The sequence below is a fragment of the Typopeltis vanoorti genome, chromosome 1 (assembly GCF_054136105.1).
Source record: "Typopeltis vanoorti isolate ZY-2024b chromosome 1, IOZ_Tvanoo_1.0, whole genome shotgun sequence".
Lineage (NCBI taxonomy): Eukaryota > Metazoa > Arthropoda > Arachnida > Uropygi > Thelyphonidae > Typopeltis > Typopeltis vanoorti.
In genome coordinates this window covers 152992266-153064354 of record NC_143549.1, presented here as the reverse complement: position 1 = coordinate 153064354, position 72089 = coordinate 152992266, and the positions used below count along the sequence as shown (strand labels likewise).

General features: G+C 35.6%; 1 protein-coding gene and 1 pseudogene across 2 annotated transcripts; both read left to right on the top strand.

Annotated features, from left to right (window-relative positions):
* Nucleotides 1–26193: 26193 nt before the first annotated feature.
* LOC150110550 (syntaxin-18-like) lies at nt 26194–71808 on the top strand. 2 transcript variants are annotated; one of them, XM_090394704.1, is made up of 4 exons: nt 26194–26390; nt 29420–29484; nt 52665–52780; nt 71735–71808. In XM_090394704.1, exons 1-4 carry the CDS (start codon nt 26295–26297, stop codon nt 71782–71784), a joined length of 327 nt encoding a protein of 108 aa, XP_090250830.1. In that variant the 5' UTR covers nt 26194–26294; the 3' UTR covers nt 71785–71808. The 2 variants fall into 2 exon arrangements, with proteins under 2 accessions (XP_090250830.1, XP_090250821.1); XM_090394695.1 differs by lacking the exon at nt 26194–26390 and adding an exon at nt 27368–27659.
* Nucleotides 45409–45526, top strand: LOC150110551 (5S ribosomal RNA; annotated as a pseudogene).
* Nucleotides 71809–72089: the final 281 nt, after the last annotated feature.

Sequence of the window (72089 nt, the reverse complement as noted above, 5' to 3'; positions counted from 1 at the left end):
TGAACAGGAGTGGTGAGAGCACACATCCTTGTCTCACTCCTCTTTTGATATTTCGCTAGGATATTTTGGATAGGATAAACGAGGATATTTTGATATCCTCGTTTAATCAGTGGAAAAACAATCCCCACATTGCTTGTCTAAGAGGCCCAACAACTGTAGTCCTAAGACAGTCTGCCAGGAACAAGATAGCTGTGGTCTGAGAACTTTCCATTTATTGTGATTCCCTCTGGACATTCTTCCAATGCTTTTTTAAAGATTACCTCTGCGTAGTTGAACAGGAGTGGTGAGAGCACACATCCTTGTCTCACTCCTCTTTTGATATTAATATCACTGGTGGTAATGTTGTCTAATTGAACGGCAGCTGACTTATTTAGTTTACTAATTAAAGTAAACTAAATTTAGTTTACTACAAATTTAGTTTACTAATAAACAGTAGCTGACTGACTAGTTTACTAATTAAGAGACGAAATAGCAATTTTCTTGAAAGAAGAAAATCAAAAACATCAGAGATGTTTAGAGACCGCTTCTTTGTGATGAAATTGAGCTACTTAGTGGACATATTAGAGAAATTAAATATATTAAACCTGCAACTCCAAGGAAAAAATACACGTATCTTAGAGATGAGTGACAAAGTTAATGCTTTTTGCAAAAAAAAAAAAAAAAAAAAAAAAAAAACGAGTTATGGAACAGAAGGATAAAGCAACAAAAATTAGAAATATCAGAATGCCAGTAGAATACAGAACTTATCATAATAGGTGAACTCTGCATATAACATCAGCTTATTTACATCATGAGCATATTTTCACTTAATACCTCAAATTAACAGTAGCTCGGATACAATGCATGACATATATCTCCTTAACTCATTCACTAATGTCACACTTATTCCTCTATCTAGAATACAAGTATTTCACTCACTAATCACTCTATAAGAAAATCTGCTCCTTGCTTCCCTATTGATTCTATTCACTCTTACTTGAGGAACTTTTTTTCTTAGCCTTTTTTTCGACGGTTCTCAAGTTAATCAATCCCTGACTCGGGCAAGCAGGGTTTTCCCCCCAGAAACTCCAGAACACCGACTGTAGAAATGACATTAATTCAGACTATAATATAAAGTATTAGAGTCAGAGGTCACGACTTGGCGGCAGTTGTCTGCTGCACTCTGCTTCCCAGGTGACAAGTAATTTCACTAATAGTTGTGTACCATCTGTTCTGTGATTGGTTAAGGGTGGACACAAGTTTCCCACTAGTCTTTAAAAATTAAGGATAAACGGCCTCGCCTACTCTTTTAGAGAATAAATGCAGTTAGCGGATTTATTTATTAAAAAAAAAAATTAATGAAATAAAAACTGAAGATTTTTTTATGCGAGTTTAAAAATATAAACAAAATGAATTCCTCTCCATTTTTTATTTTCAAAGAGAGTGGGCAGAACACCTTTAACCCTAGTCAAGTTTTTGAAGTTAGGGTGGTCACTGATAGTCAGCTAGAGGCTTTAGTTCAGTGCTTCCCAAACTTCTGGATTTCAAGGCCCCTTCGGAAAAATTAAAATATTTCACGTCCCCCCCCCCCTCGAAAAAAATCGTAATATAGACATATATTATTATAATATTTATTGTATTTATATTCAATACAAAACATATACGTAGCGAATATTGCAAAAATCAAATGCAAATATTTTTTACATCTTACATGCACATTTGACATGGCACATTATCTTATATTTTTATATAGATCGACATATTGTTATTTTACATTTCCAGTACAAGCACATGAAATGTAAAACGAATAGTAATAAAGAAAGAATTAAAAACATAAAAGAAGTTTAATGACAATTTAATGTGATGGATGTGTTTCAATACTGCTACACAAGCAGTCGATATCAGGTGAAATATTTGAAACTGCAATTCTTAGATTTCTGCTTTGAAATGAAACTTATATGATTAAGCATATATCTACTAATATTCATTAAGCGCCGAAATACGCAGGAAGCAAAATTTGTGAACCCACACCAATGTGTGATTTTTTTTCCATTAAAATATAAAAAATAAAAAAATAATAAAAAAATAATCAGCTAACGCCTTTTTATTCCTATATACGGGGAGTAGGCGAGGCCATTTAGCCCTATCTAACTTTTGGAGACTGAGTGGGCAGTTCAATCTCCACTGGTACCAATCAGAGATAGATGGCCCAAGGCTATCACTAATTAAGCGGCACTCAGTGAAGAGAGACGGCTCAAATGTGCTGCCATCTAGTGGTCCCTAACACAATATATTCAATGTCTGAAAATAATGTGGGTTCTACGGTCGATTTTCTTGAGTTTACAGGACGAAAAACCCGAGTTTCCGGGAGGAAAAAACCTGCTTGCTCGTGCCAGAGATCGACTAACTCGGGAACCGGTCGAAAAAAGGCTTAGAAAAATTTCCTCTAGTCACCGACTAGACTCGAAACCAAGTCTTCATAGTTAATTAAGTCTTTAAGGAACTGATAGAGTAAACAAGTACCGCCATCTCGTGGTCCAAAACCTAACAGCTATATGTCTGAAGTATTTTTTTGAACTCTGTTACAAGACTGATCAAAAAAAAAAAAAGAAGTTTAGGAAAATAGTTCCTGTACTCGCAACTAGAATCAAACCCATACTATTCTGTCTTTGGGTAATTTAGCGCTATGGAGAAAAACAACATTGCCACAGGATTTCCTCGAATTTTTTAGAAGGAGAAAACTTCCTATTTTCGGTTTTAAAAAATTTTAAATTGTTGCAACCATTGAACATATTATCGCTTCTTTAATTCCATAGATGGCGCTCTTGATACAATAAATGTGATTATTTGTAAAACAATGTAATGCACATGAACTTGGCTTAAGTTGTTCAATATACTTTGCTTTTAAGCAGTATTTCCTAAATTTCTCAACTAGAAAGTTGCTGCAACTTTATTTGGTATCGTGCTTAGTTTCAGGCCAATGACTTCCTTAAATTAGGTGTTTTCGTGCTTATTTAGCGTGCAGAATATTTCCGCATTCCTTAGCCACAAGTATACAAATTGGGGGGTGGGGGGGGGGGGGGGTGGGGGGGGGGGGGGGTGGGGGGGGGGGGGGGTGGGGGGGGGGGGGGGTGGGGGGGGGGGGGGGTGGGGGGGGGGGGGGGTGGGGGGGGGGGGGGGTGGGGGGGGGGGGGGGTGGGGGGGGGGGGGGGTGGGGGGGGGGGGGGGTGGGGGGGGGGGGGGGTGGGGGGGGGGGGGGGTGGGGGGGGGGGGGGGTGGGGGGGGGGGGGGGTGGGGGGGGGGGGGGGTGGGGGGGGGGGGGGGTGGGGGGGGGGGGGGGTGGGGGGGGGGGGGGGTGGGGGGGGGGGGGGGTGGGGGGGGGGGGGGGTGGGGGGGGGGGGGGGTGGGGGGGGGGGGGGGTGGGGGGGGGGGGGGGTGGGGGGGGGGGGGGGTGGGGGGGGGGGGGGGTGGGGGGGGGGGGGGGTGGGGGGGGGGGGGGGTGGGGGGGGGGGGGGGTGGGGGGGGGGGGGGGTGGGGGGGGGGGGGGGTGGGGGGGGGGGGACAAGTGACAGGCTGTATTACAGTAGTTCGTATTATTTTTATTAGACCCAAAGATATTAAACCACACACACACATCTAACCTAGAAGCAATCATGCTAAAATTATTAAATAAAATATTTGAAACTGGAGATATTCCGAACATTAGCCATTAGCCAATATATATATATATATAAGCATGCTAAAAAAAGAAAAGAAAATAACTTAATCGACTGAAGTTTCAGTACGCTGTGTTGATGTCGGCACAAAGTAAGATTCCTGGCGTTAGAAGAAATATTATCCGTTACAAGTCAGCACCCTTGCACGCATTAGCCAGCGTCGACGCTCTTTGTTTAACAGAAGTGGGTGTAAACTCTTTTGGGATGAACATGTTTCAAATGAATGCGTTAGCTGGTCTCATACCATAATGGTAGATGTTTTCAGCTAGAAACTCTGGTTTTTCATCACGTAAACCAGCTTCGTGAACACACATATCTACAGACATAAGTACTATGTTGTAGTTCGCATAGTTATATTATCACTATATTATGGTATAGCTCTTCAAATTAATAAAACACACGTCCAGGATTTGGTGAGATCAGACCTAAGTTCCTCAACCAAGTGACAGGCTGTATTACAGTAGTTCGTATTATTTTTTATTAGACCCAAAGATATTAAACCACACACACACATCTAACCTAGAAGCAATCATGCTAAAATTATTAAATAAAATATTTGAAACTGGAGATATTCCGAACATTAGCCATTAGCCATATTAGCCATTAAAAGTTTTTGAACCATTGAACTATTCTACCATTGAACTATTCCATCGTCAGGCTAGTCCCCTGACATGGAGAACATAACCATACTTTTAAGCTGACAGAAAAAGATAATCGGATTGAATCTATGGGAAGCGATCCTGGAATGGAAAAGGGAAAACGAAAATGGAAACGACAAAATATAATACACATAGCAAACTGGAATGTAAGAGGAATAGCATATAAAGAAATAGAATTAGACCAGTTATTAAATGAAAGAAATTTTAAAATAGCAGGAATCACTGAAAGAAAAAAGAAATTAAAAGGAACTATGAGAACCGAAAATTTTAATGTGATATGCAGTGGAGTCGACAGAGACCAAAGAGCACAAGCAGGAGTCATGGTTTGGATTCATAACTCCCTTTCAAAACAGTTAAAACATTATAAATTATGGAATGAAAGAATAATAGAAGCCAGAATAAAAATAGATAGAGGCTATTTAACAATAATTGGTTTGTATGACCCAGAAGAAGGAAGAGAACAGCGTAATATTGAATTTTATAATCAGCTACAAAACATATATAATAAAATAAATAAAAATGATTACATAATTTTAGCAGGAAACTTAAATGCAAGAATTGGAAACACGAAAATTAATAATAATATAGGAATACATGGAGAACACACTCTAAACAGAAATGGTAAAAAATTGATTGACTTTGTAGTTTATAATAACCTAAAAATAATGAATTCCTTCTATAAACATAAAGACATACATAAATATACTTGGGCAGCAGGAGGATGGAAATCAATATTAGATTACTTCATATTAAATGAAAAGACATCAAAATTTTTACTAGATGTTAGAGTTCACAGAGGATATGAAATAAGCAGTGACCACTTCCTTGTTAAAATAAAATTAAGTTTACCACCTAAATGGCTACAAGTAACAAGAACAGAAAGAAAAATTGAAACATTTGTTTATAAAACTAGACTATTGAATGACACAAATGTTACAATGGCTATATGAACAAAGAATTAACCAGTATCTAGATAAAATAAAACAAAATGAAGAAATAGAAATAGAATGGCTTAATATAAAAACGATACTAAATGCAGCAGCAAATGAAAGCTTAGGAAAGACCAAAAAATTCAATAAAAGTAAAAAAAAACTGAAGATCTGGGATGATACAATCAAGGAAATAATCAAAAAGAAAAAAGAAGCCTATCACAAATGGTTAAGCAGTAAAAGATTAGAAGATGAAATAGAATATAAAAGAATAAGAGCCATAGCTAAAATTCTCTTTTAGCAGAAAAAGACATAGAGAATCATGGAATAAATTTGTTTCTAATTTAGAACATGATTTATATAAAATAAGACCCAATGTATATAAGATTTTGAAACACCTAAATGCAGATGCCAAAGAAAACATAAAATTAAACACTGCATTGAAATTAGAAGAATTTCTAAATTACTACACAGAACTGTGGACAGACAAATATTTTAAAAAAGACAACTGGCAAACAATTAACGAAAATGAAAAGGAAATAACTGAAGAAGAATTAGAAATCAGCCTGAAAGAAACAAGAAACGGAAAATCACCTGGAGAAGATAAGCTAGGTTCAGAACTATATAAATACGCAGGAACAAGATTCAAAGGAAGACTCTTATTATTTTTAAATAAAATTTACTCAACTGGTATCCCCCCAATAGAATAGAAAAAATCAATTGTGATTCCTATCTTTAAGAAAGGTAATAGAGATTACCCTAAAAACTATAGAGCTATCAGTATACTAAATTCATGTTACAAAATATACAGCAGAATCTTAAATAACAAACTAATGAAATATTCCGAAAACTTTATTCTAGAGGTACAAAATGGATTTAGAAAAGGACGATCATGTATAGACCCAGCCTTCTGCCTAAAATTAATAATAGAGAAAAGAAGAGAATATAATTTAGAAACACATATTGCATTTATTGACTTTGAAAAAGCATTTGACAAAGTTAAAAGAAACATATTATTTAACATATTAAAAGAAAGACAAATACCAAATAAAATCCTAAAAGCTGTCACAAGTATATATGAAAATAATCAAATACAAATAAGATTAAATCACGAGCTATCATATACAAGAGAGATAAACCAAGGGGTCCGACAGGGATGTCCCCTCTCAGCAACTCGTTTTAATATATACTTAAACGAAATAATAATAAAATGGAGTAAAAATTTACATCAAGGAATTAAACTTTCACCTACAGTTAACTTAAACACTCTCCTCTTTGCAGACGACCAAATAATAATTACAAATTCTGAAGATAACTTACAGAAAGCTATTTTAAATCTAAATGAGATATCAAAAGATTATGGTATGATAATATCAACGGAAAAATCAAAAACTATGGCCTTTAAAGGACAAGATCCAGCAAGAACTAAAATAGTATTAGATAACAAGATCTTAGAACAGGTGAATTCATTTAACTACCTAGGATGTATGATCACTTATGAAAATGAAACAGATATAAACATAAAAATTGCAAAATATTTAAAAATAACAGGAGTAATTAATTCTATATTTAAACCAAACCTAGTTCAAAAACAAACCAGGCTAAAAGTATACAATACATTCGCCCTACCGGTCTTAATGTATGGAAGCGAAATCTGGACAATAAAACAAAAAGACAAACAAAGATTAACAACAGCAGAAATGAAGTTTATGAGAAAAACTGCAAAGTATACCCTATTTGATCACAAAAGAAACGAAGATATTATGAAAGAATTAAACCAAGAACCAGTAATTGAAAAAATTAAAAAATATAAATATAGATGGATGGAACACGTTCAAAGAATGAAAACAGAAATATGTATTATTTAAATTATTTAAACCAGGACGTCCTCTTAAACGATGCAACGATGACTTCTAAGGCCTAAATCCTTAATACGTATGATGATGATGATGAAGTTGATTCATATTTAATGTCTCTCAATATCTAGAAAGGTTGTGATTATTGAGAATTAAATTCACTTCAAGTAATGAAATCACAAAGTTTAAATTAACTTAGAGTAATATAAATTAGCTTAAAGTATCAACCTGTGTTTTTTTAAAGCAATATACTGTCAAGAAAAAAAGAAAAGAAAAGAAAAGAAGAAAGAAATTTGTCATATGGATGATGAAAGATCAATTCAGTGTTAGCGTTTGTGAATTTAAATAAAGTTATAAATTTAAATTTATGAATTATAAAATTTAAATAATACATATTAAATGTGAATTATTAATTTATATTTATAAATTATAAATAGGGCAGAGGCATATTTCAGTAAAAAACCGCATCTCCTAAAAGAAAGATAGCTATAATGGTGAAGATACTTATGTAGCAATATCAAGTACAAAATGTTGCAAAAGTATATTATGTTTCAGAGGCATTGGTAGCTACAAGTTATATCATCCTGGAGTGCTTTACTTGTATCCATAAAATGCACATTTTCAAAATCCTTTAAAGTCTCTTGTAAGCAAAGCGATAGACTGGCTCACACCGGGCGACGAAAATCATCTAGCATTTAAAGACATTCACAAACATTCATTCTACTGAGACTCGAACCAGATTTGATTATAAAGCTGAGACGCCAATCATTCAGCTATTTAGAACAGTGAAAATAACATAATCGACTGAAGTTTCAGTATGCTCTGTTGATGTCGGCACAAAGTAAGATTCCTGGCGTTAGAAGAAATATTATGCGTTACAAGTGAGCACCCTTGCACGCATTAGCCAGCGTCGACGCTCTTTGTTTAACAGAAGTGGGTGTAAACTCTTTTGGGACGAACATGTTTCAAATGAATGCGTTAGCTGGTCTCATACCATAATGGTAGATTTTTTCAGCTAGAAACTCTGGTTTTTCATCACGTAAACCAGCTTCGTGAACACTCATATCTACAGACATAAGTACTAAGTTGTAGTTCGCCTAGTTATATTATCACTATATTATGGTATAGCTCTTCAAATTAATAAAACACACGTCCAGGATTTGGTGAGATCAGACCAAGTGACAGGCTGTATTACAGTAGTTCGTATTATTTTTTATTATACCCAAAGATATTAAACCACACACACACACATCTAACCTAGAAGCAATCATGCTAAAATTATTAAATAAAATATTTGAAACTGGAGATATTCCGGACATTAGCCATTAGCCATATTAGCCATTAAAAGTTTTTCATATGTATATATATATATATATATTCAGCATGCTAAAAAAAAAGAAAAGAAAAGAAATATTTTGTATTTAATATATTTTATCAATAAGCTAATACTGTATAGTATAGTATAGTAATATAGTAGAATTCGTGATGTACTTACCCGCTTGTAAATAAAATATTTAACTTGAGCTAAATGACGCTGACTGTATGTCAGTAGGCCTTCACTCAAAAAGCAAAGAATTGGAGGTTTCATCGTGTGTATATTGCCATTTTAATTGTGACGTCACAAAGTTCCTGAAATGTGGAACTTTGGTTGACAAGAAACCATTAATTGTTCACAGCATGTATGCCTAACTAACAAAGAAAAACTCACTTTCGCTTTCTATATGAAAATAAATAAATAAATATTCGAATATTATAAATTTCCAAAAAATCTCATTGGTAATCCTTATTTTATAATGATTACCAGTTCTTATTTATAGTGATTTATTCATTGACAAATGAATAAATTAGAGATGTCTGGTCATTGAAACATTCGACACTGTTTGCCTGGTGTGGCCTGTCTCTTGCTTATGAGTATCATAGCATGAACTTTGTTCTTTTATCAGGTTATTGCCATGCACACTCTTTCCTGGAATTTTTATTGTAAATTTCCATGGAATATTTCTAGGCAAACTTAAGTACGGGAACAAAGAGGCATTAGCTGATTTTTTTCTCTTCTTTCAGTACCTTTTCCATATTCATACCTAATATTTTTTCCCATCCCTCACTGTGCATTCCAATCTCCTCCAATAAGTTTATATCTCTCTCTTTTATTGACACTTTCTTCATATTTTCTAAAGTTGGTGAATAGACTAAGATCACAATGGCCTTGCTGCGCAGCTTGCCATTGTCATTCTTTAGTTTATTGATCTGGATCATAACAAATGTTCTCTTCCTCCTTTACTGAGAAGTAATCCAATCCCTTCTTCATGTTTTGTACTATTTCAGACCACATGATTCTTCCAACTTTCATCTCTCTAACTTTGCCCAGTGCATCTTCATTAATCCAAGTATGTCACCTCATCATCACTTTATCTTGAAAAGCAAGTCCAGCTTTCCAGGAGCCCATAAAGTGACATTCCTATTGATAACATGTCTCTTGTTAGTTTTACTTTTTTTAGCACTTCTTTTGGTAGACTTGTTCATCCAACTCAAATCGCTGTTGGACATGGCGGCCTGGTTTATCCACTTTTCCTCTGTTCTCTCATACTGCATCAGATTTCTGTTGTTACATTTTTACATTTAGCACCGTGACACTCCTCTGACTAACCCTGTTAGTCAGAGGAGTGTCACGCTGTGGGAAATAACATGAGAAATAGGCATAGTTTGCAGATATGAGGTATTTCATTTTTCTTTTACCAAGTAAAGCCCAAGGAAGCTCAGGGATGTACCTGGGGCTTTCAGAATTCTGCGGAGGCTTTATTACACCAAGAATTACCTGAAGATAAGCATAAATTCTAAGCTAAAAGTTTCATTCACTCTTATCAACAAAACATTTGATAATAATAGAACACTTTCTTCCACTCGAGCAATCATATTTCAATTATGCATGCCAAAGCAAAATCTGAACGCAACTCAAATTTCTCAGAGCGAGTAATATTTAATAATTAATTTTACTAATATTAAAATTAATAAACATATACAATTGATAAAAATTTCTAATGCTTTTATTACCTAAAGGAGAACAAAGGCATTTAATCCAACGTTTGAAAACTAGTGGGCACTAGCCACACTTAGCCATTCACAGCACAGCTGGTCTAAGACCATTAGTGATTATAATTGGTACCCAAGGAAGAACAGTAGACATCTGCCATCCCTGGTCCTTAACCCTAATACTACATGTTATTTTTTAAAAACCTGGTCACTTGTTAGTTCTGTGGTCCATTTTCTTGAGTTTATGGATTGAAAAATCCAAGTTTCGGGAATATAAACAAAATAAAAAATCACTTGCCTTTGTCAGAGATCAATTAATTGAAATAAAGGCTTAGAAAAAGTAAGAACTGCGTGACAATATATTATACATAAGACAATGCCATGGTATAACAGGAAATATTGCAATATTAACTATTCATTAGATATTTTTAAAAAATATTCATGTGTGATTAAATAAGACTTTCCCATATCTTCGATAGAGAGAGGCAGCCAAACCGATTTTTTAAATTCTGACGGTGAAGTAAGACTTCAGCGCTTTCTTTAAACAAGCATTCAAATTTAAACTGGCATCGATAAAGTGTGTTTGAGACTATACGATGTTGTGGTCTGTATCTATTCTCTGCTGTGACAAGCCAGATTTTTCCGATTTATTGTTGCTAAAATATAAGATTGGAGTTCTACAGAGCGTCAGTTGGGTCCAAAATAAAAAGACAGCAGTCACATAGTACTTGACAGACACCAAAGGAGAACTAGGAGACTATTTATCTTTTTGAACATGGAAACAATGCTGATAATTAGTTGATAAGAAGAAAAGCAGCCACTAAATTGTATTTCTTAAGAATTCTGGATATGGGTTCTGAGATGCTAGACATGTAAGAAACTGAAACTCGACGTACGGTTTCTTTGTTATTTGAGCTAGGATTATAGGTATTAAAAAGCTGTTGCATGGTCCTTTCTGAGAAGCCAGTGAGTTTCATATATCCTTTGATGTTTTTAAGTGTTCCTGCTGCAATAGCTCAGATATATAGAACAAATAGTATGAGGACGCCACAATAAAGCTTTTATAATTCCAATCCTCTGCGATGGATGGTAAGCTGATTACTGTTGAATGTAGCGTCCACTGAAAGTAGGCTTTCGATAAATGGAAGTAATTAATTCTCCTGATAACTAATTTATTTAGACTTTTTGTCTTTTGTTTATTGTCTTTTTCCATTTCCATAGAGAATTTAAACCATGGATGTAGATTGTTTATATTAGATTTAAAAAAAAAAGTAGGGAATATATCTTCGTTATAGAGCCAGATAGCAACTTTGTCTATATAACGAACTCAAAATGAAGACTGGGGGCATATGGATGAGAACAGGATGTCTTCCAAATGTTCTAAATGGGAGTCTGTGAGAGCGGGAAAAAATGGAATTTCCATGGCAGTTCCTTCAACTTGACTGTAAAACTGATTTTGACAAAGTAAACATCCAGAGTGAATAGACAAGATACGGTATAATAGAAGTAATAGAAGTTTCTATATCGAAACTAACCATTACACACACACACACACACACACACACACACACACACACACACACACACACACATATATATATATATATATATATATATATATATATATATATAAAATGGTATCAGATACTGGAGATCGCGTGGTTCCACACACGCACAAGTGTACATCATATATATATTATCGAAACTAACCATATATATATATATTAGGATAATATTAGGATAACCAAGTAATTTTATAAACTTGGTTATTTTAACTCCTAATCCCAAGTATGCAAACAATTCAGTTTGCGCCTGAAAGAAAGTTCAAGTCTAAAGATGATACAGCACAAGGGCAACTAATTGTAAAGGTGGGTAAAGCTCTGATCACTATTCTTATTATTTTCCCATAATGTAAAGCACATCTCACTAGAAGATGTATACCGCAATGCATTATGGATGGGGTCACTACCCAGACCGGTTTCAACCTTTTTTGAAGTCTCCTCAGTGAGAAGCTAGACCCTAAATACAAAGGTTTTAGTAATACGGAGCCTTATCACCTTTACCTATAGAAGTTGCAACAAGGTGTTTTAATTTATAATAAAAATCTCTGGAGGAGATAGAGATGTAATAAATTTTTTAACTTGGGGATATTGTATATTAGGATAACCAAGTAATTTTATAAATTTGGTTATTTTAACTCCTAAAATAACTAAAATAACCTAAAATTTTAACTCCTAAAATGTTTTTATTTTTATTAAAAATAAAAACACCTTGTTGCAACTTCCATAGGTAAAGGTGATAAAGCTCCGTATTACTAAAACCTTGGTATTTAGGGTCTAGCTACTCAGTGAGGAGACCTCAAAAAAGGTTGAAACCGGTCTAGGTAATGACCCCACCCATAATATATTGCAGTATACATCTTCTAGTTAGATGTGCTTTATACTATGGGAAAATACTAAGAATAGTGATCAGAGCTTTACCCACCTTTACAATGAGTTTCCCTGGTGTTGTAACATCTTTAGACTTGAACTTTATTTCTGGCGGGCGCAAACTTAATTGTTTGCATACTTGGGATTAGGAGTTAAAATAACCAAGTTTATAAAATTACTTGGTTATCGTTAAAAAATGTATTATATATATATATATATAATACTTATAAGCTCTGTATCACTAAAATCTTGGTATTTCTAGCCTGGCTCCCACTGATGGGACCTCAATAAATGTCGAAACCGGTCTGGGTAGTGGCCCCTTGCCTTTAATATATAGCATCATACATCTCCTCCAGAAGATGTGCTTTGCATTAGGGATAAATATTAAGATTAGTGATCAGAACTTATACCACTTTTACCATGAATTGCCTTGGTCTTGCAAGTCTAGCTGACCCTGCACTACGTGCAGGGTCAGCTCTGAGGTTCAGCTCTATTTTTTACTTGATCTAGAAAATGGGAAGAATTTTTTATTTTTATTTTTATTTTTTTGTAAATGAGTGAGAATTTCCAATATGAACTTTCAACAGGTGTGTTAAAAAATATGACTATTCAGAAAGTGGGTGAATCTATGCAGTCGACAATTGGAGAAAAAGGAATGTCTTTCTTGTGTGAATCTTGGGTAAGCCATAAATCCTAGGGATTCTAGAAAAATAACTTCTACGGTTTTTTGTGGTGTCTCCATAAAGAGTTCAGTTTTTCTGTGTTGTCTGTTAATGGGATTGTAATCCAATTCTTCGTACGTTGAGCAATCTTGTCATAAAAGAGCGACTATTCTTTTGTAATTAGAAGAACCCATAACAACAGTAGTGTGCTCCTTGTCAGATTCAGTAATAATGAGATGAGTGTTGCGTCTTTTGGATTGTGACACTTTCATTTTAGCTAAAGTGATGTTTGTAGGTGGAAGAATGGATTTCAGTAGGAGGATGAAATTTCCAAGTGAAGTTTATTAGCATCCTCAGTAGATAGAGTGAATAAGTTCCGTTTAATGTTGAAAAGGAATTCAAAATCATGTCGTTTTGAAAGAATTAGGTTTTCACTTTTGGACTAAGATGTTTTAATCCATCGGTGGCTTTAACAGGCATAAGCCCCCATAACCTTCCAAATATCCTTGGACTTCTCAACCGTAATACGAGGATAAGGTGGTTACCTCTCTGCCTCTTAAGTATTATACTTTGTAAATTGGTGTGTTCTACGGACCGGTTTGTCTGTTTTGAGGGACGAAAAACCCGAGTTTCTTGGAGAAAAACGCTCTACTTCCGTTATGAGACCGGCTTACTCGCCTGTAGTCGAAAGAGACCAGATAAAGGTTCCTCACGTCACTGACGAGAATCGAACCCAGGTCTTTCCAACCAAAGGGCTTCGTCTATATATCGACTAAGCTAAAGGCTGCTTATAAATAAATCATCATCATCATCATCATCAAATTCCTGATATGTACCCTCAAGGAATGTACAGGATATGTAGTACTGCATAAAAATTTACATCATTACTAACTTTCTATCTACAATTTTCCTCCAAATCAGTCTGTTAAATGTCAAGACTCCAATATTATTAGGTCTTATATTTCTGTCCTCTAAGGCACATTTTATTGTATCAATCCACCCATATCTTGGTCTTCTTCTGGGACATTTTCCTGCCAACCCAGGCAGAGAACACTTGTTTTGCTAATATTTCCTCTCCCATTCTGCTTAAGTGACCATACCACCTGAGATTAGCTCTGCTAACACATTCCTGGTTGCTAACAATGTCAAGTTCTTTCCTAATATCCTCGTTTTTAATCTGATATTTCTCAGGACTATCATACCTGTGGTCTCTAGTTTTTGGTCAAGTGTTTTATTTCTAACCCAGCTCTCAGATCCAGAAGCTAAAATTGGTTTGAAGACTGTCTTGTATACAGCAAATATAGTGTTTTGGCTAATTTCTCCCTATTCCATATAAATTTATTCAGTTAACTTCCTACCATACCAGATTTATTGATTCTTTTGTCTATTTTCATATGTAATTTACCATCTTCACTAAAAATCGTCGCAAAGTAACTGAAATGTTTTACTTATTCTATAAGTTCTCCATTCACAATGCAGTTGATATTTTCAACACTTCTGCCTATTTTCATTGTCTTTGTCTTGTTAGTCCTGACCTTCATACCAAATCTATTACAACAGTGATTCAATTTAGTCAGGGAATCGTGAAGAATTATGCCAGATTTATTGAGAAGTATAACATCATCAGCATAAAGATGAGATTAACACCTCCAATTTTGATATCAAGTTTAATACCACTTTCCTTCATAATGTGATCCATATAGATAATGAATAACAGAGGGGATAATGTACATTCTTATCTGAAACCAGATTTAACATTAAACCATCTTCCTGTACTTCCTTCAATTCTAACTGCTGACTTACAACTCAAATAAAGACTAAGTATGGCTTGATATAATGCCCTATTAACACCATATAACTGTAGCGTTTGGAATAGCTTCTCTTGACACCTTGTCATATGTCTTTTCCAGTCTACAAAACTTAAATACAGATCTTTGTTATGTTACCATGATTTCTCAACAATTTGTCATTTTGTGAAAATCTGATCCTGAGAGCCTCTATTTGGCCTGAATCCAAACTTGTTCTTCACCAAGCTTCTCTTCTACAACCCTTCTTAACCGTTTCTCAAGTATACTTGTATATATCTTACCAGAAACACTCAATAATGAAATGCCTCTGTAATTCTCACACTGAGTTTTATTTCCCTTTTTATATATGGGTACTATGGGAGCTCTACTCATATCATCGGGATTTCGTCTCTCTGTCGAGACCTATTGAACTATGCAGTGCAGCCATTGTACGACTTTTATACCTCCATACTTGAGCATTTATGGCCAAATATCATCTTCTCCTGCTGAGATTCTTCAACCACCTCCAGAATATCTTGCCACTTTATTGATATTTACTTTCTATGTTCTTGCCAAAGTCCTCTCATGACTTTTGTTTAGCCAGTTTTGCACTATTTTAGCTTTCTTACATATTCCAGGAATATGTAAGAAAGCTGACTTATTTGCCAGGAACTTTTGGTATGCTTTCTTCTTTTCCTTTACTGCCTCGTTAACTTCCTGTGTCCACCATGGAGTTCTGATTTTTTTATCCATAAAGACAACCTCACCAACTACCTCTCTGGCTGAATCAATCAGTGTTTTCTTCATTCTCCATTCTCATATTTGCCCACATCACTTTACTTGAAACTGCCTGCTATTCAAGAAGATTAGCCTCGTATTTAGGGTTGAATACTATGGCTGCCACTCCTTTTCCTTGATTATCATTGCCTTAATATAACATTTTGTATTTATTGCTCAGAAAGATATCAGCAGTTTTGGTCTTTTTTCAGTCACCCCTATTATGTTTATCTATTACTTATCCAATTCCCCACCTAGCTCCATTTCTTTGCCATTCAGGCTTCTTATGTTGATAGTACCGATCTTGAACTCTGGTGATGTTGAGGTGGGGTAAGTTTTAGGATTTGTTCCAGAAACTGACTTTTTGCTGTTTGCCTTGGCAAAAACCTTGTTTAACTGGGTGACGTCCCCAGTCGGCATGAAACTCTGTCATGTTGTACCATAAGTTGAAATTTTAGTTTAAGCCAATAAGAATACAATTTAGTCGGCTAAATCCCGAATTGCCAGCACATCCTCGTCCAATTAATATCCAGGTAGATACCTAACAGGGTGAACCACGAGGTGAGGATTAGACATTAGGATAGACGCCCTGGTCGGTTCTCTGCAGTCCTTTGAAGGCTATGTGGAGGTCTCCTCTCAGCTATATAGCTTTGACCCTTAAGTACCCCCCTTATAAATAAAAAATCACTAATATCTTTTATTCCCTATAGTTTAGGCCATTTTGGCGCTATCTAACTGTTGGAAACTTAATCCACCTCATAGAGAGGAAGTAGGTTTTATGTATTATTCTCCCAGAAACTGGGGTTTTTCATTCCTGCATAAAGACAAACCTATCAGATAACATACACAATTTACAGACAAAATTACAACTACCAATACCTTTTATAGGTTTCATAAAATACAAGACCAGTGTATTATATCTGTTAATTGGCTATTCTTCTGCCAGTTTGTTCATTTTGAATGATCCAAAAAAATCTGAGTTTCTGATAGTAAAAACCTTGCCACGTCCATATGATTGGCTCACTCACAAGTGGAAAAGCAAATAAAATATGAGTATAAAGCCCTTATAAAGTTTCATATCCAAAAATGATTTAAACCTAGGTCTTTCAAAACAAAGGGCATCAATTCATACCTTGACTGAGCTATAGAGGCTTCACACCATGAGATAATAAGCTTTCCAAAGGACAAAGGGAGATGGAATGAGATGACAAAAACCTGGTTGATATATTTGAAACTGGGAAGTAAATAGCAACTGCTGATGTTAAAAAGCAACTGCTTATATTATTATAAGAATTAAAGCAAAGTGAGAATACAGTGCCAGTTTAGTGAAAGATTTACCTATCTAAGTAGCATTATACTGCTATATATATATATATATATATGTATATATCGACACCCCTGCTATATATATATATATATATATATATATATATATATATATATAATAGCAGGGGTGTCGACTAATGTTTGCATAAGATCTACATTGTCCACACAGATATACCTGCGATCTACCTTTTTCAAAATTGGAGGTATAAGATTTCTAATTTATGTTTAGACAAAGAAAAAATTATCGTAATATATTATAATTATCGTATTAATTAGTTATAATGCTTAAAAGAATATTGCAATATTTTAACCACACTGATTAAAATAAACACTTCATTTTGAACTTCCTGATGAACCAGCATTACTTATTCTACACTGCAACAAGTTCACAATTTTTGCATAATTTGATGTGTAATTAGTCAATGCATTTCTCAGACATGACTCCAAATGCTCGAATGTTAATGTGGTACGATATTTTGGCTTAATAATGTTCATTTGTGAAAATGCCGATTCACACGAGTATGTCGAACCAAAACAAGCATAAATATTTCCCGCACATTTTCTTAAGTTGGGATACTTGCATTCCGGTAAATATTTCCCAAATCTCTCTTCGTGTGCCCTTGCTTTGAGGTAAACATAATTTCTTATTGTTATTATTTCTTCTTCTAGCATAACAATATGCATATCGAAAATAGAGGATAGGTTTTCTGCTGTTATTTCTAGCTTTATGTTGGTATGTAAATGGGAAACTCATGAAGAGAATTTCTCAAGTTTCTTGAAATCCTGAAAGCGGTCGTCAAATTCTGCAATTACTTTCCGAATTTCACCATATATTTATTTCTGTTGAAATTAGCAAAAGCAGTACTACTTACCATTGGGGTCATATTCGGAAAATTACATAAATTGTTATTTTCATGCTTCACTATCAGTTAATTCAATTTTTCTTTAAAAGCATTGATAGAACTAATCATATCAAAAATTGTTTTTCCTGGACCCAGAAGTTCTAGGTTTAATTCATTGAATTTACTGGTTATGTCGGTCAAAAAGCTAAATCCAATAGCCAAATATCATATTAAAGGGATAAAAATCCTATGTTGTTATATAGCCGGTAAGTGAAACTCAAGATCGAGAACTACGATCTATGAGTTTCAATGCCGAAAAACTATCGGCGAAGGCAATTCGAAGCAAAGGCGGAGCAAGCTCCCTCACTATTCTTGATCTTCTCTCATAATGTAAAACACAGCTCCTAGGAGATGTAACCGGTTTCAATCTTTTTTGAGGTCTCATCAGTGAGTAGGTAGACCTGGAAGATATCAAGTCCTTATATTATCCTTATATAAGGACTGGCTTAAAGGGGCGAAGTAAGAATGCTTTTCATCTTCCCCGTTATCTGTAGAGGACAGTGTAGGGATAAGGTGTTATTGCGCTATTAAAGCTCTGATCATGGCAGGAGGGTAACAGCAATAGCCGAGCCTCAGTTAAAACTTCATTAGCTACAGCATTGCCATCAATTACCCTCCAGGATATTGGATTGAATGAATCAATCACCGCATCTAACGGTCGATTGATTGATCCATCCAAGACATCAAAGCTTAGTGAAAAGAACTTACATACCTTCACTATACGAATGCCATAAAGGTGTGCTTATATTTTGTAATTAAAATATATATATCTTTAAATCCTATGTTGTTATATATATATATAACAACATAGGATTTTTATCCCTTTAATATCTATTAAGTTGCCAGAAAACTAGCCGTTTGGCTTTTCATTTTAATTAGCCAAATATCATCTTTTAACTGTTCGTCTCCCCTATCGGCAAGAAATTGTTTATTTTTTTCAATTAAATCCCTAAATCTTTGAAGAAATTTGCCCCGACTTAACTACCCGACATCAGTATGCATAAGCAGCTCAGAAGGTCCATCATTATCACTTTCTTCCATTTGCAACTTAAAAAGGCGTCTTTGCCCGAATTTAATTGGAAATCTTGAAAGCTATGTTCATAATTTCTTTCATATTTAAAACTTTGGCACACAGCACTTGTTGATGTATAATACAATGATACTGTAAGAAATTAGAAAAATCTTCATCATGCCTACAAAGCGTCATAAAACCATTGCGACGACCTGTTAAAGCTGGTGCTCCGTCTGTGGTAATTGACTAGTTATAAAAAGGTAGTTGAATGGTCTTGCTGTAGCTCTTAAAACTGGTAAATTAAACATTCACCCTGTGTTTGCTCCTTTAACGGAATGACAGTAAGTAATTTTTCTTTAGTAGAAAAGTCTTTAAAAACCATTCTAATAAAAATAATCATTTGGGCGATGTCAATGCATCACCAGATTCGTCCAACTGAAGTGAAAAGGGCCTGACAATCCTTAATATTCTGCATTAGTTGCTTTTAGATCCGAATTTATTTCTATTCGTTTTGCAACTGTATTTCGTTGATAGCAGCAACTATTTCTGATTTATTTTCAAAATTACAAAACGATTCAGCTGCTGCAAGAAATGTTTTTTTAAAAATTTCACCATCACTAAAGGGTTTTATGTTTGGCAAGAATATAGCTCACTCTTAACGATGCAGTTGTCTCTGATTTATACTATTTTAATGAAACATAACTGCTGTGATGACAAACTTTTCTTTAATTTTGACTTTTCGTAAATCAGTTACGTGGATACGCCGTTTCATAGCTGCTGTGCACCGATTTAAAGTGTCGTTCCAAGTTCCCCTTTTTCGGCAGAGAAACACTTCCATTGCAAATCAAACATTTGTCTTTGATCATAATAAAGAAATAATCATGTTCCTACTCTTGATGATAGTGATATGTGTTTGCTTTTTTCCTAGCAGTCATGATGGTACAATTTTAAATTATATTAAAACACTTTAAACTTCAAATTTTAAACTTGTAGTAGAGCACTAGCACAGAACCAACCGAGTTTATAATACTGCTATCGTTTATACATCGAGCTTCAACGTGTTACATTTGTACAATGCATCAAATCGAACAAAAACCCAAAGTGGACGTATACATTTCCAAGTACACTCCATAACAAGTCTCATAGCAGGAAATTTAAATATTTTTAAAATAAAATTCTATTTAATATAATTGAATTATTGTACAAAAACTGTTTACCGTATATTATCGCGTATAATGCGAACTAGAAATTTTGTTTGAAAACTAGCCCTGAAATGCCATGTCCACGTATAATGCGATCTGTTAATCTTGTTCCATAACATTATAAATAATACAATACGAATTAACGAGAGAAATATTTATTTAAAAACAAAATGTCAAAATACAGTACGAATTAACGAAAGAAATATTTATTTTAAAACAAAATGTCAAAATCCTTTAAATTTTTCTTCATCTTTTGAGTCGTCAAACATTTCATTTATAAATTCATCTGTAGGGATTGCGTCATCAGTGTAGCAGTTGTCATCGTCTTCATGCTCTCCAATTTGTTGTGCGTCATCCTCGCTTTCGTATATGACGTGATATTCGGATCCATCCATTGAATTACTTATTCCACATTTAAGAAATGAGCGTTGAATCATTTCAGATGGTATCGAATCCCATGCTTCTTTAACCCAGCTGGTGACTAGGGTGATCTCAGACTTCTGAAAATTCCCACCCTTTGTCATCTTCACCAAACTAGATGACATCCATTCTCTCCATTTTTCACGTAAGTGATCTTTAAATGGCTTATTCAAGCTGACATCAAGCGGCTGCAAAACGGAAGTTAGACCACCCGGTATGACTGCTAGGTCTGTACGTAGCTCACTTGCTTTCTCTTTGTTTGCCTCTGTTAAATGCGCCCGGAACATATCCCAGACTAGCAGGTTTTGTTGACGTAACAAGCTACCTGGACGTATGTTCCAGCCACAATTGTACACCATCTTCATCCATCCAACCTTTCTGATTCATACTAAACATTGTTTAAATTAAAATTGCAATATAAATTAAAGATGCCAAGAAATTATAATCTTGGTTTAATCCTTTACCCAAGCATAAGCAAACAATGTTTACGCATTATGTATCTTCACAACTGGGCTACTTGTATATAGAGGCTAAGGACTTCACATCAATTGCCTTAGTATCCCATAATGTAAAGCATATCCTTTTCAGATGTGTATAATGCTATGTATTACAGCAAAGGCCTGTATTGATGAAACCTCAATAACGGTCAAAACCGATCTGGGTGGTGGTCCTTCCGATAAAGTCTAAGGACTTCGTGCCATTTTAATCTTGATCTTCCCCTGGGTCTTGTACCTTCCATGGTGCCCTCAAATACCAGGCAAGGAAGTCTGTCCGGTTCCATTCTCACAATGTCACCAAACTGATGGAGTTGATGCTTTTTATCAGAGTTAAGAATTGTTGAATTATGGATATTCAAATCTTGCAGCACTTGTGCATTAGTCTTATGTTCTATCCATTGAGTTTGTTGATCCTCTATTCATAAAATGCAAGTAGACTGCTAAATAAAGAACTAAAACTGAAGCACTTTTTTCTAAAGCATTTCATTTCAAAATCCAACAGTTTTCTCTCTCTGCTTCCTTTTTAAAAGTTCAAGTTTCTCCCCATACAGAGCTGTTGGTAGTATCATACTTTTGTACAATATAATTTTTAGAATTATAGAAATTTTGTTTTTCCAAATTTAAGTTTCTTGATCATTGACCATACTATGGAGATTGTTTTATCGTTGTTATATCTGTAGCAGAGTAGAGTGGAATGTCCTTACGCGATGATACTTGAACCCCTTGGAGGTGTCTTGTATGAACAACAATAAAATGACAATGTAGTCCTGAAGTCTTCATGTTCTTATCTTGCTAATTCTAACATTTCCTTGGAATAGAAAGTGAGATTATACCTCCTTGATAAGTATAAAATCATAAAACCTACACCATAAAAGAATATTTTAGAAGGAATTTAAAACGAGTTGTAAATTAAAATAAATATTAATAATACATGTAAAATTTTAAAACCAGAAAGGAATAAATAACGGTGACATATTTGAACCTCCAGGAAAGAATGAAAGAATAAAATAAAAATGTTCCATTATGGTGTATGAGCCATTTCGAAATTGGCATTATCTTCAAAGGTGAGAACAGCACTCTGGCTAAAATAGATATAAAAGGTGAGGCCGGTAGCAGAGTATATTTATATGGCTGAATCGAATTTTTTTAAAGTTAATGTTCATTGGCAAATCAGAGTAGTTTTAATAGTGTGGAACTTCCAATTCGCTGAAATCACCTAGGGGCGATGGACGTTTATAGTTTGCTGTTACATCTTACGTTTACGGTTTCTGAGATCCATAACATGGTTTTGTTATTTTGACGATCAAGATCAAATTAAAAAAAGCGACGTAACTTCGTATCTCAAATTAAAAAAAGTAACGATACTTAGTATCGTTACTTTTTTCTAATTTGAGAAAGGTGGTTCTGTTCGATCGCTTGGATAGCGATTTCAGTATTCCCAATATTTGGATTTTTTAAAATTGATTTTAATGCCTGTGTAACTCAGTGGAATTGGCTTGTGCCTTCCACAGTACTAGAATGAAGGAAGAAAGAAAAAGAACATTGTAACCTCAATTCGAATCGCTGATTTGAGGAACTTTACAAGGCCTTGCTCTTTCTTCAGCTTGTTCCTCAGTTATTCGATCTCTGGAACGGGCAAGTGGGTTTTTTTTATTCCGGAAACTTAGGTTTTTAGTCAACCTGTAAACTCAAAACATTCGACCATAGAATCCACAATATTTTGAGACAGTAAACATATGTTAGAAATAAGGACCACAAGATGGCAGTATGCCTCAGCCACCTCTATTCACTGGATGCCATGTGTAATCAGTGATAGTCTTGGAACAGCTATCTCTGATTACTACCATGGAGATTGAACTTTCCCCTCAGTCTCTAAGAGTTAGATTGGAATAAAATAGCCTCGTCTACTCCCTGTACAGAATAAAAGTCCTTAGTTTACTGTTATTTTTATTTTTTATTTTTTTCGACATTAGAGAATGGTGACGTTACAGTCACTAAAATGTTATCGTAGCCACGTCTATAACGTTATGATTTTCGAGCCAGTATACCAGTGTTTCTCAACCTTCTTTCATGAGGGCCTCACTTTTTAATATTAATTTTTGGCCACCCCCACCTTCCCTCCTAACAATTCTTGTATTGAGACACTGACAAAATCGATAAAAGTTAACAAAACGAAAAAAAAAACTGCAAATTAATTCAAATTTGTAAATATTCATACAAATTTAAAATCCGTCATCAAATCTTCGAAAATTATATATTTTCGAAACCACCTGACAAATAAAAGCAACCAGTTTTATATTCTGTCATATTGGCCTCAATGTCACACCAAATCGACTCAAAAGAACTCTATCCGACTGATTACTTCTCTTGTTGGCTAGTTCATCTGCTATCGTCAGCAGTACTTATTCCTCCCCCTTAACTTCCCTGAAATTACTAAATCCATCTCATTCTATCCCGGTAATAAGCCATTAGTTGTTAGCCAAGTGTCAGTAATGACTATAACTTTTACCGAAGTTACACTAACCAATGCCAGAAACTCTCCCCTCTTAATTTTGATACTTCTAGCGTTAACATATAGAAAATAACCCCCCCCTTAGGCTTACAACTACCTTTACAACCTGAATTGACTAGATTCCACATTTTTTGTTTAGTCACACACACTGATTATCTTCATCGCTGCTTTCACACACACACACACACACACACACACACACACACACACACACACACACACACACACACACACACACACACACACACACACACACACACACACACACACACACACACACACACACACACACACACACACACCAATCCTAATTTCTTTAGTTGCCATGATTTTGTGTTTCCATGTTCTCAGTGAACACAGATCTCTCTCTCTTAACACCAAAATCCTAATCAAACCAAGTGCAGTCCATCAACATCATTCAAATATTTCTTTGCATCGAACTCAGACCATGGGTCACAAAATTTACACAATTATTTCTGAACAATATTCATATTGATTTATTAGCTATCATCGTCCTTCTTGTTAGTTCGCCTTTATCATATGCAGACTTGCAAATTTCTCCCTCTTGTTTTGCTTCTTCTAATAACTCTTTCAAATTTTCCTTTATACAATGCTTCTCACATTATTCTTCTTATTAAATTTATCATTCCATAGTCATTCTTCCTCCTACTTGTCAAATAACAAAGTCTTTGGGATTTTCTTTTGCTTGCTCGGTTAATTTCTTTACATAATTTGATTTTACCTTCCTTACCACGCTGGTCACCTTTTGTACCTGATCCTTGTACTTATTATTAATATTATTAAAACTAGACTACCATGGAGCCTAAAGACTTATTGTGGAAGTAAATACTATTACACGCAAAGCCCATAAACCATTCTTAAATTCATTCAATGTATCTGCAGTGATCACAATGTCAGGCAATGCATTCCACTACCAGCCACTCCCTCCATACAAAGAACCTAACACCCTCCTTATCAACTTACAGGTATTCCCCCTTCTCGCATTCTATGAAAAATGTCTTCCACATTAGCTTGGTAATAACGCTTTCTCAACTTGTCTCAATCATATCCTCCACTCCTCCTCTTCACAAGGCTTTGCATACTTCATTCCCCCAATCTATCCTCATATCACGCATCCCAAACAAAAATTACGATCTCAGTCAATCTTCTCTGAACCGTTTCCAACCTATCTTCATCACTATGAAAACCAAGGGACCAAATCTGTACACAGTAATCCATAGGACGCCTGATCGAAGCTTTATACAATGGAACCAGAATCTCTTTATTTATTTCTACAACTTAAGATCTTGTGTATTATTGCTATAATCTGATGTGAGAGATGTATTCACAACTTGTGAGGTTTGACCTCTGTACTTCAGATCCTTGTCCACCATTATTTCAAGGTCTCTTATCTGCTCAATTTCCTCCAAAATTTCCCTGCCAAGCATATACTTTGCATCCCATTGTGGCTTCTCAAATTTCAAACCTTGCACTTGGAAAAATTGAATTGACAGTTCCATACTGTTGCCCACTCATACAATCTATTCACATTCTCCTGAAAGGTCACAACATCTGCTTGGCCCTCATCACGCTCCCCAGGTTTGCATGATCTGCAAACAATGGTATATCACCAGCTATATCTATCCCAATATTATTGATATACAAATTAAATAATAATGGTCCCAAAACTAACCCTTGTGGCACACCATTAGTGAATCATTTTTCGAGATAGTGCCTCTCTCCCCTGATACTTGTCCAATAATCATTCACTTATGCAACTCACTAATCTATCATCCAATCCCATCTGCTTCAGTTTAGTGACCAACTTGTGGTGAGGAAATCTATCAAAAGCCTTTGCAAAATCTAAGTATACACTCTACCACTTATATTTACCACTACTGTGACCAACTCTCACGTATTTCCTGGGAAACCCCGTATTTTAGCTTTTTTTTTTTTTTTTTTGGATCATCCCGGCTGCCGTATTGATCTTCAAATACTCCCGTATTTTTCATAATCAATCATTGTCGTTAATTTTTCCATGTATGTTATAACCGCCAATTACAATTTGACATTAATATCGATAGTTTGAAAAATTGTAATCGACAATTCTGCTCCGGCCAGCGAATATAGATGGGTGTTCCGACAAAGATGTTATATTATATCGTTGCATTGATCTTGTAACCTTTGGCGCCATTTTAATAATCGATACCTATTCGGAATAATCAAATCGTTGGTAGTGATTTTCGATATACACTTCTGGAATTTGTTTGTTTAATGCTTATCTTGCCTTCTTACCGGCCGTTGTGTCATTCATTCTCTCAAAGTATTTTCAATATCCTCGAAACGGAAAGTAATAATGTAAAAAAGGCAACCAGAAAAGAATTGTAAATATTTGTGTGTTTATCTGAAGAAATGGGAAGAACAGTACTCGTGGCTAAAACCCGTGCCATCCAACGTTCACAAAGCTAATAGTATTCCAGGCTCAAATGCCTACACTTAGAGAATGTTCTCAATGATAAACAATAAATGGACAGATGAGAGAAATCAAAATAGCTTAGAATTAATTAAATTAGAACTAAAGTATTGATGAATTTTGATTATGATTGTAAAGATTTTTTGCAATTTGCACAATGAGACAAGAAAATCAAAGCTTCTGCAGCATAAGTTTAATCTAAGAAGTATGGATATTTTAATTGTATGTAAGTATAAATGTTTAAAATTATATTAAATATTTTGATGTGCTATAATTTAAATTGCATTTCATATATTTGAAATATAAACCATCCTACAAGAGCCTGTGTAGCTCAGTGGATGTGGCGTTTGCCAACCACGGCGCTTGGCCGCACGAAGGAAGACTTGGTTTCGAGTCTAGTCGGCGACTAGAGGAAATTTTTCTAAGCCTTTTTTCGACCGGTTCCCGAGTCAGTCGATCTCTGGCACGGGCAAGCAGGTTTTTCCTCCCGAAAACTCGGGATTTCGTCCTGTAAACTCAAGAAAATCGACCGTAGAACCCAGTTATTTCAGACATTAAATATATTGTGTTAGGGTTAGGGACCACGAGATGGCGGCGCATTTGAGCCGTTTCTCTTCACTGAGTACCGCTTAATTAGAGATAGCTTTCTGCCATCTATCTCTGATTGGTACCAGTGGAGATTGAACTGCCCACTCAGTCTCCAAAAGTTAGATAGGGCTAAATGGCCTCGCCTACTTCCCGTATACGGGAATAAAAAGGCGTTAGCTGATTTTTTTTTTTTTTGATCTATTAATGTGGTATTCAAGTCCCAAAAATTACGCTAAAATTTGTCGTGACCCGCTCTCCCTTATTTTCATGTTCAAAAGTTGGTCACCCTATTTACCACTCATACCACTTGTTATAATTATTATAATTTTCTTTTGGAATAATAAAGCTTTAAATTATTAGCTTCAGCTTTGCAAACTGAAAGCAAGAACAAAATTTAAAATATATCCATGTTTTCGTTAAGACCTTCGGAGAGACTACAGTAGTTATATTCCTTTACGAGTAATTTTATTTATTTATTTTTAGTGCCCAGTAAACGGAAGTTAAAACCACGTGACTCAAATCTGTACTTCCGCTTAAGTGGCTACTGCTGTCAGTGTGCTTATACATGTGTTGTTTACTGTTTTATTTACAGATTTTATTCAGATGAAATTATATATATATATTTTCATAAATGAAGAGTATATATTCATAAAGGTGCAAGTGATTGAAATTCTTTAACTTATACTGACTGCAATATTAAGAAACGAACTCATAAATCACAAAAATATTGTGGTGCCTTTAATTTAAAGTTTCGTCATGGATATTACACAGATATTTAAGTCTTGTATGAAAACCGTGAAAACTAGAAACAAAGCATTAGGTCTGCTTGAAGGAGAAAAACATACAATTAATTTAAAAAGTAATAGGCAGAAATCTGATTTCGGTGTAAAAGCTAGAGCTTTTGTAAGTTGCTTATTATTATTTTTTTAATTTTTTAATTGTATATTGATGCAATGATTTTATATTTTTGAGTCAATTTTCCAGTTTGACCAATAGTATTAATGTATGTTAGTCACCGAGTGAGTTAGAATATGGATCCAACCCCATGAAGCCATGGAGCCTGCATGTCAGGTCAGAACTATACAAGCTGCTTGTGGCTCAATAATGGCCTGGGATGTCTTTAGGACCTCAGTGCATCCCTGTACATGTTTGGGCCCTTGTCCCATCATCACTGAACTTAGAGAATTGTGGACAGCTCTGAAGGATGCATGGGGACATTTTTGCAAGCTTGTGGAGTCTTTGCCCTGTCGTTTAGCAGCCGTTATCAGGGCCAGATGGGCGGGGGGGGGGTCCAACACGCTACTAGGTAGCTGCCCCTAATTCAATGGTACTTCAATGTATATGCTTCATTATAGAACTCTCAGTTGATATGTAAATCATAACTGTGAAGAAAAATGCCTCTAAAATGTCAAACATGTTAGAAAGAAAGTATACTAAATATCCATTTTTTATTTTATTTTTAAATAGCCAAGTCGCAAAAACAATATTAGTTAGAATAGAAATTTTTCAAACGCATACGTTTAATATTGTTATTATTATTATGGGCAACTCCAAGGAGTCCTTAGACTCATCAAGGGAGGCCCTAAACATCATGTCAAGAACAACTATTCAACATCCACTCAGTATCTATCATACTTTGCATTGAACTCATTCACAGTCATGGCACCCACAACGGACTCTGGTAACTTATTCCATTCATTCACCACTCTCCAAGTAAAAACCTATTTCTAACACCCTTGCTAACCACACTCTTGTCCAGTTTCCGTAGCTGGCCCCTAGTCCTTTCACCACCAGTCCAGTTCTGAAAAATATCCTCTTAATTAATCTTATAGAAACCCTTCAGTAATTTGAATGTCTCAATCATATCACCCTTTTTCCACCTATCAACCAATTTCTGCAACCCACAAATCTTCAACCTCTTCTCATAAGGTTAATTCCATAGACTTGCTATCATCTTGGTCATTGCCTCTGGATCCTCTCCAGCTCCTCCCCATCAAGAAGAAACCCTGGTGCCCAGATCTGGGCACAGTAGCCAAGATGGGGTTTTATCAAGGCTCGATACAGAGGAAAATAACTTGCTTGTCTCTGTTTGTCAAAGTATTCTTCAGTAACCAAGTGATTTGATGAGCTGATTTAGCCACTTTTGCAATATGCCCCCTAAACTTCAACTCCCTATCCACCAACACGCCCAAATCCCTGGGCTATTCAATCTCCTGGAGTACACTTCCACCAATGTGGTATACTGCTGCTAATCTTTTCACCCCAAAATGCATAACCTTATACTTCGCCACATTAAATTGACATCCATTCTCCTTAGCCCAGTCCTCCAATCTATCCAAAATCATCTTGCAAAATTTTGACATCATGTGCATTCACTATTGCTCTACCCAGCTTTGCGTCATCAGCAACCAAATGAACAGTTCCTCACAGATCCTTTCTTATATCGTTAATGAACAAATTAAATAGTAGTGGTCCAAGAACTACTTGGAAACATATACCTTTGTACAATTTGCCATTCTAACTGAATTGTTTTTGCTACTTGGCTATAAGAAAATGGATATTTATTATAATTTCTTTTAATAGTTTTTGATGCCAAATTTTAGATTGATTTCTTCATAGGCACAATAAAAATTCACACTAATAATATACTAATTTGTTTTCAGGTTTCATCAGTAACAAAAATGAGAAACTTTCTTTTAGAGCACAGGAAAACTTATATCAATGTCAAGTAAGAAAATTTAATGTAGTTTTTCTTTTATTGTTTATGTAGTACTTTGTTCATTATTATAATATATTGAATATATGATTCTGACAAAAATTGTAGAAATCTTAAAATTACAATAAAAATTATTGCAATTATATTATGAATGCACAGAAATCTAGTATTTCGATGGCTGAGTGGTTCAACTTGCATCACTCCTGGAAAACACACTTAGATCTAAATTTCATCTGTGATAGGAGAATTTGTATAGATTTCTTTATCAGGTGATGCTAACCTGATAAAGAGGATGATACCACCTAAAACCAGTTTTAGATGGTATCATCCTCCTATGAAATACACAAATCAGCGTGGAACATTGCACTCGTTTACATATGTAATATGCATAATATGTCACTGAAAACTTCAGCTAATGATGCAAAAACACTCATAGACAGCTGCTGGACTGTCAGTCACATCTAGTGGTCACTTTTTAAGTATCAGGTGTGATTAGCAGATAATCATATCTTGACTAGGATCATTCTGTGAGCCTTTTTTGCTATCCTTTTCAGACTTAATTGGCAAGTTATTTTGAGTCCTCTGGTAGGTCAGATTTTATTTATTTGCTGTTTGGAATCCTTACAAAAATCAGTCGTGCATTCTGATTTTTGTTTCATTTGGACTATTTGGTCAGGAATGGAGGAGACATGTTGAAGTTGTATATTACAATAATTCCAGTTTCACTCTAGCCTTGAGGATTTTAATAAGATAAGATGTCTTTGTTAATAAGATGTTTCTTAATAAGATGTCATTGTAGTGCAGTTTTATTTGGCATATTTACTTGGCAAAATGATTTAATTTGAATTAATATTCATAATTGTGTACTGGTTGAATCAAATATTTAGAAATTATTAAAATTTGTTATTTTTTTTTGGATTTGATTTATTAGGCTGATTTCTTATGGCAGAATAGACAATTTTATGTCTATTATATGTAAGTGAAAATTGGATTGAAATTTAATGAAATTTTCATTGGAATTTTTTAAACTAAAGTATTCCAAGAGCATTCTTGAAAAAATGCAACTTTGTTACTGACATCATGATACTTCTCCCCAAAATATTCAAGATTTGTAACTTCAACTATTATTGCTTTTTATTATTTCTTTCCTTGAATTATCTGTTTGTTCTATGATAATGACATACTGTTAGTTTCAGTATGAAATATTTATTTATTAGACCATGCCTTAGATACCCACCACAGAATTCGTTGGAAGAAAACAAAAATATACACTGCAGCAAGTTTAAATACGAAAGATTATTCAAGGAATCATCAGCAGCTCTAAAAAATGTTCCTAACCTCAACAAATATGGGTGCATGAAACTACCCCAAATTTGGAAGACTTACATTATGAGAACTTCAGCCCAACTGCCAAGACAACCAAATTAGCCCACCAGAGGGCACCATTAGGATTTAGGAACAATATTAGTTTCTTGCTTTCTTCCTGATTTGCTTTTGTTTGTGCCTGCGTGCACATACCATATCTTTATGTTCCTGAAGATGGCAACGTGACGTTGCCAAAATATAGAAGTTATTCATTAATGTTACCTTTAATTAATATACTTTATATGCGTTGTTAATTCCGTAAACTAATTACCAGTTATGATGAATATGTTGTGGCCTAAAATTGTTGTCATTAGTGAAACTTATAAAGTCCAGTTTGATAAGAAACATATATAAGCAATAATGGTAATAATGTCCTGTGTAGCACTGAGTTTGAAGCTATATGGTGTGAAGTGGAGACTAATAGGGTGAAATACATGGTGTGATGTTACTACAAGCATGACATTTGCTGGGGACAAGTGCATCACTAAATTACCCTAATGATTACTAAACAAGTAATTATTATGGGCTTAAATTATCTAAATATTGATTGGGTGGCTGAGAAATCCATGATAAAAACAAAGGAGAATACTGTTGCATGACAACTTTCTCAAGTGACATATGAAAGAAGCAACTCAAAGACAAATAGTGTTAGATTTCATCATAGTGTCAGAAGGTGTCTTGTTTTTAAAAAGATTTCAAGATGGGGATGTCTCATCTCTTTGTTTACAAGGTGTCTCAGTTATGGCTGTGACTGTTTTGTCACTGTTTGGTGACAATGATCATGCCATGCTGATCTGGAAAATAGCCAACTTTATGGATGTACCAATCAGGACGGGTTATATGCTGAACTACAGATCTGGAAATATGACAAACTCAGGAGAATGCTGTCTTTGGTTCCATGGTTTCATACAGTTGTTGAATGGGAAGCATTAGTAGTGCATGAGAGGGAGGTTTTAGAGCTGTTGCATAACTTGGATAAGATTTCGGTAATTGGGACAGATGGGATATCATCATGTCTGCTAAAGGAATGTTCAGCCAAACTGGCTAGGCCCTTATTTGTATAATTTGAGTTTTAGCTTAGGAAAGATCCCACAGGAATGTATGATAATCCCAATATGGGTAGCTGGTGCAAAGACTGATGTGTCTAACTCTCATCCTATCAGTATATCTGGAGCGATTGTAAAAAGTTTATAGAAGTTGGGAAGAACTCGCATAAAGAAATGGGTGGACTAACAAGATATACTTTGCAAGGAATGGGCTTATTAAAGGGAAGTCATGTCTGAGCAATTTACTGTTGAGAATTGAGTAGAGTATTGAGAATCTTCACAGTTTTCTCAACCACTTAAACAACCTCCATCAAGATATCAAATTGACCATGGAGATTGAAGAAAATAGTTCCCTCTGCTTCCTAGATGTTAAACTCACCAAGTCGCCCGAGTCCATAAAAGTCTCTATATTTAGAAAGCTGACACACACACACGGACAGATATCTGCATGCGTCTTCACATCACCATCCAGCACAAACGTTGGGTATTATATCAACTCTAGCGAATTGTGCAAGATCTGTACTGTCAGATGAAGAACTAAAAAAAAAAAACTACAACATCTTAGATGGACCTTTAAAAGCAATAGCTACTCTTTAAAAAGTATTAACAAACAATTATTCCACCGTCAACATAGCAACGTAGAGACACAGGACAACTCCAAAGGTTATATCTCCTTGCCATATATCAGCACTATCCAAAAAACTGAGTAGAATCTTAAAGAAATTTAACATACAAACATGCTTCTCGACTCTTCCAAAAATAAGATCAAGTTTCAGCAATTACAAACAATCTCACAACCTTCTCAATTCCCAGGTGTATACAAAATCACATGTGTGTGCAGAAAACCTTACTATGGCCAAACAGAGAAATTTATCCTCCTATGTCTTGAGCAACACCAGAGAGACATGCTTACAAGAGAACCAGGGCTACTGCCCTATCAGGCCATGTCCTGTTTTCAATAAACACAAATAACGAATAACAGGGTGCTTAAGGGTCAAAGCTGTATAACTGAGAGGAGACCTCCACATAGCCTTTAAAGGAATGCGGAGAACCGACCGGGGCTTCTGACCTAATGTCCAATCCTCACCTTCTCGTGGTGCACCCTGTTGGGTATCTACTTGGATACTGAACGGACGAGGATGGGCTGGCAATTTGGGATTTAGCCGACCAAATTGTATTCTTATTGGTTAAACCAAAATATAGAATGATGGTACAACATGACAAAATTTCATGCCAGCTGGGGCGTCGCCCGGTTAAACAAGGCCCCCGTTGTTTTCGCCAGGGAACTAGGGTGAACAGCGAAAAGTCAGCTACTGGAACAAATCTGAAAATAAACCCCAACTCAACATCACCAGAGTTAAAGATCGGTACTATCAACGTAAGAAGCCTGAATGGCAAAGAAATGGAGCTAGCTGAGGAATTAGATAAGTATCAGAATAGAGGTGACTGAAACAAAAAAGACCAAAACTGGTGAGATCTTTCTGAGCAATAAATACAAAATGTTATATTCAGGCAATGACAATCAAGGAAAAGAAGGAGTAGCCATAGTATTCAACACAAAATACGAGGCTAATCTTCTTGAATGGCAGTCAGTCTCAAGTAGAGTAATGTGGGAAAATATGAGAATGGGGAACTGGACAATGAGACTTATTTGTGCCTATGGTCCCACAGAAGGTTCTACTAAGGTAGAAGTGGAGGAATTTTTTGAGGCTTTAGAAAAAGCAACTGACACCATGAAAAATGAAAAGTTGGTCCTTGTTGGGGATCTAAATAGCAGAGTAGGAAATGATTGTGAGACATACAAAAATATTTTGGGAAAATTTGGAGAAAAGAGCAAAGCTAATAATAATGGCAAATATCTGTTGGATTTCTGCTCAGGACATGGACTGGTTATTACTAACACCATGTTCCAACATAAAAATGTGCACAAATTCACTTGGAGAGAAGAGGCTAGGAATAAGAAGAGGCTCATTGACTATGTTATGGTTGATAGTGATGTTTTCTCCCTGGTGCAGGACACCAGAGTGTACAGAGGATTTGAAATTGGAAGTGATCACTATTTAGTCTTGAGCAGGATAAAATTGAATTTCATATTGAAAAGAATAACATGTAAGAAAGTTTTAAAGCGAATAAAAGTTCAGCAGCTCTCAGATGTGAACTGTAGACGAAAATACACAAAGATTATTGAAGAAAAAATGAAAGAGTTTGAGAACAGGAATCAAACCTTGGAGATTCAGTGGCAAACTCTGAAGAAAACATTGATTGATTCTGCCAGAGAGGCATGTGGTGAGGTTATCTGTAGGGATAAAAAAATCAGAACTCACCGGTGGACACAGGAAGTTAAAGAGACAGTGAAGGAAAAGAAGAAAGCATACCAAAAGTTCCTGTCAAATAAGTCAGCTTGTGCTCTTAGAGAATATAGAGACAAATGCAAGAATGCTAAACACTGTGTAAAACTAGCTAAACAAAAGTCATGGGAGGACTTAGGCAAGAATATAGAAAATAAATATCAAGAAGGTGGCAAAATATTCTGGAGGTTGTTGAAGAAAGAAGCTTAAGAATGGAGGAAAGAGTGCTGTAAAAGGAATTAGAGATGATAAAGGTGACATGAAAACGGGAGAAAAAGATATCCTTGAAGTATGGAGTAATTACTTTGAAAAACTGCTAAATGAAACAAACAGTGATGACAGCACAGTGGTAAAAAACACTGACCAGGCATGCAGTCAGGAATACATATCCATACTTGAAGTAGAAAAAGCCATCAAAGGCTTGAAATGTGGAAAGGCAGCAGGAGTAGATGGTATTTGACCAGAAATGCTGAAGTATGGTGGTATAAGAGTCTTACAGTGGCTGCACTGCATAGTTCAGAAAGCCTGGACAGAGGGACGAATTCCCGACGATTGGAGTAGAGCTCTCATAGTACCCATATATAAAAAGGCAAATAAAACTGCATGTGAGAATTACAGAGGAATTTCCCTACTGAGTGTTCCTGGCAAGATCTATGCAAGTATACTTGAGAAACGGTTGAGAAGAATTGCGGAAGAAAAGCTTGGTGAAGAACAAGCTGGATTCAGGCCAAATAGAGGCTGTCAGGATCAGATCTTCACTTTACGACAAATAGTCGAGAAAGCATGGGAATATAAAAAAGATCTGTATTTAAGTTTTGTCAATCTGGAAAAGGCATATGACAAGGTGCCAAGAGAGAAGCTATTCAATACGCTACAGTTATATGGTGTCAATGGGGCATTATATCAAGCAATACTTAGTCTTTATTTGAGTTGTAAGTAAGCAGTTAGAATTGAAGGAAGTACAGGAAGATGGTTTAATGTTAAATCTGGTGTGAGACAAGGATGTACATTATCCCCTCTGTTATTCATTATCTATATGGATCACATTATGAAGGAAAGTGGTATTAAACATGATATCAAAATTGGATATGTTAATGTCAGCTCTTTGCTTTATGCAGATAATGTTATACTTCTAAATAAATCTGCTACTAGTCTGCAAGCTTCTCTGACTAAATTGAATAGCTGTTGTAATAGATATGGTATGAAGGTCAGCAATAAAAAGACAAAGATAATGAAAATAGGCAGAATCATTGAAAATGTCAACTGTGTTGTGAATGGAGAACCTGTGGAACAAGTAAAACATTTCAGCTATTTAGGCACGATTTTTACTGAAGATGGTAAATTAAATATAGAAATAGACAACAGAATCAGCGAAGCTGGTATGGTGGGAAGTCAATTGAATAAATTCATATGGAATAAGAGAGAAATCGGTCGGAACACTAAATTAGCTGTGTACAAGACAGTGTTCAAACCAGTTTTAACTTATGGATCTGAGAGCTGGGTCAGAAGTAAAACACTTGACCAAAGACTAGAGACCACAGATATGAGAGTCTCGAGAAAGATTAGAGGCGTGAACAGATGGCATCAATGGCAATATCATATTAAAAATGAGGATATTAGGAAAGAACTTGACATTGTCAGCATCCAGGAATGAATTAGCAGAGCTAATCTCAGGTCGTATGGTCACTTAAATAGAATGGGCGAGGAAAGATTAGAAAAACAAGTGTTCTCTGCCAGGTTGGCAGCAAAACGACCCAGAGGAAGACCAAGATATAGGTGAATTGATACGGTACAAAATGATTTAGACGATAGAAATATAAGATCTGATAATGTTGGAGTCTTGACAAGTAACAGACTGATTTGGAGGAAAATTGTAGATAGGAAATTAATAATGATGTAAGTTTTTTCATGTAGTACTATTCATATCCTGTACACCCCTTGAGGGTACATGGCAGGAATTTGATGATAATGATGATGACAAATAACGAAAGCCGCCAACATGAAGTAAATTGGACAACAACTTCAAACCTGCACATTTGCCACGATGAGGTAGAACGCCGCACTGTCGAGTCAAAAGAAATTACCTTGGACCCTCTTCATATGAACAGTAATCTCAGCTATAATTTGCCTGACTCTTTCAGTTCTACTATCAGATACTGGCGATCTCGTGGATCCACACACGCACAGGTGTACAACAATAGAACTTTAACACGGACTATAGCTCAAGTTCATAATAACTGTAATTTACAGTCGAATTTATAGCTTTATAATTTTATAGCTTTGGAGTGTCTCAATATTTTTTTCAGTGTCTTTTAATAGCTTTCTATGTTCTTAACGCCTGATGAAGTCGATCCCGACGAAACATGTTGCGTATCCAATAAATATCAATTTATTATAATTCTTGGATTTTTTTGTCAGTTTATATAGATAATGAACATATCCCAACTCAGAGTTAATATTAGTAGTCATATATATATATATATGAGGGGGGCTATGCCCCACCTGGTGCCTACCCCCCCCCCCCCCCGAGTTCTGGGCCGGTAAGCTGGTAAGACAAAAAACGTGATATAAAAACGTTTCAAATTTTGGCTTATCTTTTTATATATATAGAATAGATATATATGCGTGTGCGCACACACACACACACAATGATATATTTATATTGATCCCATACATGACAGATCGAGAGACCTATAAGCATATCAGACATATAACCATGTGTGGGGTGCAGATGATGACTGAGATAAAGTTTATTTTATTTTATTTTATTTTTTTTGAAGAGCCTGCAAATTGTATTTGTTTGGGAATACATCATAAGGAAGGCTGTTCCAGCGGAGGAGGACAGAATAAATTTGGAAGAAAGTTCAGTGTGTTTGCAGTTGCACAGTAAAGGAATGCTGGATAGCTGCTGCTTTTGTATTAACAGGTGCAACAGAAAGTGGAGGAATGATGGTTGCCAATTTGCTGCAGCAGTACCTGTAAAATAGGCAGTGCTGAAACACTGTGTCTGTGAGACAGAGGTTAAAATGAATCTGTAATAGAGGGATCATCCATGAGCCTAATTGCTTGTTTCTGGACAGCATCATGGATTTTAAAGGAAGTTTTAGGTGCATCACCCCAAACGTGAGCTGTATTCTAAACATTGGTAGATTTGGGATTTGTATAGAGTTGGTTGAATGTAAAATAGCCTCTCGAACGAAAGAGAATGCCTAGTTTTTTGGTTGCTGAGGAGGCTATTCATGTGATGTGTATGCCAAGAGAGACTAGAGATAAATGTTAGTTCAAGCAGAGATTGGATCTTATCTGGTGATTTATGTATTACTGAGGATAAGGGAATGATAAGGCTATAAGATCACTGACTGACATATGTAACAAAATATATGAAATTGGACACCTGCCAAAAGATTTTAAGCACTTGACATTCCTACTAGTACCTAAAAGATCTAAGACAATCAAATGTGAAGAGTATGGGACAATCAATCTGATCAGTCATATAGCAAAAGTTATATTATATATCATCCTAGAAAGAAATAAACATAAAATAAAAATGAAACACAAAATGAAAGGCTATAAGATCACTGACTGACATACAAAATATTTAAAACTGGACACCTGCCAAAAGATTTTAAGCACTTGACATTCCTACCAGTACCTAAAAAATCTACGACAATCAAATGTGAAGAGTACATAACAATCAGCCATATATCAAAAGTTATGTTATATATCATGCTAGAAAGAAATAAACATAAAATCAAAATGAAACACAATGTAGTTTTCAGGAAAGTAAAGGTACTAGAGAAGGACTTTTCAATGTTAGAACTGTTATAAAAAGATATCTGGAGGAGCAGAAAGAAGTCGACTTACGTTTCATTGACTACACAAAGACCCTTGACAATATAGAACATGAACAACAAATAGAATGCATGAAAAAATTAGGAGTAGATGGTAAAGATATCAGATTACTGATAAATCTATATTGGGAGCAAACTGCCTCAATGAAAATCTCAGGAGAAACCTCAGAGGAATTCCCAGTAAAGAAAGGTGTCAGACAAGTTTGTGTTCTTTCTCCTATATTGTTTAACCTCTATACTGAAAATATCTTCTAGCAATTAGCAGAATTTAAAGGAGAACAATTTAAGATATGCTGACGATATGGTACTGCTGGCTGAAAATAAAAAAGATCTTCAAACCTACTAGAAGAGATGCTGAAACTAAGTGAAAAATATTGACTTAATTTCAACTTCAAAAAACCAAAACAATGCTGGTAACAAGAGAAAAAGGAAAAATACCCGATATAAATATTAAGATCAGAGGAAATATTTTAGATCAAGTAGATAGTTATATATATTTGGGTCAACTAATTATAGAGGGAAAGTGTGATAAGGATGATATTAAGCATATTAAGAATGATAGAAATTGCTAGATCAACCTTCATTAGCATGAAAAACATTCTGACCTCAAGGGAAATTACCACAAAAACAAGAATTAGGCTGTCCAAATGCTTCATACGGTCAACATTGCTATATGGAGGAGAAACCTGAACAATATCAAAATATTGTGAAAATAAACTAAAAACCTTTGAAATCTGGAACCTCAGAAGAATCTTTAGAGTCCCAAAAGGAGAACTGCCAAAAAAAAAAACAAAAAAAAACATTAATATAGAGATATTAGAGATGATTGGAAAAGATAGGACTCTGTTGAAAACCATTAAGAAAAGGAAAACCACCTATCTTGATCACATACTTAGGCACGAATCCCTACAAAAACACTTTTAGAAGGAATGATACAAGGAAAAAGAAGAAGAGGAAGACAAAGAAAAGATTGGATGGGAAATATTAAGGACTGGACCTTTTTTGTCTTATGAAGAATGTAAGAGAGAAGCACAAACCGTACATGGCCGAAGCTCATGGTAGTCAACTTCCTGGAAGGAGATGAATCCTGACAAGACAAGAGGGCAAGAGTATGTGAGCTGAGATCTCTTTTTAACTGTGTTTGGTGGCATTGAACAAGACAAAGTTGTCCTCGTTCCATTGAATGATAGTATATAAATCAGTGTTTAAAGTCAGTGGTTGTAGATGATCTTATAGTCTAAGATGTCAGAGTACTGCATTGTTTGTTAAATGAGTAGGATAAGTGGAGAGTACTGTTGTCTGCAGAGTTGTGGATAGGATTAGTGATGATTATGAGTAGGTCATTTATAAACAGGAGAGAGTAGTTGATAAGACAGGGGTATTCAGGCACGCTAATATTAATGGTTAAGCTCGAAGAGAGAGAGCTATCTACCATGACTTGTAGAGAACGACCAGAGAGAAAGCTGACAACCCAATTACAGAGAGTGGTAGGAGACCAGAGGATGGCAATTTGTTAAGCAGGCCATGATGTTACACACATACACATGGTCAAAAGCTGTGGAAATGTTGAGGATGACAGCACAAGCTTCTCTGAAAATTGCCATGGTACGTGTCCAGTGCTGGATGATGTAAGCTATGAGATCAGCTGTAGATTTTGAATGCTGGAATCTGTATTGGTGGTCACTGATTAATTTGTTGGCCTCTAAGCAGTTAAGGAGTTGGCTATTTATGACTTTCTCTATTATTTTGGAGAGAACTGAGGTTATGACAATTGGTCTGTAGCTTGAAGGTACACTTCTATCACTCTTTTTTTTGGAAAGGATGGGTATAAGATTGCTACCATGCATTGGAATAAATACCAGATATGTATAATAGATTGCAGAGATGATGCAGGATAGGTGTTAGCTCTGGAATACAATGTTTGAGAACAATTGGAGAGATGTCATCAGGGCTAGAAGACTTATAGCTATAATAATTTATAGCAGAATATAGGTTATAGCAGAATTAACAACCATCCTCTTAACACGATAATGATAATACTGTTTTCTATATCTGAGACACTGATTACAAAAAAAAAAAAAAAGTAGCCAGAACTTAACAGAAGTAAAGTCATCATCATCATCAAAATCCTGCCATGTATCCTCAAAGGGTGTAGTAAAGTACAGAAATATAATCTCTGTATGACCTTCAAGTCTTATATCAAGATAACTTTTCCTGTTAGCTTCTCAAAAGACCACTTCCTTCTCCTCCTCTCAGTTTGAGGTGTATATATTTTTGTACTTACAAGTTTCCTTGTTATGGGCAAACAGGAAGATCTGCTAATGTAGATCTGCATCTGACCACATAGTTATGGACATCCATAGTTTTGTTGATGACATTATACTCAATTTGCCATCTTCATTTGACAAAGTGTGTAATATTCAAGATCTTCCATAGTCAGTATCTTAAAGATTGATCTTCTTGCTATTTTTAGTAGGGTGAGGACAAATTTTGAACTTCTATTCTATAAAAACACATTCCTGTCTTTTCTCTCTCTCTCTCTCTCTCTCAAGAAAGAAAGAAAGAGCTTGCTTTTCTTTCCTTCTTTATTTTGATAATATTGAGATTTTTAGACATTCCTGCTTCTGACCCATCACATCCATAGCCTTCTCTACCTCCAAAATAACTTAGTTTCCTTTTATTGGTTCAAGACACTTCTCACCTGTATAACTTCTAACACTATATAAATTCCAAATCTGACTATTCTTAGAATATTGTTCATACATTTGGAATGGTGCACCAGAAATTTCCCTAAAATGCTCAGTACTATCTAGAGAGGACAGTTTAGCTAAAATATGATCTCCACCACCCCTCCTTTTCTCTAGGTATCTTCTATTGCTATTTCTTGGAGATTGTTTTACCAAACCAGCCACTTTTATGTCTTTACTTTTTTTTAGTATGTACAAACACAAGCAACTACAGATGACATCCATCTCAGATTCTTCCTCTTTACTCACCAATTTCTCATCTTCCTCTATTATTCCATCAACTTCTATTCTTTGGAGCTACTTTCCTGATGGTTTTTCTTTGAGACTACAACTTTTTTACTATTCAAGAAACACTATGAAGTTTCATTCTACTCCTTAACCATTTAGTCATGCATGAGATTGTATTGTAGGTTTTGTAAAATCGCTGTTGTGTGTGAGATCAGTATTAAAAAAAGAAAAAAAATTGAATTCTCACATAAAACATGCATTGCAATCTAGTTGTTTTAATTATAAAAAAAAAAAAGACTAGGTGTTGTGCATTCTATTGACTTAGAAGACATTGCCACTTGATTTAAATACATTTTTTAAAAATATGTCGAAACCATTGATTTTCTTACTTTGTTTTCTGTTGACTTTTTAAAATAATTTGTGCTTTAAATAGTAAATGTTGCATTGCAAAACAGGATTTTGTTCATCAGATATTTAAAAACGATTCTTAGTATCTAAGGGTGAAATATAAATAGCTAAAACCATATAAAAAAGCAAGTGAGGTAACATTGACAGCTGATTCTGAGAGATGAATATGTTAGCATCAAAATTGGAGAAGTTTGTGCTTATAGGTTAATGGAGTTGTATGTGTTCAGGATATCTTTGAAGAGGTAAGAAAAATATACTCTTTTTGAGTATGGCATAGTTTTTTATTTATTTTATTTTTTATTTTATTACTTTTTTTTTTTCTTAAGAGGTTATGAGAGAAGTAGATTACAGTTGTACTGTGATGTGATGTAAAAGTCCTGAGTGACACTGTAATGCTTCAGGTATTGATAATTATTTACTGAGGTGGATGGGCAATTGTTTGACAGGTAGATGCAATTAGTGTTTCGAGATGAGTTTTCTAAAGTTTAGGAGTATAATACCCCAGAGTTTAATCTTAAGACTTCTTGTTATTTCAGATTGATTTAGGTTTAAATATTGAATAAATTGCTCCTTGCTGATGATGAGAGGAAATTGAACTATAGTAAATTATTTGAATAACCTCATTCTCTATGGGATGAACTTAAAAAGATTGAAGGAGTGTTTAGAGAGCTGGAGATTAAAATTTTTTGTGGAGAAAATGTAACTATATATATATAATTTGAGAGAGGTAGTATTAGATGGACACAAGGTGAAAAGAGTTAATGATAATCACCAGAATAGTTGACAAGCAGAGAGCACATTTTCTCTCTAACCAGGCTGTGGGGTTGAATCCCAGTACCGACCTGGATGTTTGTGGATGTCTGTAAGTGATAGATACTATATATTTTTGAATAACGGCTTTACACTTGCAAGCAAAAACGAAATGTAATTTATTACTCCTATACTTGTTGAAATTTTTCTGCTTGGTTATACTATAAATTAAATATACCAAGAAATTATATACTTGGTTTAATCCTTTATCCAAGTGTAAGCAAACGAAGTTTGCCCTGAAGTATTTTCAGGACAGAGGCAACCCATGGTAAAGGTGGTATGACTTCACATCACTTTCCTTGGTATCCCATAATGCAAAGCACATCTCCTTGCAGACAGATATAATGCTATGAATTAAGGAAAGGGTCACTAACCAGACTGGTTTCGACCTTTATTGAGGTCTCATCAGTGGGAGCCAGACCCAGATGTGATGCCAAGGTTGAATTAATGCAGAAGTCATATTTTCATATACGAGTTGCCAAAAGGTGTCACACCTTATTATTATAATACTCTCGATTAGAGATAGATAGTTGTTGAAAGTTTTTCCACTTGGTTATACTATAAATTAAAGATACTAAGAAATTATATACTTGGTTTAATCCTTTATCTAAGTGTAAGCAAGTATAACCAAGTGGAAAAACTTTCAACAGCTATCTATCTCTAATCCAGTTATAATAATAAGGTGTGACACTTTTTGGCAACTCATATATGAAAATATGACTTCTGCATTACTTCAACCTTGGTATCACCTCTGGGTCTGGCTCCCACTGATGAGACCTCAATAAAGGTCGAAACCAGTTTCGACCTTTATTGAGGTTTTCCATTAATGCATAGCATTATACATGTCTGCAAGGAGATGTACTTTGCATTATGGGATACTAAGGCAAGTGATGTGAAGTCAATACCATCTTTACCATGAGTTGCTCCAGTCCTGAAAATACTTCAGGTGCAAACTTTGTTTGCTTACACTTGGATTAAGGATTAAACCAAGTATATAATTTCTTGGTATCTTTAATTTATATATTTCACTCAATATGTCATGAGCTTTTTTCGCGGAGAAGATAGAAAAACTGGTAACGTTTATATTCTGAATACAAGAAAGTCATACAGGAGGAAACACTATTAGAGTTCAGAGAAGTGGGAATAGATGTATAATTAATTAATTTAAAAAAATAATAAATATAAACAATTAACAGCAATCACTTCCAAAAACTTAGAAATTGGCATACAGTCTTTCCGAGGGCTTCACACAATTAAAAAAAAAAAAAAAAAAAAAAAAAAATTACAGTCAAATTTGAGCCTACTATGGTGTAGCATCTTAGTGCACTAGACACAGAGTGAACTGGGTGTGGTGTAGTGTAGTGTTGATGACATTAGAAGCAAGGCCTGAGCTTTAGAATCCAAAAATCTTATAGTGATAGATGAATCTCATTGGCTGGTGCAAGACCACTACCCTGCTTAGTGAATGCCTAAACTATTTTGAAAAGTTCCATGTTTGGACTCTAGAATTCAGAAGAATCCTGATAATTTAACCCTTATCCAACTCTTGGTACTGATGTATGCTAGGTTTAAAACCCTTTGTATACAGATTCATTTAAAAAAATAAATTGAGTATGTTGTTTGGTAAGAAATTTTAAGTTTATAATCTTAATGGCAAAACACCTAGTAAAGATAAGAAAAATGCATGAAGAAAAATATCTTATATAAGTTTATGCTGACTACTTTTGAAGAGTCCTTAAGGTTATTTGAACAAAATGAAACAAAGTAAAAAAGCGGACTTAGACCAAGGGAAAACGTTTCCATTTAACGTACATAAAATCAGTTACTTTGTAACGCCATTAATGTTAATATTTCATCCAGTAGACTCTGTGACAAGTCTGAATTATAATGGTTTGCTAGGTCTGACTTTCCTGATTCAAGAATGTGGATGTAATCCTTATTGTTTCTCCATTCAAACAGTTCCCAACTTGCCAGTTTTCTCAAAGTTAATGCTCTACTTGAAATCAGTGTGGCTGTAATTTTAACACTTTCATTTATTTTGATGAATATACTTCAGAGGTAATCCATTTTGCTGTAACAATCTTTACAAAACTTTCTAAAGTGATGCCACAATTTTTCTTCAACATTGTTTGGAATGCATACATCCTGTCAGAACTTTCTCCTGCTGGATATGTTTCTTGTTGTCGGTGTCCCAATTACCATTTGTTTTATTATTATTTTGCTTATGCCTGTAGAGCTATTGGCATTTACAGCTTAACATCCATGGTGACTTTGACATGGGTATCACTAGGAAAGTGGAAGAATGGCTTTCCATTTAACTTTTGTATACTGTACACAGTTCATGTAGTCAGGATTGTTGTGTGAGTTGCATTTTAAATAACATGCACATACATCTTATGAAACATCTATTTTCTCTAATCTAATGTCTACTCAGAAAAGTGTCCGGATTGGACACACATACACATGTACATATGTATATATACTGCATTTGGATATCAACTGCATGTTTATTATAATGACAGTGCAGAACATTTCTGTGCTGTAAGGAGCTATGTCACAGCAGACTCACACTACACAGTAAGAAGCCATTGAAGCTAAACATCAGTGTTATTTTGTTTTACAGTAATTTGTACTTTGTGTCAAAGTGTAAAGCATCATTTGCAAACTTTGTTTTAAAGTTGGAAAAATGAGTTGCAAAACATGATTTAAAATAGCAAATGAAGATATTGTCAAGAGATGTATACACATCTTTGTGTACCACTATTGATTGCAAGAAGGAAACATAAAGAGTGATCAGTGCTCTGGACAACCATCAGTATTGAGAAATCATGGAAAAAATGTGTACTTTCATCCTCGATTAAAATGATCATTGGTTAACCATGTACAAGATAGTAGAAGACAGAATTTTTGCTGACTTCTATGGTTCAGGTTATTCTTTCACAAGTTCATGCTGCAGCTGTTAATAGAGGGGCAACAAAAAAATTATTCTTCAGTGAACTCTGATTTGTTGAAGTACACACTAGTTGCAACAAAGTGTTTGTGATAGTGAATTTTCTTTAAAATATTGTTGTGCCTGTAGAGTTCCAGTTAGAATTTTTTTAAAGATCTAACTGGAACTAACCACGCATGTATTGTCAGCGGCCAGATCGGTTTGAAAGCACCAGTTCTCGTCTGATCACTGAAGTTAAACAAACCTGAGTCCAGTTAGTACTTGGGAGGGTGTCACCTGGGAACCCTGGGTGCTGCTGGCATTAATTATTTGTTGGCCTGGTTGGCCGAGGTTAGCGTATCTGCTATCCAGTCAAAAGGCTGCGGGTTTGAATCCCACCTTGGGCATAGATGTTTGTAATTGTCTGTGAAAATAGTGGTCGGCAGTAAATGGCGCTGGTGAAGATAATGATGGTACTTGCAGTTAGTTCTGTAGTGGAGACGGAGAGTTGTAGAGCAGGTGCCCTCCCTCGATGAGTCTTTGGACTCCCTGGAGGTGTTATGTAATAATAATAATAATAAACCAGGGCACATACTTAGAAAAGCCAAGTTCTTATTATTGTCTTTTTTATTTATTTACTAGGGGGGGCTACGTGCCTACGGCACCAACCACCCCTTGTTTCGAACTGGTAGGCCGGTTCTCCTTGAATTCTGATGACTCGAATTTTGAACACTCGACACTCAGAGTAGCCCCTGAGTTTCAAAAAAAACATGACATACAAATGTGACATAAAAAGGCTTATCATTTTATATATATATATGGGGCAGATTTATTATTGTAAAGGCATTTTGTACTAAAGATTCTCCAGAAGAGCAAACACTCAGCAAAGAATTTCGTACATTGAGATTTTGTGATGATTGTATGTAGCCGGTTTGAGGAAGCATCTGAAGTTTGGTTCTATTGGTACAGCTGAACTGCGAAGCTGTTATATTATCAATAGATTTTAGTTGTTTTTTTGAGCCTCCTTAGCTCAGTTGCAATAGACGAAGAAGCCCTTTGGTCAGAAAGACCATTCTTCATTCTTCTTCAAATCCTATCTAGGGAATGAAGAAGATTCTTCATTCCCTAGCTAGGATTTGAACTCGGGTCTTTCTAAACAAAGTGCATTGTGATTATCATCTCCTGTGAAGACTGTATCAATAGGTGTGAGCTTTTGTTTGGCTAAATGATAAGAATGAAAACATCGACATGTGTGAGAAGTGTCGGGATAGGCTGGAGTGATTAGGAATGGAAGCAGACGTCATGACTGTAGCAGAAGAACTTCGACAGGAGTTCCTGAAAATGAAAAATGACCTTCATCTTCTGCAAGAGGAATTGGAAGTGCTCAGTAAGGAGGTTCTGGAAATCAAAACTGAGTTAAATGTGAATTACTTTAGCTGAAGTAACTATAACAGGATTAAGTATGAGAGAGTCTTTGGTGATTGATGAAGTAATAAATAGTATGGGAGTCAACAGAATGAAAGCACAAGAGGTCTAGAGAAAGGAGATGTCATCAGAGTGAGAGAGTAAGTAAAAGAGTGTTGAGTAATGAAACTGGGAGAGTCATGCTGAATAGCATAGAAAATGAGACCATGAGTGACGCTTGTTTGGGCTTGAATGAAGTTATGAGTGGTAAAATATATGATGATTCTATGATTAAGGATATGGAGAGCGGTATGCCTGAGGAGTGCTTAGCTGGTGGAAAAATACAGAGAGTAGCTTTAGCAATAAAGAGAGAGCATGATGCAGAAAAGATGATAGTTATGGTGGGTACAAATGACCTGAGTGGTAGTATAAATCAGGTAGCAAAAGATTTAAGACCATTGCTAGATATTGTGAAGAAGAAGAAAAGTGTCAATAGGAAGATAGTGTGTGCTGCCTCGTTTTGATAATTATGAGTTAAGTAGATGAGCGATGATAATGAATGATATGCTTGCAAGAACGTGCAAAAAAAAAAGAGGCTGGAGTGTGTTTGAAGGCAAAAGGCAGCTGTATGAAAGAGATGGGTTGCATCTGAACATGGAAGGTCATAATTATTGATTATTAATTAACTTAAGGAATTCACAATGTACACTTGAATATAAATTAAATTAAACTTTAATATATATTTCCAATATTTTGGTGATGTCACATTGCCATTTTCAAAAGAGCTCAAATTAAAGACACATGCATGCAGGCACTACACACAGTAAATGAGGGTCTCCTGATGTATGTCTCCCAAATTTGTTGAGGTTTGGCATGTTTCTTAAGGCTGAGGCTGATTCCATGAAAAGTCTTTCAAATTTGAAACATGCCAAACCTCAACAAATTTGGTTGCATGAGACTGCCCCAAATTTGGAAGACATACATCAGGAGACCTTCAGCTCAATGGCGAAGAATACCTACATAGCCTGCTAGAGGGCACCATCAAGACTTTTAGGAGAAACAATAGCTTCCTTGCTTCGTCCTCATTTACTGTATGTAGTGCCTGCGAGCACGTGTCTTTAATTTGAGTTCCTTTGAAAATGGCAATGTGACGTTGCCAAAATATTGGAAATATATATTAAAGTTTAATTTAATTTATATTCTAGTGTACGTTGTGAAATCCTTAAGTTAATTAATAATCATATATAATCAACATATAAGCCTTTCTATGGAAGGTCATAAGCAATTGAAGAAGTTACTGTTTTCTGAACAAGTTGAAGTAATTGGGCAGGGAAACTAAAATTGAAAAGTTTGAGGGTAAGAGGGAGAAACTTAAGCAGTGATTGTATATTTGTTGAATTTATTCACCTTATTCGTGGAATAAATTGCAGAATAGAGTGGATAAAAATCTGCATGCGACTACTGAAATTAGTGACATGTACATCAGTTCTAAAGCTGGTACAAGAACTAAAGGGAATCTGCAATTTTTGTATACTAATACAAGAAGCATTCGAAATAAGAGGGAAGAATTTTTGGCATTAGTCAGTGCAATCTCACCAAAAGTTGTAGACATTAGTGAAACTTGGCTGTTTGCAGAAGATGTGGTCACTGGAATTGAATGTGATGGGTACTTTATTTTCAGGGAGGATAGAGAAGATAGAACTGGGGGAGGAGTACTGTTAAATAAATAAATTCCGCGTGATGATATAGCATTCCTCCTTTATGCGGGAGTTCACAGTACCATCTAGCCCCCCCAAATTTTATCCAGGCTCCAGAACCGGCATAGGCTGACGAATCAGACCTATGGCTGGGTCAGTATTCCTGACTGTAATCCATTTGTGTCCTCAGACCGGTTTGTCTGCTTGCGGGATGAAAAACACCAGATAAACTGGCAGAAAAAACCCTGCTGTCCACGCATAAGACTGGCTAACTTGGCTATGGCTGAGGAAGATCTTTGAGCTACTCACGTCGTTGACGGGAATCGAACCTAGGACACTCCTTCCCCAGGCATATGATTGCGAAGCGCAAAGCCACTAGGCAAACCGCACGGACAGGAGTACTGTTGATGACAGCTGTTAAGTTGCAGCCAAAGAAATTAGTATATCAAGATGATAGACATGTGAATGATAGTTCATTTGAGGCGGTCTGGTGTGAAATAGTGATCAATGCAACCAAATATACAGTTGGTTGCTGCTGTAGGCCAGGGGATGATATTGAATTCATGCATCAGTAAATTAGTGCAATGAGTGCAGAGTTAGTGATTATTATGATGGGGGATTTTAATTATGGTGATATAAATTGGAAGGAGAAAATATCACGTGGCAAAAAGGAAATGGAATTCCTACATCTTCTACGAGATAATTACTTGAAACAGCACATAGCTGAAGAGACATGTGGTGTGAGAGTGTTGGACCTGGTCATTGGTTCAGAGCATAAGTAAGGTGTCCTCGTTACCTCCAGTTGGTGAGAGCAATCATGTAGTATTGACTTGGAAGGTTGCAAAATTTGTGGATTTTTCTCTTAAGAAGGGGTATATATGGAACTACAGATTAGGCAATTATAACAAGCTTCGGATTGAGCTTGCAGCCATCCCATGGCAGAACATATTGCAGGGGAAAGATGTTATCAGTGCATGGGATAAAATTAGCAGGTATCTGAGGAAGGCAATATCAGATTGTGTCCCCATGGTCAGGAAGACAAACAAGGTAGGCATTAGATGGATGAATAGTAGATCAAGCTTGATCTGCAAAAAAAGAAAATGTTATGGAGAATTTACAAGGAGAAAGGCGATCAGTACACCCGAGCAGTAACTTAAGCTAGGAAGGTTACCAGCATAGTAAGAAAAGCTAAATCAGATTATGAGATGACCTTAGCCAAGGAGATGGCTAAGCGATTACCCTTAGTCAAGGGTAATTGCAAAGAGTTCTTCTGCCATGTGACAAGTAAAAAGAAGAATGAATTTCAGAAGGATAACTTTAGTGGGTGCTGATGGTATTGAGGTGACAAATTCAGATGTAATAGTAGAGTTATTGAGTGATCACTTTTCAAAAGCTATCACCCAAGTGAGGATATCTCTGTACCTGTAGCAATAACTAATGTGAGAATCGAAGTTAAGAAATCAGAAGTACTTAGTATATTGCAAAATTTAAATGTAAACACTGCTGTAGGTTTAGATAGAATATCAGCTCGGGTGTTGTGTGAATGTGCAAAGGAATTGTCAACAGTTATTTAACTGAAGTTTGAATTCTGGTATGGTCCATAGGGAGTGGAATTAAGGCAAAGTAGTTCCTCTGCATGAAGGCTGCTCCTAAACTGTGGTAGTTAATTACAGACCAATCACCATCTCGGGAGTATGGGTGGATCAGGATATGATACTCTGTAGGGGCCAACATGGTTTTGTTAAAGGTCGATCCTGCCTTAGCAATTTATTAACTTTTTATAATAGAATGACATCTGAGTTGGACAAAGGAAATGGCTACACAGTGGTACTTCTGAATTTTGCTAAGGCGTTTGACAGGATACCCCATGGAATACCGTTGTGCAAATTGGAGCCGATGGGGATGGATACTAAACTGGTGATATGGATAGGAAAATGGCTCAGGGAGAGATACCAGAAGGTGGTGTATGGAGGAGCAGAGTCCAGGATGAGGCAGGTGACCAGTGGTTGCCTCAAGGCTCTGTGCTTAGGCCATTGTTGTTTAATTTGTACATAAATGATATAGGAAATGGCTTAAAGGGAGATATTCAGTTGTTTGCTGATGATGCAAAGTTGGGTAGTGCAATAAAAAAATCAAGCTGATGTTGAGAGTTTACAGGATGATTTAAATAAGCTGATGAAATGAGCAAAAGGTTATGGATCTCAGTTCAATGTGGAAAAGTGTAAAGTTATGCATTTTGGGATTAAAAGATTACCAGCTGTATACTACATTGATGGAATGGTACTCCAAGAGATTGATGAGGCTAGGGACTTAGGGGGTGTTGGTGGATAGGGAGATGAAGTTCAGGGGACACATTGCTAAGGTGTCCAAGATGTGCATAGGATTACTTGGTTATTGAGGAACACACTAACATCCAGAGATAAAGAGGTTATTATTCCCCTTTATAAAGCATTGATACTTCCACATTTGGATTACTGTGCTCAGGTCTGATCACCTGGATTTCTTGGAGGTGAGAAGGTTGTGGAGAGGAGAGCGACTAAATTGATGAGTGATGTAAAAAATGCTCCCTACATTGATAGATTGAGAGCTTGTGGATTGAAGAAGTTGGTTGATAAGAGGAGATATGATAAAAACATTTAAATTACTAAAAGGTTTTTATAAGATTGATGCAGGGGAAATGTTTCAGCTGTGTGATAGTGATGGAAGAACAAGAGGTCATCTCCCTGAAAATTAAGGAAAAGTGTTGTTAAGAAGGGTGTGAGAACAAGGTTTTTCGCCTGGAGGGTGGTGAATGAGTGGAATGCATTGCCTGTCTCAGTTGTGAGTTCTTCGTCTATAAATGATTTCAAGAAGAGATATGATAGATGTTGTTTTGATAGTTTGGGTCTCCCGCGATGAGTCTACTGACTCCATGGAGATATCCGTAATAATAATAAAAGTAAATATTTAATTGTTGATAACATGTCTGCTTATATAACTTATATTGTCCATTATTATTATTATTTTTGCCAAATATGGAACATTACAAATGCATTTAGCATCTATGTTCACAAGATTTAACTCTATGTAAATTTTTTTTTTTTTTTAGTTCTGAAGTTCAGAAATATTGATGTACCCAGTACTTTTGGACATTGTGAAAAACAGATTTCAATAAATGTTTCCGGTTGTGACATAACCATTGGACAAAATGTCATTGTGAATGGGGAATTAACTTTGAGGAAACTGAATTCCAAATCCTCGTCTGTGTGTGTGTGTTATTTTTTGTGCAATCATATTAGTCTGGATACTTTTTGAATGGATTTCATAATAGATCTTAACATTTAAGAATCACTTAACATTTAAGAATGCTATTATTTACTAACATCAATTTGAATAGGATAAAGAGTGAAATTAGCTAAAATACAAAACTAGCAGTACAGAGGGCAGTGTTCAAACCAATTTTAACTTATGGAACTGAAAATTGGGTTAGAAATGAAATGTTTGATCAAAGACGGGAGACAACAGATATGTAAGTTGTTAAGAAAAATTAGGGGAGTGAACAGATTACATCAGTGGCAGAATCATGTAAAAAAAAAAATTAAGATATTAGAAAGAAATGTAACATTCTTAGCATTCAATAAATGATTATTGAGCAAAGCTAATTTTAGATGATATGGTCACTTAAGCAGAATTAGAGAGGAAAGGTTAGCAAAACTTGTATTTGATGTCAAGATTGTAGGAAAAGGACCCAAAGGAAGACTAAGATCTAGGTGGATTGGTGCAATCAGAAGTGTCCTAAAAGACAAATATTATTGATGATATTGGAGTGCTGACAAGTAATAGACTAATTTGGAGGAAAATTATTGATATGAGATTACTAATAATGATAACTTACTCATTTGGTAGTCATAGTATTCTGTATACACCTTAAGGGTGCATATCAGGTAATTGATGATGACATTACTACTAGGATGTATACTTCTGAGTTTCTCAGTGCCTCTATAGTGCAACAGGATAATGTAACTTTTCCTTTGATTGGTAAGATCTGAATCTAAATTCTGCCTAGGATGCAAGGAATTTTAATAATGGCTTTTTAGCTGAATGTGCATTAGCCAATCTCATATGGAAGTGTCAAGGTTTTCATTCTGCTGTCATGCAGAATGTCCAGAGAAAACATGTAGTTAACAGATGTGATATTCTTATTTTACAGTCTCCCTTTCCTATGAACTTCTCATATACTTCAATTTGCCTATTAATTTGACTCTAGATTTAATGCAAATTTTAATATACATTATCTTTTTATGTATATTATATCAATATCTTTTTTATGTATATTATGTCATTATCTTTTTATGTCTGTTAATTTTACTTATATTTTAACCATCTCATGTATGAGGCATCTAGTATGACTGACTATGAAAGAGACAAGATTGATAGTGAAACACAAACATTTATGCATAATTGTACAAGTATACTTAGGAACTTACGTGAAGAAGGTTTGTTTAAGTTATTTTAATTTTTTATATGCTTATAGTATTTAAACAGTATATTGTAATCTGGAATTATCTTGTGACAGATATACATACATACATACATCTTCAAGGCTCACCTTTCCTAATTGGGTTGTGGGGCAACAGCTGCAAGAGGAACTTTCAATGGTCACAATCCTCTGCCACCAAGCTCATGTGTTCTGGTGGGATTCCCAAACGTTCCAAGTTTTTGGATATAATCTATCCAGCGAGTCCTTGGCCTTCCATGTGGTCTCCCACCCTCTGGTTTGGCAAAGAGGACCTGCCGAGGGAGCCTCTCTTGTGGCATCTGACCAGGTGCCTGTACCAACATAACTGTGATCTCTCAACATGGAGAAGCAGCAGTTGAGTATTGAGGGTTACCCGAATTGTAGAGCTTCTGACTTCATCGAGTCTTGTCAGCCCTGCAACCCCTCGAAGGAACCTCATTTCAGCCACTTGGATTCATGTCCGCATTCTTTCGGTCATTACCCAACTCTCATGACCATAGGTGAGGATGGGGACATAGACTGTATTGAAGACAGTCAGCTTTGCCATCTTGCTTAACTCCTGCTTCAATACTATCGAACGGCCAAGCTCCCGCAATATCGAGCTTGCCAAGCCAATTCGAGTATCTAGCTCTACATCCCATTTTCCATCATTCGTGAATATGGACCCAAGGTATTTAAACTTCTCCACCTGCCTTATTGGGACTCCACTTACATGTAGAGTGCACTGGGATGGTTGTCTTGAGACCACCAATGTTTCAGTTTTGGCCACAGTGATCTTCATTCCGGCACCTGCACAAACAGCTACAAACCTATCCAGGGTCTGCTGGAGGTCATCTGTGGAAGACCTAAGCAGAACTAGGTCATCTGCAAAAAGCAGATGTCCAATGCTACATCTTCCAATTCTGACACACTCACTGCCTCGGCTGTGCCTATCAATCCAGTCCATAAATATTAAGAAAAGGATGGGGGGTGACAGAACACCCCCTTGGCAGAGGCCAACGGAGACTGTAAAAGGTTCTGACTTTGTGCTGTTTATCCTGACACAAAACTCTGAGCATTCATACAGGGACTTGATGGTAGCTAATAATTGGCCATCCACTCCATACTCCTGCACTACTCACCAAAACTTATCCCGAGGAACCCGGTCATATGCCTTCTCCAAGTCCACAAAACATGTGTAGACATTCTTGGCATATTCCCAAGAGTTCTCAAAGACTTGCCTTAAAGTGAAGATTTGGTCAGTTGTGCTTCTACCAGGATGAAAGCCGCATTGTTCTTCCTGGAACTTTGACTCAACTATGCTCCTGCACCTTCTTTCCAAGCACCTAGCATATACTTTCCCAGGCAGGCTGAGCAGAGAGATGCCACGATAGTTACTGCAATCCTTCTGGTCTCCCTTCTTGAAGACTAGTATTATTATGGCTGTCTGCCATTGCTTTCGTGCTCACCCAGATATCCAAGCAGCCTGACACGCTCAAGTCAGCCAGAGAACACCGTCTCAATTTAAGGCTTTTAGCATTTCGGACCAAATTTCATCATCACCAGCAGCCTTGCCCGATTTTAGTGGTTTTATTACTAAATGGACCTATTCCTGTAGAGTAGTCATTGCCCCGATCTGCATCTCTTGGATGTCCACAACTGCAGAGCCACCCGGTTTAAGAAGGTTCTCAAAGTATTCTCTCCATCTGTGGAGGATATCCTTCTCGGTTATTAAAAGTGCACCATCAGAGGCCTTAATTGTCCTTGCTGTGCACGATTTCCTCCCTCGAAGGCAGCAGATGGTCTGCCAGAATACTTTGTTTGCATTTGCATAGGATGAGTCTAATCTTTCTCCAAAGGATTCCCAAGCCTTCTGCTTTGTTGTCTTTACTGCCTCAGCATACCGCAAACACATCTATATTTGATAGGATAATTTTGAACTTGGATTCATATGTACTGTTTTGCTGAGCAGCCAGTGGTTGGTGTTGCAAGTTAAACTATTATCTTAAATCATAAAAATACCCAGCCATAATCTCAATAAGATTTTTTCCCCCAATACATCTGAAGTTATATCTGTAAAGGTATATTTATTTTTATATTAGCTTTAATATTTATTATTCTGTATAAATAATATTTCATTTCATTGAAATGGTTTTTTTAATATAATAGAAAGGTCATGAACTTGTCCTATGAAAGATGTGGTGAAAAGATTTTAGATGAAGGAAAATAACAGTTGTAGGAAGGATAACTGTTATAATGAATGACAGTCCTCAAAGATCAGTTACCAGCTTGATTGAAAATGTTGGGGATGATTTGTACTTTCTCAGCTGCATTAGTAACATTGAAAATGGAAAGCAAGCATTTAGCTTACTTCATCAGTCAGAAAACAAAAGAAGGACACACATACACACAAAAAGCAAGCATTTTTGCCTGTAGCATCTGCTGACTTGATGACTTGCATTCTTTCTTTTGGGAATGGACAAAGGTTCAGCAAGAAAAAAAAGAAAGCAAATAGTCTCAGAAAAGATAAGAAGAATCATATGTTTCTGTTCTGACAAGGTTCATTATCAAGGATTCAGCAATGACTAGATAATTCACAAGAATCAACCATGTTGTATGAATTTCAGCAATTTGGTTGGCTAAGTCCCAAATTGCTAACCCATCCTTGTTCATTCATTACCCAGTAGATATCTACTAATAGGGTACATACACCATGGGAAGGCGAGGATTGGACATTAGGTCAGAAGCCCGGGCAGTTCTCTGCTTTCCTGAAAGGCGATGTGGAGGGTCTCCTCCCAGCTGTTTGGCTTTGACCCATAATCGTATTAAGGGTAAAAGCCAAATTTTTCTCCATTTATTATACATATAATGAATAGAGGAAAAAATATATATTTACAAACGTGCTCCAATTCATGAAATGAATTGGAGCATGTTTGAAATGAGGCCTTATATGCATTTATGTATGCACAAAAAGATAGTTGAAAATATAGAAAATTTGCCACTTCCATGAATGCCACTGCATCACCTTGGTTTATGGTGTTTTTTTCTCCTGCAAGTCAGAATTTCACTTTTTTTATTCCCCCCCTCATGGATTTAAGCATATATCTTGGTATATGCTTAATAGCAAAAAACAAATATGATTTTTTTAGCTAAATTTTCACACTTCATGCTTTCAGTATAGGTTTGTTAGAGGGGTATAATTTGTATTTTACATAAAAATATGTTTATATATGATTTTATGTGGTCAGAACATTAGTCACTCTTATTATAATATAGTAGTGGTCTCAAGAGAAGTCAAACTCTTGCAGTGAACCACTGGTTAATAACTGTATGGAATTCTAATTTCATACTTTCAATTTAACATATGGGAAGATAGTAGAATGACTGAAATCACATAGTTTTAAAAATTAGCATCGTTATTACTTAACATCTTTATTATTTTTTTCTGAAATTTGCAGATTTTCTGTTATCATGTTGCCTATTGAGAAACTAGTATAAATGAAAAATTTATGTGGAAAAAAAAATAAATGAAACTAGTATAAATGAAATCACAAAGTGAATTTTTTTTTTTTTTTTTAAAGTAAGGTTTTCAATCGTGATTTCTATAAAAAAAAATGTATTCACCCAAATCCAAATGCATTTCTTTTTCTCCTTGAGTATTCTGCAATTGAGCAGGTTCTTCTTTTAGTAACAGAAACTTTCCTTCCACTCTCTTCTGTTCTGAGCCTTCTCTTTTAAGGTTGTGTACCTGTCTCCATTCAGCATGTCATCTAGCATTGTTTTCCAAATGCAGTTATTGAAATTAAATTATTGAAATCGAATGACTGTAGTTGCTTTCATCTTTTACTAAAATCTTCAATATTAACTATTATATCATCATTTCTTTTAATCCGCCTTTAAAAAAGATTGTCTCCTTCAAGTTATGTATAAGTTCTAGGCCTTTTAGTGTATTGAACAATTAAAGTGGTATATGAAGGAGCATAATCCAGGAGAAAGCAAGTGGTGTGCCACAAGGTTCTGTGCTAGAACCACTACTGTTTAATTGTAATAAATGATTTGAAAAATGCAATGAATACAATCTTCCTCTTCACATAGCCTTCATAGATTTAAAAAAAAAAAACTTTTGTTTGCATAAAAACACCACAAATAATAGAAGCTCTTAGAGATTATGGCATTGAAAAACAATTTATTAACATAATAAAATATATTTAGGAAATGCTACATCAACAGGGCTGTTGCCAGATTAGATTGTTCCCTGAGGCAAACAATTAAATATCGCCCTGATGGATTATAAGACAAAAATATAAGAAAATCTCCAATTGCATTTTTTTTTATTACAAGAGAAACATTAAGGCAAATTACATAATAATATTAATTAAATGTTTGCTTACGGGGATATCACACAATAAAACACTAACAGGAATTGTTAGCATAGCAACAGTGCCTACCATAATATGGCTGAACGAGTGCCCTTATTAAGCCACGCCATGAGGCAGGCTGCCCCTATACTATACCCTGTCAATGGTACTGTACATCAAATATCATTCTTAATGAAATAAGCAAAAAATTTCACATAAATCAAATAGTAAGGCAAGGAGACACTATTTCTCCCAAACTCTTCACATTTAACACTGCAACATATGATGAGCAATTTAGAATAGTCCAATAAAGGAGTCGATATTAACAGAATTAAATATGAAAGATTGAAAAAAAAAAAAAATAGAAGATCTAACAACTAAATCACTAGACGTTGGATTAGACAGTAATTCTGAGAAAACCAAAAAGTATACAATGAAAGGCAAAAAGTTAAACAATAAAGAAATTGAAATAGTAGATGAGTATGGAAGAGATTTTTAAACAGGAAAATAAAACCTAAGAACAGAGCAAGACTGTTCAACCAATGTGTATTGCTTATTATGACATACAGAACAGAAACCTGGCCATTCAGAAAGGAAATGATAGATAAAATGCAAAAACAGAAAGAAGAATGGAAAGATGTCTGCTAAACATAAGACTCAGAGATAAAATCAAAAATGAAGAAATAAGAGCTAAAACAAAATTTTTAGATATTGGAGAAAACATACTTTGAAAGACATGGAAATGGGTGGGATACATCACAAGACTCAAAGACAATAGATGGACAAACTTTTTACTGGAGTGGTGGCCATATGAAGGTAAAAGATCAACTGGAAGATCTGAAAGAAGATGGTCAGATGATATAAGAAAAACAGTTGGAACGATTGAAAAGCTCAGGATAAAAACAGATGGAGAGAATTGGGAGACGCCTATAGCCAGAAGTGACTATGAAAAGGGTTAAAAGAAGAAGAAGAAGAAGAAGAAAATAATGAATCAAGAAGATGTGAAGATATTGCAGAATGATTTATAGGCCATCAGTGTGGGCAAAAGATAATGTGTCAGTTTAAAGGTAAAGGTAAAAGTCGCACAGAGCTAAGCCCGGCGAGTAAGGTAGATGGTCCAACACTGGGTTCTTCTTATCAGCCAGATATTGCTTTACAGACAGTGCACTGTGGGCTGGAGCATTGTCCTGATGGAGAATCCAAGCGTTGTTCTTCCACAGATCGGGTCTCTTCTTCCTCACTCGTTCTCTCAGCTTGGGCAGAGCCCCACAGTAATCATGTTGGTTAACTGTCTGACCCTCTTATAACCATTACCATGCCATTGATATTAAAAAACAAACTGCATTGTCTTCAATTTTGACTTGCTCATTCTTGCTTTTTTCATTCTCGGTGATGGAGATCCCAGTGTTGGACCACCCACCTTACTCACCGGACTTAACTCCATGCAACTTTTACCTTTTTCCAAAGTTGAAATCTGCATTGAAGGGCACCCATTTTCAGTCAATGGATGAGGTAAAAGAGAAAACAGCAGCACTACTGAAGCAGATAGATGACTTGCAGCACTGCTTCCACAAATGAAAAATTCATCTGCAACGGTGCATAGATAGAGGAGGGGGAGTATGTTGAAGGGGATAACAATTAAGTTGTACATTTGTAATAATAAACAGCATTTTTGCAACCAGTCTCGTTATTTAATAGCCACACCTCGTATATCTCTAGTTTCAAATATATTATCACAGTCTCTCTGATTTTTGTTGCATTTTCATCATTGTCATCAAATTCCTGCCATGTACCCTCAAGTGGTGTACAGGATATGATAGTACTACATGAAAAATTTACATCATTACTAACTTCCTATCTCAAATTTTCTTCCAGATCAGTCTGTTATCTGTCAAGACTACTTCAACATATTCATATCTTATATTTCTATCTTCTAAGGCACGTTTTACTATATCAATCCACCTATATCTTGGTCTTCCTCTGAGTCTTTTTCCTGCCAACCTGGTTGAGAACACTTGTTTTGCTAATCTTTTGCCCATTCTGTTTAAGTGGCCACACCACCTGTGATTCGCTCTGCTAATGTATTCCTGGATCCTGACAATGTCAAGTTCTTTCCTAATATCCTTGTTTTTAATATGATATTGCTATTGATGCAATCTGTTCATCCCCCCTTGATCTTTCTCAGGACTCTCATATCTACAGTCTCTAGTCTTTGGTCAAGTGTTTTATTTCTAACCCAGTTCTCAGATCCATGAGTTAAAATAAGTTACAATTTGACTTTGTCTTGGTATTGCTGACCTTCATACCATATCTGTTACAACAGTTATTCAATTTAGTCAGGGAATCTTGCTGACTTGTAGTGGATTTGTTTAGAAGAATAACATGGTCTACATAAAGCAAAGAGCTGACATTAACATCTCCAATTTTGATATCAGATTTAATACCACTTTCCTTTATAATGTGATCCATATAGATAATGAATAACAGTGGGGATAATGTGCATTCTTGTCTGACACCAGATTTAACATTAAACCATCTTCCTGTACTTCCTTCAATTCTAACTGCTGATTTACAACTCAAATAAAGACTAAGTATTGCTTGATATAATGCCCCATTGACACCATATAACTGTAGCGTATTAAATAGCTTCTCTCTTGGCACCTTGTCATATGCCTTTTCCAGACCGACAAAACTTAAATAGAGATCTTTGTTATATTCCCATGATTTCCCAACAATTTGTCATAAAGTGAAAATCTGATCCTGACAGCCTGTATTTGGCCTGAATCCAGCTTGTTCTTCAGGGGGTGTTTAAGGGTCAAAGCTGTATAACTGAGAGGAGACCTCCACATAGGCCTTTAAAGGAATGCAGAGAACCAACCAGGCCTTCTGCCCTAATGTCCAATCCTCACCTTCTCGTGTGCACCTAGTTAAGTATCTGCCTGGATACTGAACGAACGAGGATGGGCTGGCAATTTGGGATTTAGCTGACCAAATTGTATTCTTAATAAGACAAAATATAATTCTGCTTAAAACAAAATATAAAATTGTTGCATTTTAAGAAAATAAATTTTCTTTAAAGTGATACTTAATTTATTTAAGAATTTTTATTTACATGAAAAGCATTACATTCATATTAGAACAGAAGCCTCATGTAAATCATGTAATATATTTCATAAAAAATTCTGTTATCTTTGAAATATTCTTGTTCATGCCATAGATTATGAAAATTTTACAATCACATATCTGTATTTGAGCTATCATTATTATTTTACTTTCTGCTTTAGCATTAAAAAAATAAAAGCTGAATATATGTTCTCAAATGAAATATATTAAACAGGAAAAAAAATAGCATATATGTTCTCACTATAAATGGTCTTGCCTCCAAAAAAAAAAAAAAAAAGTCCGCCCAAGAGGAACTTTTTTTTTTCTCTCAGTCATTAAAAAGATCCTCTCAGGTGCATTGTTCTCTACACATTCCTTATGCACACTTGTGTAGATGTCATATCTATTCCTATCTCACTATATTTGCGTCAGGATCTTGCAGTATCTAGCATTTCTGGCTCATCTGTCACTGTTCTCTCATTAGGCCCACTACAGCATCCAGAACACTAATATTTCTGACCAGAATTTATAGCACAGAAAAATGATTACTCAGTTTTAGCACTTATTGCTACATACATCACTTTCTTACTATCTGTATTCACTAAGATTATTCTCTCTTAAACACTTTCCTTTCACTTGCCTTATACTGAAAGAACATAGTCTTCAGTGGTGAAAGACTCCACCTTCATTGCTGTAACTGTCACTCTTTTGTCTTGAACATCCTATAGTACTCCTTGACTATTCATAATTTTTTTCCATATTTATTCGCAATATTTTCTATTTATGCTATTGTTTTATAAATGTACACATCCTGATTCCTAAGTATGGGAATGCTGTTGTCAGATACCTCTTGGCCACTTACAATGTACTCATTTTCAAACTCCTTAATCTAGAGTTTCTCATATAAGATACTGCTTCTTATTTCCTTCTAAGTTTATCTGGCTTGTATTATACATATACCTTTTTATTTCTCATGTCACATTTTATTTAACTCATTTGCTGCTGTGTCATTGGGCACTGACCTAGGTCTAACTTCTTTTCATTTTCATTCTAAACTCTAAATTTATTAACATGTTTGTGCCAAGTTGTGGCTAGCTCAAGAAACTCACTTGCCTTCATATCGTATTCTTTCTGCATCAGGCAGGAACATTTTTATAAATGGTTAAAAATTTATGGCATTCTGGTTTAAATTTTTTCAGCTGACTTTTTATTTCTAAAATTGATATCTTTGAATTATCTTAATGTTACATAAAACCCAAAGGTAATGCTATTATTATTATTATTGCTAACCCTGAGTATGAAAAGGAATTGGTTCTGCAAGCTAAAGACAATCCACATGAATTTTGTTGATATGCTGCAAGTAAAAGAAATAATCAGTATGAAAGAATAACTCTTCTGAATGCAGATGGTGTGAGGGTGTCAGATGCAGAAGAGGTTGTTCAACTAATTAGTGCCCATTTTGCTAAAAGCTGTCAACCTGGTGTATGCAATATTGAGTTCACTGCTTCCTTAGTATCCCATAATGCAAAGCACATCTCCTTGCAGACATGTATAAAGCTATGCATTTATAGCCTACTAAGGCAAGTGATGTAAAGTCATTAGCTTCTTTATACGAGTTGCAACAGTCCTGAAAATAGTCCAGGCACAAACTTGTTTGCTTACACTTGGATAAAGGATTAAACCAAGTATAATTGCTTGGTATCTTTAATTTATTTTCATCATTAATTGAAATTTTCATAGGTTTATTGCCTGATGCATCATTTTTGATTTGTGAATCCATAATCACTATGAGGGTGGTCTGAAAAGTTCTCGACCTAACAATGAAAACACGAATTTATAATTTTAAATTTTTTTTTTTTTTTTCAACATAATCTCCCTTAAGACTAATACATTTATTCCAGCGATGCTCCAGCGCCATTATCCCATCCCTTTAGTGGTCCTCATTAAAATCTGCAAAATACCCCTCTACAGCTGCAGTCACCTCTTGATTCGAAAAAAAAAATGCTGGCCAGTGAGGAAGAGTTTTAGTTTTAGGAAGAGATAAAAGTTAGAAGGAGCCAAATCTGGGAAATAAGGTGAATGTTTCAACAATTAATAGTGCAGATCCCTTAATTTTCTCGTTGCCAAAACACATTTGTGGGCAGGTGCATTGTCCTGATGAAAGATGATTTTTTTCTTCTGCAAACCGGGTCTTTTCTCACAAAATTTTTTGTCTAGTCTGGTTAAAGGATTGGAATAATATTCCCTCTGTATTGTTTTACCCTTTCCAAGATAATTAATAAACAAAATGCCTTTAGCATCCCAAAACACCAATGCCATGACCTTTCCTACTGATGGAACCGACTTTGTCTTCTTTAGCGCTGAACAACCAGCTTCTGTCTGCTGTTTGGATTCTGGTGTGTGATGGTGAATCCAGGTCTCATCCATAGTAATAAATCTACACACAAAATCAGTTTTATTCTTGTTAAAATGCTCCAAGCACTGTTCAGAGATTTTCATGTGAGTGTGTTTTTAATCTGCTATAAGCAAGCATGGCACCCATCTTGCACAAAGCTTTTTCATTTTCAATTCTTCATGCAAAATATATCCTACACATTCTTTTGAAATGCCTAGTCTCAGCAGTTTCATGCACTTTGACTTGCCAGTCATCCAGTACCATATCGTGCACTTGATCAATGATTTCTGGTGTTGTTACAGTTTTGGATGTCCTTCACGTGGATCATCTTCAAGGCTGGTTTAAACTCGGCAGCCCATTTCTTAATTGTCGAAAACAAAGGAGAAGAGTGCTCATAAACTTTTATGAACTTCAAATGAATTTCTTTTGGCATTAAACCTTCTGCAAAGAATTTTATAACCGCACGATACTCAATTTTACCCATTTCAAGGGATACAGACAACACTTTTGCTTCAGACAGCTGTATAAAACAAACTACTTGATAGAATGACTGGCAATTTCACATTGGGGTGCTTATGACAGCTTAGAAAAAATATTATGTTAGATATACCAACTTAGAAAAAAAATCACGATAGTGTTGCTATCTATGGTCGAGGCCGAGAACTTTTCAGACCACCCTCATAAGTACTTTAGAAACTGTCTATTAATTCTTGTAACTGATCTTCATTCTTTGCTTATGTCGATGTAATCAGTGAATCTGAGATTATTGATTTTTTTGCCATCAACTGTAATTCCAATACCACTGGTTTCTTAGGTAAAGTTTATTATACATTCCAAATATAGGTTAAAAAAGCATCAGCAAAAGTATACAGCCTTGACATACACCTCTTTCCATTTTGAAAGGCTTGCTATAATTGCCATTGATTTCTATTAACATTTCTGAGGAAAGTGAAGAGTTTTAATTAGGCATATTATTTTATTATCCATTCCGTACTGGTTCAGTATTCTTTACAATGCCTAATGTTATACTGAATTGAAGACCTGTATATCTATAAAACTGTGATATAGTATTTTATTATATTCAGTATATTTTTCTCCAGTGAGATGCATTTGTAAATAAGTGGTTTATTGTACTCTTATTTTTACGGAATCCTTGTTTCTCTCAAAGTATACTTTCTAATTTCCTCTCAATCCTATAAACTAAGATTTTTAGAAAAGTTTTATTTAATGTTGGAAGTTTATTTTGCTCTTGGTTAGACTATAATAAATTTAGTTTAATCCTTTATCCAAGTGTAAGCAAACAGAGTTTGCCCCTTAAAATATCTTCAGGACTGAGGTAAGGTGGTACAACACACTGGCAACTCAGTCCAGAAGTGGTGATACTAAGGCAGAAGCAATGGAGAGGATCATATTTACCTGTACGAGTTGCTAACAGGTGTACCACCTTATTATTATTATGGGTCTGCCTCCCACTGACGAGACCTTAATAAAGGTCAAAACCTGTCTGGGTAGTGGCCCTTCCCTTAATCCATAGCAGTATACATGTCTGCAAGGAGATGTGCTTTGCATTGTGGGAGATACTGAGACAAGGAGTGATGAGAGCTTGGTCCACCTTTGCTACGAGTTGCCAGTGTGTTGTACCACCTTACCTCAGTCCTGAAGATATTTTCAGGTGCAAACTTTGTTTGCTTACACTTGGATAAAGGATTAAACTAAAAAATTTATTTTATTTAATGTAACGTTATAATAAAACTTTTAATTTGTTTGGATTGTGTCTATGCACTATGCTTTCTATGGAGGGAAGGAGATTTTTATACAGGGTCATTTTCATTACTGATTATATTAATTCAAATTATTCTATTTTTTGCTAACTGTAATTGACTGTGTGTGTGTCTGTGTACTGTATTCAGTATTACAATAAATTTTATTGTAATACTGAATCTATGCAGCATGGTGTTTGTAGAGGGAGATGTTTTTCACTACACAGGATCATTTTCATTTCTGATATTAAGCCACCAATATATACTGGATACCTGGATATCAAACAGTAAACACCCAAGACAGTTTGTCCTTTCCCATCACAAAAATGTTAAATAAATATTTTGCTAATTTTTTCCAAACTTTTACAGATGTTCTGTGCATCTGAGAAGTAATACAAAAATTGTCTTAAATGGTAAAGTAAGTTTACAAAATTTTTTAAACTTTCCACAGTTAAGAAATTAAAAATAAGTGAGAAAATGAGAGAAGAGTTAACTACAGACTTGTCAACGACTCGTTTTTTTCCCTGATTCTAGTCTGGTTGGCTGAGTGGTTAGTGTATCCACTCTCCAGCCAAGAGGCTGCAGGTTTGAATCCTGCCATTAGAATTGATGTTTTTGACTGCCCTACTAACTCTAAGTGCAAAGGGAATCTGCAACCCTGCCACTTCTAGCAGAAGGCTTCACTCCCAAAATCCTATGAGGTACAAGAGTGACCATGCAACAATGTCAAACATGAATAACTAACTCTAACGTCTGCATCCAGCAGCAAGGAATAATATGACTGGCCATGTTTTTTATGGAGAGCCCATCCACGAGAATACATTAGTATCATGGATGGGCGATGAGGAACTTATTCAAATTTGATATGAAAGCTGTGGGTTCTTTTCCTAACAGAATAGAACCACAGCAAAAGATTTCCAGAGAGCAGCAGTTGAAGGAATAAATGAAGAAGAGGAGGAGGAGAAACTTGTTCTGTGGGTTTGGAATTGAACTGTGAATGGGTGCTGGTTAGCTGCTGCACACATTTGGACAGATTTGCAAGAAGATGGGGGAATTATTGATGCCAATTGTGATGAACAGTGGCCATGGAAGTATTTCTAGAAGATGTAGGCTGGAGACTGAATGCCTGTGCAAAAGCGAGTGGAGTGTATTAACGCTAGAGGAGTTGACAATCAATCTAACTGCCTTTTTCTGTATAGAATCCAGTATTTTCATGGAGTTTTTAGGGGCACCACCACCCTGGATATGAGAGCAAATTTCAATGGTTGGGCAGATTTGAGATTTATATAGGGTTAAAAGCTGTTTAGAGTTTTTTGGATGCAGATGAAGCAATAGTTGTGATATGTTTGTGCCAAGAGAGAGATTGGAGGTTAGAGTTATTCCGAGAAGGTGAATCTCATCTTGAATAGAGATTTTTGTGGGAAATAATGCAGAGTTGTGGTTTGCTGGCATTGAAGTTGATAATGTTATCCAAACCTCATTGATGAATGCTTTGAAGATCAGAATTTAAGATAGTAGAAGTAAGATTTCTGGTGGCTGTGGTTATTTGTGCTTTGCAGGGTTTGTCAAACAAAAGGAGGAGTATAATATGCCATTATCAGCAAAACTGTGTACTGGATTGGCAGTCAGCTGGAGTAGATTGTTTATGTATAAAAGAAAGAGAGTAGGTGAGAAGATAAAGAGTTAACTACATCACTCGAAGTGAGCGTCTAACCAGAAAGCTGGCTACCCAATTGCAGAAGTTGGGGTAGACCAAATGATGGGAGTTTTTCTAATAGGCTTTTGTGCCAAACTTGGTCATTAGCTTAGCAGGTATAAAGATCAACTATCTGAGATTTGCCAAACCTTTCCAAGGTGGTTTGTCCAGAGATGGGTGGTGTAGGTTAGTAGATCCCCTGTTGATCGACATTGATGGAATTTGTTTGTTGGTCATTTATTATATGAGAGTCTTCAAGGCAGTGTAGAAGTTGGCCATTGATGGTTCTTTCCATAACTTTAGAAAAAATTGAGGTGAGAGAAATTGGATAATATTTAAGGATTTGATACCCTTCTTAGGAATAAGTTGTATATAGGCTAGTTCCACACTGCAGGATAGATATTGGTGGACTAAGAAAGTGTAAATAGGCTGCATAAGGTGGGAGTCAGCCCTGGAGCACAACCCTTTAGTCATGCTATCACAGCCAGGAGATTTTTTGCTATCTAGTTTGAGCAAATTTTTTCTGATCTCTTTTTGCTAAAAGATCAAATACAGCATTGAGTATTGGGTATTTGCAATGGTTGTAGACATTTACCAGGATCAGCTATGTAAGAGTTGAAGTAGGAAGCCAGGAGGTCTTTTTCTATAGTGATGATGCAATAGTACTATCTGGGTGTAATAGTAGTGGGAGTAGTGTTGGGCAGAAGTTACGGCCAATAGCTTTAGCTAGAGTGCAGAAGGCATGACTGCTGTTTGGGCAGGATGCAAGTTTCTTGCTTTTAGCTTCCTCAAAATCAGTTTTCGATATGGTGATAATTTTCTTGCAGTTATTCCAGGCTGTGGTGTAGGCTGTATAGGAAGATGGAATTTTGGACATAAGCCAGTTGTGGTATGCCTGAATCCTTTTTTTTTGTGCAGCTTTGGCACACCTGTGGGTGAACTAAGGTTTAGGTAGGGAATGAGAATTTAGAGTAGAGCAGGGAATAAATGTTTCCATACTAATGAGTATTATTTTGGTGATTTTTCTGCATATAGGTTTGGTTCAGGTTACTGGAAACAGTAATCTAACTAAGGAAATGAGGAGCTGAAGTTGCAAAGATCATCCTGCTTAGTTTTCTGGTAATGTCATATAATGCATGGATGCGAGTGTTTGTGTTTGCTCCATGAGAGGGGGGGAGAAATCTGCACTACATTGTGGGCTGAGATGCCTAGAGGACAGACAACATTTGCAGTTTACTTAAATGAGGAAGAGATCCAAGTGTTTGGGGAGTGGTTAGGATTGTTTAGTATTCTGGTGAGCATGTGGACAATTTGTCTGCTCCTATGTTGCCAATGAAGTCCCTCATTCCTTTTTTGGAATGGAAACCAGGACTTCATTCCCCTGGTTCTTTTAAAAAAAAGGCCTCTTCAATCTGTGATAAAAATGCAGCCTATGTTCAATAGCTGAAGTTGGAAACTCCAACTTCTCACTCAACTTACACTATAGCCTGAAAGAAGTTCAACACAGATATCAACTAATCCAAAGCAGAATTCATAGGCTTTCATTGGTCTTGATACTAATAAGTCTCCTAGTTCAGATGATGGTCATCATCAACGACCAGCTTCTTTACTACTTGGAGACCCATCAGTTAGTGGTCACCAATATGGATTCCACCACACTCATTCTACAGCTGACCTCCTCACCAACCTTATCTGCTGTTGGACAGAGACCATGAGAAGATTTGGAGAAACCTGTGTGACATTTCCATGTCTGGCAGTGAGCACTTTTCAACAAGCTCCCATCGTACAGTTTCCTGCCTGCCTTTTGTGATTGGAATGCCAGCTTCCTCTCTGGTCATTCTTTGCTTGTCATAGTGGATGGTTTCCTATCATTGGATTTCTTTATCAATACTGGAGTACCTCAGGTTTCTGTACTCTCATTGAAAGCTTTTCCTTCTGTACATGAGTGACTTTTCTCTCTAAAACTTTAAATTCTGTTTATAGTTTTGCTCTCATCAGTATAGAAGACAACTTTATGAATTTCAATGCTGTTACAACACAGTGCTGTCTTATTACCCACAAGAAAGATTCTGCTTCACTCCCTCTTATTTTTGATAATATTACAGTATCCTTTCAAAATCAGTTTGCCCCTTCTTGGACTGACTTTCACATTCAGCTAATCTTTTCATAAACATATTATATCAATAGCCTCTAAAAAACTTGATATTCTTTTTCATTTAAAACTTTACTTCTCTCCTGTTCAACTCCTAACACTTGTTAAATCTCAGATCCCAACCAACCTTAAAGTATTGTTCTTACATTTGGCATTGTTACCCCAAAACCTCCCCAGGAATTCTTGATTGTATACAGAAAAGGCAGTCTGCCTAATAGGTGACCATTCTCTCAAAGACTTCCTCCAGTCACTTTCTCATAGGCTTTCTGTTTCTGCATCATGATTTTTATAGGTATTTTCATGGACATTGCTCCATTGAACTGGTCACTATCATTCTTCTGCTTTCCTCTAATCATACAAACTGGAGCAGTCTCTGTTCAACATCTGTATGTAGTCAAACTCCAAACATATCAAACCAATATCTTATCATTTTGATTCATTCCATCTACCTCTGTTCTTTTGAACAACCTTCCCCATACTGTTTTTTCCAATGAGTACAATTCCAGCTTTTCATTTTCAAGAAACTTGTTAATAGATTACTTCTTTCTCATTAATCATTTGTCCACACATGGCACTTTTGTATTATAAGTTTTATGACCTCTCATGTGTAGGATCAATTAAAAAAAATTACAATTATCTGACATTTCTTTTATTCTATTCTGTAATGTTTCATTTGCTTCCTGGGAATGGAATGTGTCTGGTTGGGGATGGGGGGGGGGAATAGGAAGGCAGTGTCAGTCATAGCTAAATTCACTGCAGTGACTGTGAATTTGGGGGGGGGGCTGTTTTTAGGAAGTATCTACTGTACAAGAATCATTAGTTCCTAAAGCTAATCTATTATAAATCGTATTCTATGTTGAATTATTATTTCTTTTCCACTTTTATTCAACAAAACAGAGTATTCCTGATGCTCTGTTTTGTTGCATCTTCTATAAAGCATTAAATCCAATTAATAATAATAAAACAATAACTACAGCACTTTTAAAATAGTAAAAACGGTCCTCTATAAAGATAGCATCATTTTCTGTCTTCTTCTTCTTCTCCTCCTTCTCTTCTTCCTTTTGCAGACACCTATGCTAGTTACATTATTCAGCTCATTTTGACTGGGTTTTGAATATGTTTGCTAAAGGTATCAGAAATTCAGCATAATATGAAGAGGTGTCCAAGTGAGGGCTTACTCTTCAGACATTTCTCTAGGTCATATGTTTGACTGTTTTTGACCAAACATTTGGAATATACTTGTTTCTTGCATTACAAGTCCTCTGGAAAATTTAGTCCCATGTGACTAAAATGAAGGGAAGGATTTATGTGTGTTAGGGTTTCCTTCCTTCTTAGTTATGTTATTCAACCATATTCCAAATTTAGGTGAAACTAAATTTGGAACATAGTTGCTTCTTATGGTTTGTAAGGTCCTCTGACAGTTGGTGTACATTTTACCAAAATAGAAAGCAAGGTTATAAAGAAAAAAGAAGAAAGTAAAATTCCACAGGCACCGATTCTACAGGGTGTATCATTCAACTAATTTTGGTAATTTATTCCTCATCTATTCATATGCTTGTGCATTTGCATGGCTGTTTTTAGATTATCTCTGCCATTTGTCATAATGTCACACAGAATATTTATCCTGAAGAAGTTACATATGAAACTGTAATGCCCTCTTCCCCTCCCCTTTTCCTCTTTTTTAATGAATCAACCCATGAAAGATTCTAAACCTAGTGTATATTTATTACTTTGAATGAACTAAGTGTTACATAATCTGGTTTCTCCACTTTAGAAGCCGCAGTGCTTGAAAAATGAACATTATTATTTTAAAACTTGACTTTGTAATATAAAAGAGAATATATTAGTTTATTTAATAATGAAATATTAGTGATAATTATTAGTGACAATAATTTGAGTTATTCAAATTATTAGGAGCTCACAATGATGAGTATGTGGCAGGCAAACTTAGACACCCAATCTATACCTGTTCTTGCTTCCTACAATATACACTTGATATATTATATCTGTAGACTATAAATTAAAGATACCAAGAAAGTACTTGGTTTAATCCTTTATCTAAGTATAAGCAAACAAAGTTTGCACCTGAAGTATTTTTTTCAGTACTGGAGCAACTCATATATAGAAGCTAATGACGTCATATCTTAGTATCCCATAATGCAAAGCACATACATATCCTTGCAGACATGTATACTGCTGTGCATTATGGGAAAAATCACTACCCAGACCAGTTTCGACCTTTATTGAGGTTTCATCAGTGGGAGTAATAGTCCCAGTCCTAAAAATACTTCAGGTACAAACTTTGTTTGCTCACACTTGGTAAAGAATTAAACCAAGTATATAATTTCTTGGTATCTTTAATTTATAGTATAACCAAGTGGAAAAACTTCCAACAAATATCTGCAGACTGGTCTTCTACTCTTCTTTCCTCTCTCTCTCTCTCTTATTTCTTACTCCTTCCCACCCAGTGCTATTAGAGCAATTTGAGGGTCAGGGGGCGACTCTTTTCTCTCAAACTGTAGTTTCCACTATCTACTAAAAACTGTTCACCTATAGCTCTGCCTAGGGTTACAGGTGAACACATTACATTAATTGTCATCTTGTCTGATACCATATTACTCAATACTGGATAATGACTGCTTAGGAAAATTCTTTGAAATCATTTGAAAAATAGAGAGATATAATTTGTTGATGGTGGATACAAATAAGCTTATGCTCTGTATCCATCTGATTATTAGGTTTAGTGGAATGAATACAGCACACAATAATAATTAAATTCATGTTTCATCAATCCTGTATTTTGTGTCAGTCACTGAGACATCATCAGGGATACAATATTAAAATTGTAAAAACACACACAAAAATGCACAACACAGTAAATGGGGGAAAAAAAACATTAGGCTGAAATCCTAAAGTCATTTTGAAGGGTTCTCTTGGCTAGCCTTAAATGTTGGGTGGGGGGCCTAAGAATTAAAGTTTCCCAAATCTTGGGAGATTAATGCAATACATATTTATTGAGATTTGGTTAGTTTTTTGAAATCTACTGCTGATTCTAAAAAAAAAAGTCTCTCAAGTTTGTATTTGTTGCAGTGAAGCGTAGTGTTTTTTTTTCCCATTTGATTCTGTTCAATGGGAAAGGATATATATATATATATATATATATATATATATATATATATATCCTTTTTTTTCCACTTATTATTTTGTTCATTTTTGTGTGTTTTTATAATTCTAGTATTGTATCCTTGACGATGCATCAGTAACTATATACAAAATATAGGATTGAATAAACATGTGTTTAATTATTCACCTGTGCTATATTCATTCCATTAAACCTAATAATGAGTTTAAATGAGTACATAAGCCTAAATAGTTGCTGTTGTTGCTGTTTCTGCTCTGTATTTTTATAGTTATTTGGTTTATTTTGTTCATTTAGAAAATATTTTTCAAACTAATCCTTCATAATCCAATTTTTTATGTTTACTGCAGTCAAGAAAGAAACAATTTCAGCTCAGGAGAAAGAACACAAAGAGGTGTAAACATGCTAGATAATTATCTAAAAGGTATGCAGTAGTTATAATTTCATTTAGCATAACTTTAAATAAATGAATGAGATGTACTATTATATTCATAAGTTCGATATTGTTATGTTGTTCATCTTATTGTGCACTAGAGTATACTAGACATGTGGGAAAATATCTGCTCTGATTATGGACTAATTATTACAATTAAGTTCTGTTGTAAAGATGTGCATAAATGTATGCAAAAAGAACACAGGAAACAAGAAAAACCTTTTGATGGCTTTATTATTCAGACTGTCCAGAAAGAAAACGTGCACAGGGAG

Bases quoted from the DNA above. Each gene is read 5' to 3' on its own strand.
- LOC150110550 (XM_090394695.1), top strand. From the start codon at position 27,513: ATGGATATTACACAGATATTTAAGTCTTGTATGAAAACCGTGAAAACT. The intron at 27,660-29,419 runs GTAAGTTGCTTA...ATTTGTTTTCAG, and splicing joins GTGTAAAAGCTAGAGCTTTT to GTTTCATCAGTAACAAAAAT. The intron at 29,485-52,664 runs GTAAGAAAATTT...CTTATATTTTAA, and splicing joins AAAACTTATATCAATGTCAA to CCATCTCATGTATGAGGCAT.